At 44.8% G+C, this 72,089-nt stretch overlaps 2 long non-coding RNA genes across 4 annotated transcripts; one reads left to right on the top strand and one right to left on the bottom strand.

Moving 5' to 3' along the window:
• Positions 1-3,718: 3,718 nt before the first annotated feature.
• LOC122462244 lies at positions 3,719-21,763 on the bottom strand. Its single transcript, XR_006284691.1, has 4 exons — positions 21,544-21,763; positions 16,138-16,264; positions 10,739-10,994; positions 3,719-3,965 (listed from the first exon to the last, which is right to left on the bottom strand). It is a non-coding gene; the product is annotated as an uncharacterized LOC122462244 (long non-coding RNA).
• A 7,434-nt stretch (positions 21,764-29,197) lies between these two features.
• On the top strand, positions 29,198-54,010 carry LOC122462243. 3 transcript variants are annotated; one of them, XR_006284689.1, is made up of 4 exons: positions 29,249-29,324; positions 32,765-32,887; positions 43,917-44,324; positions 53,872-54,010. It is a non-coding gene; the product is annotated as an uncharacterized LOC122462243 (long non-coding RNA). The 3 variants fall into 3 exon arrangements; XR_006284687.1 differs by lacking the exon at positions 53,872-54,010 and having other exon boundaries at positions 29,198-29,308; positions 43,917-45,534; XR_006284688.1 differs by lacking the exon at positions 53,872-54,010 and having other exon boundaries at positions 43,917-45,534.
• Positions 54,011-72,089: the final 18,079 nt, after the last annotated feature.

Genomic DNA, 72,089 nt, shown 5'->3' with positions numbered 1-72,089 from the left:
TGTGGCAGAGCAGGCAATTGAAACCAGGTTTCTTGAGTCCCTAACAAGTATCCTAACCACTGGATCGCCCTTTCTCTGCATTGCATCTATCAAACCACTAGATATGTCTTAAGAGCTATTTTTTCTTTTCTTTTTCATTTTAAGAGTAAAAGGTGGCAAGGGATAGCTCAGGGCTTGGCAATAAACTACAGGGCCTTTCACCTCTAAGTCATCAGTTCATATCCAACCCCATATAGTAGTGACTGAAAGTCAATACCATCTGTAGGTGATCAGTGGTTTATGTGGAAATGGGTTGATGGTCTCAGCCCAGTTTTTAAATGGACAGATGGCCACATCACAAATATGCACCCTCAGAACCTGCATTATTGCCAGAATCTCAGCAGAGAGGCCAAGGACTATATAAGACTACCTGGATCCTATGCTTCTCTCATTCTTAGAGCTGGTCCAGTGAATGAGACATTGATAAGGGAGCTGTGAGCAGAGGATTCTTGCACTGTCTCTGCTCTCTTGTTCTGTGGGGAGCTCAGCAGAAGACCAGGCTAGACCACAATTATACTGAGACATTCACCCATCCTTAATGGTCAGCTTTTCAAATGAGCTTAGCTCCAAGCATACTGAGCATTTTGAAAAACTGGCTATTTATTGTGGGGCCTAAGTGGTAGGTGAGATTCTTTTGAAAATATCCTTTTGTAGTCACTGGCGCTCCTGCTTCTGATACTCCAGGGGGGGAAATGCCTGTCTGACCAAAGGATATGTCGGTCTATCTGGGGAATGCCCAGCGGTGAGACAGGATAAACAGATTGAAATTGAGGTTCAAAATAATAATGACAACCCCAAAAGATTAATAAATGCAACCCAACCCTGAAATGATTAATTGAAAAAACCAACCAACAGCAAATCAATGACATAGCAATGAATACAGCAGCGTGAGAAAGATGCCGGTTGGCTGGCTGGTTTGTTTTGCTTTACTGTCTCCCATAGCAGTGGATAGGACATGCACATTAGCCCCAAATGAATTCGTAATCAAGGAAGTCATTACACAATATGCCAAATGAATTATTGATAGAACACAGAGAGAGAAGTGTCCCCTGAGCCAGCACGGTGGGCGAGGGCTTAGCGCTCGGCCCTACCATACGGGAATGTCAGGTTCAGTTATGGGTCCCAGGCTCTTGCTCCCTAGAGCCTGGGATAAAGGCTGAATTAACATTACCTGCTTAGATCCTGCAGGGAAGGGAGCTCCTCTCAGCAGCCACCTTTCTGGCTGATGGAGGGGCAGCATTAAAAGGCTTTGATTAGCCTTCATTTCTCCCGGGCTGGACAGATGCTTGTTATATCCCCTTTTGAGACATAGGGTGTAACGTAGAGAACAATGCAGGGGGGCTCACAAAGGGAGGTGTTGGGGAGAAAGAAAGGGCTTTCTGGTGGCTTCTCTGGTGAGGATGTTCCTGCGAGGGCATTTTAGAAGCTTCTAAACACAGAGGGGCAGGATGCAGGTACAGAGAGTTGCTTGTGGAACTCGCCCTCCCTTGGGCATGTTTGATCTGACAGAGCTGGATCAGTTTGGAGTCAGTTACTTAATGAATATCTAAGCTCCTGATTCTGCAAGGGTCCATGCACAGGCCTAGACTTCACTCAGGGTGAAAGCAAATGATGCTTTGTGTTCCCTCCCCCCATTAGAAAAATAAATCCAGGGTAAAACAATAAATCTGTAGGGTTTTAGGGCCAGGGAGTTCAATGGGTAACAGAGGCAGCTGGTGTTTTCAGTTGCTTTGTTACTTATTTTTTCACTTCCTCTTGTTAACATTATTATAGCCCTGGGAGCTGACTATGACTCAAGTGGACTGGGATGATGCTATAGAGGGAAGACAATGTTTAAAGATCCTGGGGACATGGAGGAATGCTCATGGAGAGGGGGTAGAGTGTGAGGGGCTGTGGATGGAGAGTAACTTGTGGCGGACAGGGAACAGTGCAATGGAGGTAGTACATAGTGAGAATGACCTAGGCATGACCAGGGATAGTGCTGGCGCCTGTGCATGGGGAAGGAGAGCCCAGTGGAGCCTAGGCATAGCAAGAGTGACATGGATGTGACAATGCAGGGCTCAATGCATGTGGAAGGGGAATGAACTGGGTTTTTGTGGGGTGGGAAAGAGCCCTGTGCCCAGTCAGGTACTGTGCCCATCGGGGGGATGGGAGGGGAAGAGTTGTGAGGCCTATGCAGGGGGATGCAAAGGCACAGCAGTGCTTGCTGTTTGCAGTAAGCATGTCTGTGCGATATCCTAAATGAAGGGAGTTACATAATTCACATCAACAGGAAATATAACTGCTGTCCTCTCCAGTTAACCAAACAGATTTTGTAAAAAAAAAAGTTTATAGTGGTTTGAAGGCAACAATTGTAACTGCAGCTATATTGCGATCGAGGCTCCATTCCAGCAGAGTTAAAACTCCAAGGGGGTTTTCAGTAACTGGTGTCTAATTTGCACACAAAACAGTTGCCTCATTGACTTCAAAGCTGAGTCTCTACCGGAGACACACGATGTGCATTAGGAATCATGCCTCCTCACCCTGTCAGCGCAGGAAATGCTATCCATTTGCACTGCAGCCTGGTGAAGTGCAGACGGGGTGGTTGCCACCTGAGTGGGGCATTTTCACAGTGTGGGCACAGCCTACACCCCAGCTAAACCCTTTGTATGAAGTACAGCAAACACCCCAACTACCACTGCTCATGCCCTTTTTTATACCTAGCTGGAGCTAGGCTTGATAGGTTAGAGCTCAGGTGTATGTACACTACACTCCTTAACCCTTTCCTCTCTGATTCTACCCCTGCCAACCCACACAGAGCTGACAGGGAAACAGAGGATTGGGCTGGGACTGGCCAGGTTGATCTGAGGCCCAAATACCCAACCCTTCAGGCAGGATATATTTTCAGAGAACTCATATGCAAGGCCTGTATGGTCAGTCACACACCTAGATGTTCCTGGCTTCCTAAGCACTAGAGCAGGGCTCCAGTTGTGAGCAGTTAACATGAGGACTGTAGGGTATTGGCTACTCAGGGCATCTCTACAGAGCTTTGCCTATCCAGGTCTTGAGCTCCAATCCAGCCCCACAGCCATTGCATGGCATCACTGATGAGTTGGGAAAGAGGTTAATCAGCTCAGTTCTGAATAGACCAGCATCCACATTACCAAAAAACCACACACCACAGCAGCTGGCACTAATTGGCCCCTATGGCCCATGGAGGGGACAAGGAACGAAGGGGTTGGGGAGCCTGATTTCCCTCTCACCCCCAGAGGTGGTCTTTCAAGGGAAGGAATGATTCTCACAGGTTAGGTTTGATATGTGGGATGAGCTTACACTGCTGCTCCCCTGTTTTTTGTGTAGCTACTTTTTCTACCCCTATGACATTCTGGGGTAGAATCTAGACCAGTGAGAGGTTGTGTCACCCCTGCCTCACAATCCTTTGCTGCTGTAGCTCCCACCTAGGCTGCTCAAAGATAGCCTTCCAGTATTCAGGTCACATGCTGAGGGTGTATGTATCGCTGCAGCCTGCCAGCCACACTCTGGCTTCCACCAGCCTGGGTTATCACTTCCAGTCCCAGATTTCCGCCCTAAAGTGTGGGTTCTGCACTGTCCAACTCTGTCCAGATATATTAGATCTGTTGCCCCTCTAAAGTGATCAATATACAAGAGTCTGCTACCTTTAATGAAATTACCCAAACAATTCAAACACTAGATTAGTTTTAATTAAAAAATAAATCAAGTTTATTTAACTTCCAGGAGACACTTAAAACCTAAGGCATTAATGTCAGAAATGGCTACAAGAGAAATAAAGGTACGTTTAGTACCAGGATGCATTTTAAGAAACTAGACCTGTTTGAAGGTGAAGTCCTTTCCCATGTTTCCAAAACTGTTGTGGACCAAACTCTCAGGCCAGGATCTGCTCCCAAAGTCCAACTGTTCTTTGTCTTCTTAGGTGACAATGAGAGAGAGAGAGACAAGGAGTGAGAACTTGGAATGCGTTAGCCCCTCACTTTTATAGTTCAGTCATCCTTCAAAATGCATTTTCCTGAGGGTTTCCCCTAGACATAGTTCATTCCCTCTGTGAGAATGGAGGCAAGAAGTCTGGTGGTGAAAGAGGTTCTGTGCTCTTGTTTACGAAGTTGCAGATCTGTTTGTTCCTGCTCCCTCTTTGCCAAAAAGTGGCCACTTGATAAATTGATGGGCTATCACCTGATACCTGGCTAGAGGCATCAGCTCATCCTGTCTTTCAGAAACTGGTTGACCCCCTCCCTAGATTTGTCTGGTAAACATGTGTCAGTCATGATTTCAGCATATGTTGTTATTAACTTTATATATAATACTGGTACATACATGTCACTGATATTATTGATGAGCACGATATTAGTTTTCAAATGATACCTCACAAGGCATATTTTGTACAATTACTACTACAATGGTATTTAGGGTGTGACCACAGGTGTGCTTTCTGTCAACCTCCCTGTGATAGAGTGCTGAGGCCTGACTAGTGGGTCAGCATTCTGATCACTGTAGCTGCAATTAGCTTCCCCAGTGGTGGCTGATTGTGCAATTAACTAATCAGCAGGAGAGGCTGGGGGAGGTAGGGAACCAATTAGGTCTCTCCTGGCTACCCTGATAAAAGCCAGGAAGGAAGGGTTACAAAGGAGAGGGAGGGGGACCATGAGTGTGATGGGCCAGAGGGAAAGAGCTCGCAAGGTAGGGAGACCACTGTTCCTCCTAGGGCTGTGGTAAAGAGGGACTGGTAGATGTAAGGATTAAAGGTGTTGGTGGAAGGGTTTAGAATAAAATACAGACTGAACATTAAAAGAAAGTGGGTCTGAGCAGTTTTGGGGGCATCAGCAGGTGGGGACAGGGTATTGCCCTGTCACTCCCTATCCAACTTGACTCTCATTGTGGAAGTCTTGAAAATCCTGCTTCAGCACTAGACTTGTGTGGCTTGAGCCCCTGGAGCTGTAGGGCACATGCAAGACCTCTATGGGAATACTATGCTAGACACAGAGCCAGCTCCACCATCTCTACACAGCCTAGGTGCTGGAGGAGTTCACAGCAGGGTGATGGCAAGCCAAAGGCAGGGAGGAAATGGATGGGAGGTGGTGTGACCAGGGCAAACCTGTGCTCTTGCAATGATTCAGAGGGGGCACAGAAGCCCCTCAATAAAAAAAAGTGCAAAACACTTCCCCTCCATCCCTGTCCACTTTGGCCCAGCTGCTCAGAGGTATTCAGGTGCCCACTGAAATCAATGGGAGTTAGGCACCTGAATATCTTTGAGGATCTGGGCCTTTGTCTTCAAGGCCCCTTGGAGTCCTGTTGCCTTTTCCTTCTGTTTCCCCTTGTTGGGGCAGGAGGAGTTAAACAAATCTTGCAGAGCACATGGAGAAATCCCAGGTTACTGGAGGCAGCCAAGCTATGTACTCCAGTGCAGTGCTAAAGAGGGCAAGGTGCTGACGGTCAGCAGGAGAAATCATAGACAGTCTCTCTGCTGCCTTACTTCTGGAGCTGCTTGGGTATGGATATTTATTTCCTCCCTTTGTTTATGTCTTTTCCTTTACAAAAATATATTTTTTAAAAAAGGATGAAAAGGAAGGCAGCCCTTGAGCTCTGTTCAGTTGGAAGTTAGGGGACTCAGGAGGCAAATTAGCAATAACACATTAAAACAGAAATGATCATAACATCTAGTTAAGGCTGTGAAATTGCTCCTCCGGCTCTGGTGGGAAGAGCCAGTGTTTGGGAACTTAGGAGTCTGTAGAGGAGCAAAGACTGGTATTTAGCATACAAGTAAACAGCAACAGAAATGAATATTTGAGAGGCACTTAACTGCACCAGTGTAGATAAATAAATTAGGAGCTAGAGTTTGGGAGGCCACAAGAGGGGCTGCACTTGAAATGACTGCTGCCTCCTTTTCCAACGGCAGGAAAACAGAGGCGAAACTGTTCAAAAAAGTGGGGAAGCCTCATAGATCTAGCCAGGGTATTTCACTCTGTTGTGAATTCCAATTAAGGCTTCTTTCTCTCTATCATTTCACTGTCAAGCCTGCGCAGCATCCATTGATCTGGGCTTCTGGTGTTGAGAAATAATGGCCCTGCCTTTCCTGGCTCCAGCCAGCTGCCACTGTGAGGGCAGCCTCATTACTGTGCTCACCTTGTCAGCACGCCGTGACGGCTCTGTTGCCCAGTGCCCATTTATGAAAGCCACAGATCATGAAAAAATGATTGCGTTGGGCTGACTGTTTCCTTTTGAGACCTATTGACTTATTTTCTTGGTGTCATTTACTTTAGCACACACAGTTGCCATCACATCTCTGCCCCATTGGTGATTATCCACATTCTTATGAAACAATGCTTTACACGTCTGATGCATCCTTTCAAGAGATATTCTAGAGTCAAGGGGCAGCAGAAAGTCCTGGATCCCCTTCCAACCCCCTATGCTTCACAAGCTATCCGGTCTTTATCTCCTTCTTCTCTGTGTCCTCTCCCACCCACCCCTCTCCTACCTTCACCTACTTCTGTCTCTTGCTTCTCCCATATCTTCATTCCCACAATTAGAAAGAAACTCTGAAACTCACCTTGCTTTGCTATGAGAGTCTCCCACCCCCTGCCATGTTGGGAGTGCTCCTTGCTACTCTGAGTGTGGGTCTTCCACTGAATCTAGTAATAAGTCAAATGTGCTCATATATAGCACCTTCCATCTTAAAGAAGCCCAGGACACATTCAGCACCACTGGGAAGGACAGTAACTCACTGGCACACAGCGTACCACACAACAGCAAGGGGAAAATTGTGTCTAGGAATGCCAGGGTAAACCCCTGCCTTTACGGGAAGAATCATAGAATCATAGAATATCAGGGTTGGAAGGGACCCCAGAAGGTCATCTAGTCCAACCCCCTGCTCAAAGCAGGACCAAGTCCCAGTTAAATCATCCCAGCCAGGGCTTTGTCAAGCCTGACCTTAAAAACCTGTAAGGAAGGAGATTCTACCACCTCCCTAGGTAACGCATTCCAGTGTTTCACCACCCTCTTAGTGAAAAAGTTTTTCCTAATATCCAATCTAAACCTCCCCCATTGCAACTTGAGACCATTACTCCTCGTTCTGTCATCTGCTACCATTGAGAACAGTCTAGAGCCATCCTCTTTGGAACCCCCTTTCAGGTAGTTGAAAGCAGCTATCAAATCCCCCCTCATTCTTCTCTTCTGCAGACTAAACAATCCCAGCTCCCTCAGCCTCTCTTCATAAGTCATGTGCTCTAGACCCCTAATCATTTTTGTTGCCCTTCGCTGGACTCTTTCCAATTTATCCACATCCTTCTTGTAGTGTGGGGCCCAAAACTGGACACAGTACTCCAGATGAGGCCTCACCAGTGTCGAATAGAGGGGAACGATCACGTCCCTCGATCTGCTCGCTATGCCCCTACTTATACATCCCAAAATGCCATTGGCCTTCTTGGCAACAAGGGCACACTGCTGACTCATATCCAGCTTCTCGTCCACTGTCACCCCTAGGTCCTTTTCCGCAGAACTGCTGCCTAGCCATTCGGTCCCTAGTCTGTAGCGGTGCATTGGGTTCTTCCGTCCTAAGTGCAGGACCCTGCACTTATCCTTATTGAACCTCATCAGATTTCTTTTGGCCCAATCCTCCAATTTGTCTAGGTCCTTCTGTATCCTATCCCTCCCCTCCAGCGTATCTACCACTCCTCCCAGTTTAGTATCATCCGCAAATTTGCTGAGAGTGCAATCCACACCATCCTCCAGATCATTTATGAAGATATTGAACAAAACCGGCCCCAGGACCGACCCCTGGGGCACTCCACTTGACACCGGCTGCCAACTAGACATGGAGCCATTGATCACTACCCGTTGAGCCCGACAATCTAGCCAGCTTTCTACCCACCTTATAGTGCATTCATCCAGCCCATACTTCCTTAACTTGCTGACAAGAATGCTGTGGGAGACCGTGTCAAAAGCTTTGCTAAAGTCAAGAAACAATACATCCACTGCTTTCCCTTCATCCACAGAACCAGTAATCTCATCATAAAAGGCGATTAGATTAGTCAGGCATGACCTTCCCTTGGTGAATCCATGCTGACTGTTCCTGATCACTTTCCTCTCCTCTAAGTGCTTCAGGATTGATTCTTTGAGGACTTGCTCTATGATTTTTCCAGGGACTGAGGTGAGGCTGACTGGCCTGTAGTTCCCAGGATCCTCCTTCTTCCCTTTTTTAAAGATGGGCACTACATTAGCCTTTTTCCAGTCATCCGGGACTTCCCCCGTTCGCCACGAGTTTTCAAAGATAATGGCCAAGGGCTCTGCAATCACAAGAGCCATAGTACTTTTAATAGAGGGCCTGATTCTGACTCTGTAAATCAGGAGTAACTCCAGTGAAGTCCATGGGGTGACACTGGTGTGATGAGAAGAGAATCTGGCCGTTTTTAAGGATTCATTTGAAAGATTCAGATGTGTTAAATTGCACGGAGCTCAATCTACCTACCTTGGAAAGAGGAAGGGCTGATTGGGACTTTTCTGTGCTTTCAACATGTAAAAGCAGTGAGTATGGTAACCCCAACCATGCAACTTCATGAGTCAGTCCCCCAAAACCAGGAGTCATAGGATTTTTAAGCCACTTTTAAACACTAAACAATTTGGGGAGTTCATTTGCTTTGGCAGGTTCCATGCAGGCAGTACTGTTGCAGCAGTAGAGGGACAACACTGAGGGTCCCCCAACAAAACACTATGGGCTGATCCTAAGCAGGAAACCTACAGTTCCCCTAATTACCACAGAGAGAAACAGATTAGAAAGGGTAGTAGACCTGAGGAGCTCTAATGCTGTGCTGGCCCCAGGGGCCAACCTAGGAGTTACTGTGTTTCATCTTCAAGTGTAAGAGCTTAAGCCACTATACCTAGGGGGATTTGCAACCTTTCCTTTTCTGCCAGCCCTGCCTCTGCTTCAGCTGTCCTTAAACATGCAGATAATTTTTGGAATGATTCTGCCACCTTGTCATGAGGCAGTACCTGACTTCAAGAGCATTCCCATTATTTTAATGGGGCTAATCATGGAGTTAGGTATTATTCAACCTAAGAAAGGATAGACTGCATACCCCTAGCCTTCAGTCATGAAAAATGGACCCATGTGGCTACACAGAACTCTGATTTCAGTGGGGCTCCATGCAAGAGCAAGGATGCACCCATACAGAGCAGCCTGCAGGATTGGCCTTTGGGCCCTGCTACTGCAAAGACTTACACATGCACTTTGTCTAGTCCCATTGAAATCAGTTGGAGTACTCACAGTGTGTAAAGTTAAACACATGCATTAGTCTTTGCAAGTTCAGGGCCTTGGATTGTAAACTCTAGGGCAGGGCCCTATCTTCTTAAAGCTTTTCTTTATTATAAAGCAAATTAGTAATTCATATATCAATCAGTAGATCTCAAAGGGCTTTACAAACCATGTCAGTATCACCATTCCCATTTTACAGATGGGAAAACAGGCACAGAGAGGGGAAGTGACTTATCCAAGGCTACCCAGACAGCCAGCAACAGAGACAGGAATAGAACCCAAATCTCCTGAGTCCCTGTGCTCTACCCAGTTAGGCCACACAGCTATGAATTGCTTAAAGCATTGAGGCACTATGTAAACTAAACAACCAACAATATATCTAGACATCCTTGTTAAGCAAGGGAAATGCTGGCAAATCACATTTTTAAGCATGTAAATGTCTTCCTATTCCATTAGTAAGCCAGTGTTAGCAGTATGGAAACCAGTCTGCAGTTGGTCCTTGCCAATGTCACAAATCATGTCACTGGAAGATGGCTGCTACTGCCACCATGGCTCTGGAATGCCAATGGTAATATAAAAAAACCACCACAATTTCACAAGTCATGCAGGAGACAGGTGCTTCTTATCTTTTTCTGAACCTTCTGATGGCTCCACTGAGCCAAATGTGTGGCATTTCCCTCTATTTTGAGAATCTTTCTATTCAAATTCATAGAGAAGCCTCCTACTCCCTGCAGGCCCTGCCCCACCCCCCCCAAAAAAAAAATCAAAGGCAGAAACCTTTTCTGTAGTCACAGAACTAAAAATATGCCTTTTCCCTTGCAAGTTTAGGCACATGGCATTATCTGAAAGGCCAAGTCAGCATTACTGTACACTTTATAAAAAGATGTACTGTAAGACAATGTAACATAACATGCACTGTCTGCTTGAGACTTCCAGAATTGGTGAAAATTTCCCCCTAGATTCCAAACAGTTACTGTAGGCCTGTGGAGTCTCTGTAATCCTTACAAATGTGATTGGTCAGAAACATGGTGACACCTTCTTTGATTCCTCACTACCATCATAATATTAACACTATCCTAGGATATTGTATTGTGGAAACATTAGGGGATAAGAAATGACGTGATTCCATCTTCTGCTATGAAAAACAATTGCTGAATTGTAATGGTCAATATTGCCAAACTCAGATAGGGAAAATAATTTTGAAGTGTTATTAGCTTTCTGGTTTGAGCTTTTAGGGTTTGTTTTCAAGCTTCTCAGCAGCTGTGAAGGCTTTTTTTTTTTTTAAATGAAAGCTGAAATTCTAATGTAATAACATGGCTCCGAGAGGCGGAGCCTAAAGCAAAACACTCGGTATCCTGAGAGCTGGCAACACTGATAAACCTTTTGTATTTGCCAAATAGGAGTCAAATTGTGGCTCGATGGCAGAAGATGCCTCCCTACCTTGATATCCCTTGTGAGAGACTAGGCAGAACTACAGTCCCCGCAGTCTAGTATAAAGATGCTCCCTGTTGGCTCCTCTGTGAGGCAAGACAACCCAGAATGATGCAGAGAAGATGGAACAATGACTTGAAAGGGTGTAACAGGAGGCACAACCCAGCTACAGGTCTGGGAACTCCAGGCTTTCTGCTTCTCCAAGACACAGAGTCACTCATCTTCAGCCACTGTTCTCTCCACTTCTCCAAAAGCAATGCTGTGGCTGAAAGACACAGCAGAACCCTATATTAGAAGTCCAAAGGCCCTTCTTTGTGCCCGCTCAGATAACACTTGTGTGTGTGTGTAGACAAGCCATTTTATACAAGTTGTACTGCTTTAACTACACCAGTATAGTTAAAGATACAATAGTCCTAGGGTGAACAGTTACAATTGGTATAAGCACTTTTATACTGATCTGACACCCTGTACCCCATATTCACTACTTTTATATGGTTGGGATATATTTTGTATGAAGTAAGCCTTGTGAGGTATAATCTATTGAACATCATTGTCTTGGTAAAATGTGTGTATCAACATTGTATATGGAGCTATGAGATGTTACTATATGTTTGTTACTAAAATGTTGTAATTCTGGGGAATGCCTACAGACTAACTCCTAAGAGACAAAGTACTGACCACAGGTGTTAGAAAGTTATTAACTGCTGAAGAAACTATTCGCCAGCAGGAGAGACTGTACATAAAGACTTGACATGTCAACTCTGAGACAGTTCAAACTCTACAAACACAGAAGGTGTATGTAAGAAATTTACAATTCAGCTGAAAGACATTTTGAATTTCACATACACAAGGAACTGTTTTGTCTATGCCCTGGAGGGGGATAATCCTCAAGGGGGGGGGGAAGGCGTAAGAATGGGGGGGAAACCTCATACCACACAAATTATGTCTTTCCCCCTCATCTCACAGCAGCAACAATGCTTGAAAGAACAAAAAAAGGCTTTTGGAACCAGGGGAAGGGTCTTAGCTGGAAGACTTTCCAGCTAGTATAGTCTGCTGTAAGATTTTCTGTGAGAAAAAAAAACAAAACTTGCTTTCAAGATCACTTAGTTTGGTAAAGTTTAGGAATTAGCTTGCAATTTTATCTTTTTATTTCTTTTGTAACCAATTCTGACTTATGCCTTATCACTTGTAATCAATTAAGATCTTTTTCTAGTTAATAAATTTGTTTTACTGTTTCATCTAAACCAGTGTGTTTGGGAAATCTCTAATTAGGTCAAAAGGGCTGGTCCACACTTGTTACCCTTTGTTGGAATGATGGGCTAATTATGAGCTTGTACTGTCCAGTGGACTACTGACTAGTACAAGATGCACATTTCTGGGGACTGGGACTAAGGAATATATGGGTGTCACCCTGTATCTATTAATGGATGGCAGGGAGAGCATTCATGTACTCAGCCAGAAGTGACTTTACATGCTCATGGCTGTGAGTGAGCAGAGCGTGGAGGGGTTGCTGTTCTGACAGTAAAGCAGTGTAAAAGACATCCCAGGCTGGAGAGCTAAGGGGACCACAGTGGACTAGCAGTTCAGGTGGCATCCTGGGGAATGTCACACCAGTATAGCTTATTCAAATACAGAAATGGGCATAAGCTATGATGCTGGCAGAGCAGGTGCCAGCTCATGCCAAGGTCCCAATGACTAGCTGAGCATTGACAAATACATAGCTGGACTCTGTCTGGTTTACTTTTGAGTTAATATGGATTAAACAGGTACAGCAGATGCTCATTAGTAGCAACATAGGGTGCCATTTCGCTATGTTGCTCATAAGTGGCTGTTGCTGTTATGGGGAGTGTCAACAATCCACAGTAGGGAAAATGTTCCCAGGGGAAAAGTTGCTCATAAGCAGTGGTTGCTCTTACAAGGTGTTGCTCCAAACAAGCATCCACTGTATTAGAATTACAAGGAAGTATTTAGTCTCTATTGGATGCTTGTGAGTTACAACATGCATTCATCTTACAACATGGAACACTAATATTACAAGTAACGTGATATTTAAGCAGTTGTTCTGTGAACCTCTGTGACTCTATGACTCACCATACAGGAGAGGGAAGTAAATTAGCATGGAGGTTTTTTGGTTTTTTTTTTTAAAAAAGGAGATTGTTATGACCCTCCTGAAAGAGAAGACCCATCAATACCAGCCAGGCTATGGTTGTGTTTTACAACGGGAAACACCCTACATCTGGAATGAGGAACTAGTAACAAAAGGACTAAAGACTTACTGTTTTCTGCTCTCCTCCCAAAGAAGGAGAATCATGCAAATCCATAAACCTGGGGATTTTATCTTATGGCTGGAGAATTTCTAATATAGTACCTATTTTTAAGAAAGGGGAAAAAGGTGATCCAGGAAACTATAGGCCTATTAGTTTGATCTCAATTGTATGCAAGGTCTTGGAACAAATTTTGAAAGAGAAAGTAGTTAAGGGACATAGAAATAAATGGTAATTGGGGTAAAATACAACATGGTTTTACAAAAGATAGGTCATGTCAGACCAACCTGATCTTTCTTAAAGAAAGATTTTTTAAACAAAGCAAATTCAGTACATTTAACCTACCTAGATTTCAGTAAGGCATTTGATACAGTTCCACAGGGGAAATTGTTAGCTAAATTGGAGAAGATGTGGATTGATATGAAAGCTGAAAGGTGGATAAGGAACTGGTTAAAGGGGAGACTACAGCAGGGCATACTGAAAGGTGAACTCTCATGCTAGAGGGAGGTCACTAGTGGAGTTCCTTAGGGAATCGACCTTGGGATCAATCTTATTTAACACTGTCATTCATGACTGACAAAAAGTGGGTGTGCGCTAATAAAATTTGTGGAGGACACAAATTTGGGAGGTACTGCCAATATGGAGGACTGGAATATCATACAAGATCTGGATGACCTTGAAAACTGGAATAATAGAAATGGGATGAAATTTATTAGTACAAGGTCATGCACTTAGGGACTAACAGTTTATACCAACATCCCCAAGGTTTTTATCAGGTGGAAGCGACAGAGGAGAATGATGTGCATGTATTGACTGACCATACGAGGACTATGATCCAATAACATGATGCAGTAGTTCTGGTCTCCCATGTTTAAGAAAAATGAATTCAAGCTGGAACAGGTGCAGAAAAGAGATGCTAGGATGAGCAGAGGAATGGAAAACCTACCTTTGAGAAGAGACAGAAAGTTTGGCTTCTTTAGCCTAACCAACTGAAGACTAGGGGAGATATTATTGCTGTCTATAAATAGATCAGAGGGATAAAATCAGGGAGGGAGGGAGAGAAGTTAAGCACCAATGCGGACACAACAAATGGATACAAACTGGCCATCAACAAGTTTAGGCTTGAAATTAGATGAAGGTTTCTAACCATCAGAGGAGTGAGGTTCTGGAACAGACTTCCAAGGAGAGCGGGGCTTGGGGGAGAATCTAAATGGCTTCAAGACTGAGCTTGATAAGTTTATGGGGGAGATGGTATGATGAGATTGCCTAAAATGTCATATAGCAGCTGATCTCCAACAGCCAGTGATGGGACACTAGATGGGGAGGGCTCTGAGTTACCACAGAGAATTCTTTCCTAGGTGTCTGGCCGGTGGGTCTTGCCTATATACTCAGTCTAACTGGTTGCCATATTTGGGGTCGGGAAGTAATTTTCCCCTGGGTCATGCTGGCAGAGACCCAGGGGGTGGGGGGCGGGAGGTTCACTTTCCTCTGCAGCATGGGGCAATGTTCACTTGTGATTAAATTTAAGTAAGTGGTGGATTCTCTGTAACTTGAAGTCTTTAAAGCATGATTTGAGGACTTCAGTAACCCAGCCTGAGGTTAGGGGGGTCTATTATAAGAGGGGCTGGGTGAGATTCTGATGCTTGCACAGTGCAGGATGTCAGACTAGATGATCATGATGGTCCCTTCTAGCCTTAAAGTCTGAGACTGCTCTCATCAGCTGAGCTTGCAGCTCAGAGAGCATGGCAGAAGGGGGATTAAAACCCCAGACAAAGAGAACTATGAATCTTTGTGCTGCTTGAAGCCACAAGGGGCAAGGTGTTTCTAGGCATAAGCTGCTTAGCTTGGATTAACCCCAAAGGACAAATAGAGCTTGTTGATTGTAGAAGCCTTCATTACCTTTTGAAACTTAAGACTAACTCATTTGTGTGTCTATGTTTGCTTGCTCTAACTTTCTAATGTCCTTTTCCTATTTAATAAATCTTCATACAGTTTGCTCTAGGAGTAGGTACAAGCATTGTCTTTGGTGTGAGACCTAATGCACAAGTGACCTGGGGTAAGCAACTGGTCCTTTGTGATTAGGAGTAACCTGAATATTGCTGTGATTCTTGGTGTAAGGGGCCATCCATTACAGAGATATGCTCACGTGAGTGGCAAGACAGACTGGAGTACCCAGCAGGACTGTCTCTGACTCAGTGTTAAGGCTCTTAAAGGAGTTTGCATTTGATGCAGTTGGCTGGTGAAATACAAGTTGAGAACTCAACCAGTTTGGGGCTTGTGCCCTGTTTAAACAAGCTGCCCTGAAGTTGGTACACTCAGTTCTGCATCACCATTGGGATTATCGCATAAGCTATACCAGTAAAAGTGCATCCACTTTAGGCATTGTACTAGTAGAATGATTTTGGTTTTAAAAAAATCTAGTAGTCACACCCCAAACTAATAGTTATAATAGTTCAAAAGTGTGTAGACTAGGTCTCAGACTGCAACCAATAAAATAGCTTTTACTTACAATTTTTAAAACGCATCTCACTTCTTTCCCCATTTAATATAATTACCCACACATGCCCATAAAGTTAATAGAGTTTCATGTGATCTGAATCTTCCAAATCATTCTCAACTGTGCCAGGGTTAGAAGGGCCAACCATTTTACTAGGCCATCAAATTCCCACCTGTTTTGAACTAATTAGAATTAGATGGGGAAACCTGGGGATTTTAGATATCTTTAAATTAAAGAGTCACTACATTATCAGTAAATAATTAAAAAATAAATAAAAGTCCCAGCAACAGCTGTTGGCCAGTATTAATGGGAAGAATTGTGTGAGCTGCGGCTACAGAGAGAACCAAATAGCCACCAGAGGGAGCTCCAGTTAACAAGCGAACTCTTTTCCCTCAGCATTGTACTGACATCACTGAGGACGTCAGTCACATACACCAAGAAATGACCAAAACAAGGGCTACTTTCTGCTCTCAGCTCTACGGGTGCAAATTCAGTGTAATCCCATTGTCATCAATGGGTTCACTGCAGATTTAAGTCAGTGAGAGATCTGAATTTGGCCCTCTGAGCCATTTAATTTAAGCTCCATTAGCAACACAGGAGATTACATTTAAATCAGGGTTTACCAAATAGAAAAATATAACTTATACCTCCAGGCAAAGCCCATTGCATTCCTAGGGATCTGTCATCATCATCACCACCACACTATTGTGGGTTTTACTTCTGGTAGCACGTGGGATGAGTTTCCTTTCCAATGTACCATTGGCCCACAATGTTCTGTTAAAGTAAAGTGAATAGATTTACACCAACAGAGAATTTGGTCCACTATATCCATGGCTAGGAGTATAGCAGGAACAAAAAGGGGACATCCAGTAACCTATGTGTTCAGCTTTCCCAAGGAATAATGGCAGTGGTGAAGATTGTCGTGTGATGAGTGGAATTGGAGAAGAATCATCAGGAGAGAAGCTAGAGAAATAGGGGCTCCGTATTCAAGCTGGGGTAGGGGCTGCTTGCACTCAAACTCTGGAGCCTCCTCATGTACCACTGGTCACTCAGCAGGCCTAATAAAGATCACTTTCCTACAATTCTGCCTGCCTGATCTATTACTGATATGCAATATCAATGATGCATTTTCTGAGGCACTTATCCCATACTAACCAGATGCAATTTACAAATGTGCATCTCCACAAATAGCTCTTCCCTCATTGGGTTCAATGATAGTCTGACTCTAAGAGGTAAGTGGGGAATAACCCTGTTATTAAAGCGGCTTGCAAATTCTCCAATGGAATGTTGCAAGTTGCTGAAATCTAAACATTTCATTGAGACTGTCTGATCTCAAGGACCTTGCCATGGAAAATATGTGGGTTTCAAAATCTGCCTGGTTGCCACAGGAAACTGGTCTGGTTTCTGGCTAGCTTGCCCATCTGTCTCCTCAGCAGCTTGTGCTTCCAGGCTTTGGCTCCTGGAGCTGACTGGAAGCCAAGAGCCTGGCAGCCCTGAGATTCTCCAGTCCCAGGCTCTTAAGCTCTCAGCTTTGCAAAGTGTTGTGGGATGCTTGACATGGATGAACATAATACATTCAGTTAACTTCCCAACACCACTTTCTATTAATGCCATTCACATAATACCTATTAACATGGTATATACTATGCTGAGAGTGAAACAGCACAGCTCTACCTATTATGATACAATAGAACCAAACAACTGAAAAATACTAACTCCCCAATTCTCTCAGTAGGGGCAGACCTTAAGATGTCTGTTTTCAGGAGCATAAAATTCACACACACACAAAAAAACAGAAGCAGCAGCAACTACTTTCAGGCCCTATATTCTTCCCAAACAACTAACAGTCACTGGCAGAGTACAAGGAATATTAGTTGTTGAAGTTACACATAAGACAGGAACCATGGGCTGTCTATTTAGTGACAGGTCTCTTTCATTATATATGATTAAGCTATGAGTATCTATTGCTGTCACCATCCTGTTAATATAAATGTATAATTAGTATAGCTTAATCATGGCTCCTCTATACCAGTTAACAGCAACAGTTTCAGTATGTCCAGAGAATGTTTTACACTAATTACTGAAAAGCTACCTTTGTATGTAAATCAGGAGGATCAGAACTCAATATGTGCAACCCAAGTTGTCAAGGTTCCTTCCCCACTCTGAACTCTAGGGTACAGATGTGGGGACCTGCATGAAAGACCCCCTAAGCTTATTCTTACCAGCTTAGGTTAAAAACTGCCACCAAAGTGTTACACAAAGAACAGGGGAAGTGCCCACTTGGAAACGTCTCCCCCCCCCCACCCAAGCACTACACCCCCTTTCCTGGGGAAGGCTTGATAAAAATCCTCTCCAATTTGCATAAGCGAACACAGACCCAAACCCTTGGATCTTAAGAACAATGAAAAAGGAATCAAGTTCTTAAAAGAAGAATTTTAATTAAAAGAAAAAGTAAAAGAATCACCTCTGTAAAATCAGGACGGTAAATACCTTACAGGATAATCAGATTCAAAACAGAGAATCCCTCTAGGCAAAAGCTTAAGTTACAAAAAGCAAAAACAGGAATATACATTCCATTCAGCACAACTTATTTTATCAGCCATTTAAACAAAACAGAATCTAACACATAACTAGATTGCTTACTGACTTTTTACAGGAGCTCCGGATTTGCATTCCTGCTCTGGTCCCAGCAAAAGCATCACACAGACAGAGGACCCTTTGTTCTCCCACCCTCCAGCTTTGAAAGTATCTTGTCTCCTCACTGGTCATTTTGGTCAGGTGCCAGCAAGGTTATCTTAGCTTCTTAACCCTTTACAGGTGAAAGGGTTTCTCCTCTGGCCAGGAGGGATTTAAAAGGTGTTTACCCTTCCCTTTATATTTATGACACAAGTAAACCGTAAACCCTAGAGATTTGCTTCGTTTGAAAGATGTTATCAGCTGTATAATGCAAAAGTGTTTGGTAATGGGTGTTCCATTAGCCAGTCTTTAATATATCCAGGAAAAATGTCATTTTGCATTACTCCATTCAAAACAATGAATATACGACTTCAATAAAAAGACATCTGAAACAAAAACCACGCCATTATTTTTATAATTCAGCCCATTCCGATAACCATGAGAAAACTGCTTCCACAGATTACTAAAGAATTCTAGCCTGGTCAGAAGCGCATCTTACATGAAGCTGATCTCCCCAAATCCTCTCAGAGACAGCAGCCATGAATACCAATCATTTAGCAACAGCCCGAGTTACCTCTCTCGCCATGAATATTTCAATAATACAAAGACGGAGACATAATGAAGCATTTGAAGAGACTGGGTTTTAACACAGCGCGGAAGGTAAAAGTCTATATGGAATTAAAATGTTAATCAGACTCAACACAATTGAAATATTAGAGGTGTGGGGACAGGAAAAACTCAGAAATTTCCTTCATACATTTGGCCTATGAACAGTGTTCCATTTGCTTTCACATCCTGAAAAGGAAAATTTCTCTACCTTCAGATTTCACAGCATGCTCCTCTGGAACAGCTTTTCATTCCATTTTGGTTTATCTTAAATACTATGGTGGGTTCTACAGAAAAAATGTTAAGTACATTCTTAAATCCTATTAACTCCAGTAGGACTTAAGCACCTTGCTTAAAAAGTTAAACATATGCTTAGCGCTTAACCTGAATCTAGGCCTAAACATGCAGTATTTTTGCCTCTTCAGATATTCTCTGCTAAGGAAAAAAGAATAGTGTACATTTAGGCCCAGATTCAGGAAGGGCGCTTAAGTATATGCCTAACTTTAAGCACATGCTTAGTCCTATTGAAGTCAATAGGACTTGAGAATCCACTATCCTGGAAGGCAAAGCCTAGAACAATCCCAGCCCTGGTCTGAGTGGGAAGCGTAGTGACTCAATTACTTGGCAAAGCCCACTCAGAGAATTTGGCAGACACAAACTAAAATTTTGGCCATGTCTCCTGGTGTCACCCACAGTCTGACATTCTCCGTGCGTGCCATGGTACACACCAATCCTGAACCTTCACCCAAGATCCAATGAGAACTGGGTGAGCTTCCCTTGCAGTGGTTCTTAACCTGTGGCCCAGTCAGCACACAGCTGTGGCCTATGTGACATTCTCAGGGCTGTAACTAGGGTAGGGCAAGAGGGGCACCTGCCCCAGGTGCAGAGTCAGTGGGGGTGCACACAAAAATGGGATTGTGCAGGATCAGGCCCAGCATCACCCCCAAGGCAGGATTGGACCCAGTGGCATCAGCCCTCTACTCCCCAGCAGGATTGGGCCCAGCAACATCAGCAGGAGACCAGGGTGGTCAGCACCCACCCACCCTGCAGAACTGTGGGTCCAGTGACCCCAGGTGGAGCATGCTCCCCAGCACTAGGACCACAGTGGCTGGCAGTCAGGGCAGACTGTAATGCTCAGCTATGGGCAGCCAAAGTAGGAGACCAGCAAGTGTGGAGAGGGAATACAGGGGGCTAAGGCCACGGGGGGGGGGGTTCAACCAGTGGATGGGGTACACACTCTAGGTGCGGGGGGGATTGGTGGCAGTCCCTGGATTGGGGGCTAGATACTGGGGCACAGTCCCTGGATGGAAGGCTGGTGCTGGGGGATGGGACAGTCCCTCAGTGGGTGGTGGAGTGGGCAGTCACTGGGTGGATGACTGGACGCTCGAGAGGACAGTCCCTTGCGGGAACCGTGCTGCCTTGGACAGGGCAGCTTGTTTCTCCAGGGTAGGCACATGTGCCAGGGCAGTAGTGGGGGCTCTGGATATTGGGGGGGGGGCTAGTCCCAGGGGGCAGAGGTGATGGACAGGCATTCCCTGGCTGGAGAGGCAGCCTGGGGAGCAGTCCGTGGGTGAGGGGCAGTACCCCCCACTGGGCCAGGCTCCCCAACCTTGCAGGCAGGCTCCACAGCTGCATTCTCCAGGCGCTCAGCCCAGCCACAGCAGCACACAGGAGATGGTGGCAATACACCATGCCACTCTTGCAACAAATTGAAGTTAACCATTACTGTACTGGCTTATTTTGCTAAAATAAAATGCTCTTGGTAGACATTTGCCCGTGTTGAAATGAAAGGCACTATATCAATCTGGATCATATTGCTGTCATATAATAAATATGAAACCTTATTTTTTTCTGTCAATGTACAGGTACATATTGTGTGAACGTGGCCCACATAACACACACAGAGCTGCATATGTGGCCCATAGTGGTACACAGGTCGAGAACCACTCCTCCATTGTGTTGTAACAAGCAGTACAACTTCCACCTCCCTGTATGGGTGGCTAGCTCCCAGAACAGTGATCCCCTCACCCAATGAGCTTCATTCCCCTTGCCATCTCATCCTCATTCGTCTTTCCTTCCATTAACATTAGATGCTTATGATTAGGCTACTGGAAGCTTTTGTACTCCATATAAAAACTTGGACAATGCTATTAAAAATGTTAAGACTTCCTCATGCCACTTGTTACTGTCCATGCATAACAGAGTTTGGCCCTCAAGTTGGGAATCCTCTACATTGGCACCAGCATTAACTTGTTGAATTTCAGTCTCTCTGGCTGCTGCCAAGAATGCTTTGTTCAGCTGGGCATATTTCTTTCCCCCTTGTGGCAGGGTAGGTACACCCCATCACAGGGTGTCAGGTCACATGTGGTCAAAGAGAAGGGGAAAGGCTATATGGCAGACAGTTAGTTCTTATGCTGAGGCCCCTTAATAGAAACATGTTAGTATGGCCTAGTGGCCAGCATCCATAAGGTCACCCTTCCACACAGGGCAGCATGGCCTACTGGTCAGAGTCAATAAAGCAGCCCTTCCAGTCAGGGCAGCATGGTCTAATGGCCAGAATCAATGAAGTCTCCCCACTCTGTGAATGGTGTGCTCTATTGGCCCATTGGGGAAGTGGGGCACTACTCAGGCATTAGTGGCATCTAGGGTCAGGGGGACTCAGGCCCTCTCAGCTCCTCCAAGTCCCAGCCCAGGCAGTGGTGGGGGGTGCTCACCACCGAGTCAGTGGGGATCCTCCCAAAACACACTGACTGGTTCCCTGGTTCACTCACCAGAGAAGAGTCTAAGTCCCCTGGGCAGCTTCCTACCCTTTCTCCCTCTGCGATGCTCCAGGGTTCCCCCAGGTGGCACAGGTCTTGCTGGCACGGTCTCTTCGCCAGGCCCACGGGGCAGCCTGGAGTCTGTCCGGAATGCTGTGTGCCGTGGCTCTGTAGTCAGAGCCTGTAGCAGCTCCCTAGCAAGAGTCTGCATCCTCCCCCTTCAGCAGCCTGCCTGGAGTGAGTTGGGCTGTTTCCTTTTATACTCTACCTCCAGGCTGAGCATGCCCAATAGAGCCAGAGGGGTGGGGCTTCCTAAGCCTGCAAAGCAAAGCTAACCCTTCTGGGGCTAGTGCAGGGTACATATATCCCGTCACACCCTTTGATGTGTATCGGTTGTGTCTTCATAAACAAGAGAAGTAAAATGTGTCCAGAGCTCCAGAACGAGTTTAAAGGAGACATTCACGAAGCCTTGCTTGCAAGTCTTCATGTACTGCACAAAGGAAGGACAACTCTGTTGCAGGTTATTACAGTTGGTGCCAGCTCCCCCTCTCCATCGCAGAGCTACCTATGGGCTAACCAGAATGATTCACATTCACCCTCATTCAGCTTCTGACAGCAAGGAAGCAGATAGACATATCTGCAGGCTGCGGTTCTCTTACCTATAAACTAAGGAGCTGAGTTAAAGCACAGCTTTTTTCTCTCCATTTCCTCTAACAGCTACTTATGTTTATGGGTCTCTTGGCTTTTCTACACTAACTCTAGATCCCTTGAAACTTAAACCTGCCCTTTTGTAGCCCAGCAAATACTTCTGATGATGTTTCCATTTAGTGCCTAGGTATGGTAATGAATGGGGTAAACAGCAGGAGATAAATCCTATGCGGGCGTTCGCTGGAATAGTCTGAAGAAGAAAATGAAAACCCCATGTATGTTGCCTTATAAGCTAAAAAACCCTGTAGCCCTCTCTATCATTTTTTAAATTCATATATTAATAAATAGATTTTAAATTGCAGACACATTATGTAGTTAATAAATCTAAATCACAGTGTTAACCATAGGATCTGGGTAACATAAAACACAAGACGCTCATATCCTATAAATACTAATTTCATGTGCTTAAACCAGGTAGTGGCTGAGTATTTACATGGAGCTAAATTTTGCCCAGAGAAGTAGAGCTGGCCATGTTGTGAAAAATTTCAAGGTTTCAAATTTTGTTCCACATAGGAATGAAACCAAGATCTTTTGAAACGTTTCATGAAAACACATGAGAGCAAGAGAGATTTCCTGGAATAGCCAATAGCCCAGTAGTTAGGGTACTCTCCTTGGATGGGGAAGAGCCAGGATCAAGTCCATACTTATCATAGGTCTCCCAAATCACAGGTGAGCACCCTAACCAATTGGCCGCGCTGGGGTGGGAGTCTCTCTGTCTCTAGAACAGTGGTTTTCAAACTGCAGGTCAGGATCCAGTACTGGGTCGTGGAATGTAAGGCACAGGGTCATGGCGGCTCTGGTCTGAACTGAAAAATTCCTGACCAGTTCTACTTGGAAGCCTTTATATAGCAGTTTCCGTTAATGTCAGTGTGAGCCCACACATGCATTCATGGGCTTAAGTTGGCATTAGGTAAGTATTGCACCATTACATGGTCAATTACTTCTGTCTTCTAAGGCACAGTGCAAATTGGACGTAAATTATTAATATTACTTGGATCTTGCCTTCAAAGCATTTTACTAACATTAATTAATTCTTACATCCCTCTGAGGTAGGTGGCTGCGTTATTACCTATGGTCTTTACAAAAGGGGAAATGAAGATAAAGAAGTGATGTGACTTGCCTAAGGCTGTGGGTTGAGTCTCAGTGGCAAAGCCACACATGTAGAACTCAAGAGCTCTCTGTTCCTATGGTGCTGAGCAACAGTAGACCACTTGACCTAAGCAGTAGGCTTCTTTCTACTAGATTTATTATAACTACAGTGCACTGGCTCACCTCCTCCCACAATAAAACCCATGAGAGGGTGTTCTGGGGGAGGAAATCTCCACGAGAATCCCTTCATGCCCACAAATCTGGATGATCCCCAAAGATTAGCAGGGACCTGGATCATCCAAACGGAAGCCCTATGCCTCTGGATTGGCCCTGGTCTCCCACACCGTCCATGACAGTGCAGCTCCATTGGAACTGTGCTACTAAGGTCTCCCCTTGGCTGTAGCTTCTCCTTTGGCCCATGTTGGGGTGGGGACAGCCTCCATGGAAAATATAACTGAGGCTCAGGCTGGGTAATTTCCACAGGATTAGAAGGGAAATGGTACGCTAGCCTGCCCAGTCTCCGCCCCTTCCTTCAGTGTGGATGCCAGACCTCTAAAGCACTCACAATGATCTGCAAAAGCTTGTGATTACTATATAACTATCCAGTTAGTTTGCTAATTAGTTAACGTTTCAGACTGACTGCAGACTCAGGCAGACATCACTGCGTTGAGTTCACATAGTGAAGGTGCTTTTTGCAAACTCAATGGCTAAATGTATAGGAATGTAGTGAGCCCCTATTTTTACTATTAGATCAAACACTGAATAGTAGCTATCAGCATTCAGGCTCTGATTCCTGGATTCGGGGCAGCAGAGAGAAAAAGGCGCTCTCCTCCTTACAGGAGAAACAATCAAATTTACATCTGTTTGGGGGGAAGGGCTGGCAGCCAGAAGCCAGCATACTAAGTCAACGCCCTGTGAGGGGGACAAGGAAATGTATATCTTTTGAGCTGTGAGTTTGTTTTTTTGCTTAAAGGAACTGCTCCGGTCCACCCTGATTCTCACTTTGCAAATATTGTAAAAATAAGCTAAAGCAAAAGAACTAAAATCTTCAGGAGTAAGACTGATTTACTCCAGGCCCCCACCACAAGAAGGAGAAATGCTGAGTCAGGAAAGGAATTGCCTTGCTACAAGAATACATGCACACACATGCTCAAAATAAAATTCAACCGACAACTCCCTCTCTTCTACCCTTGGTTCACAAAGGGACCCACAGGTACAACCTGACGCCACACAGCCCTTACTTGTGTGAGTAATGCCACTGAGATCAGCTGGACTGCTCAGCCCAATAAGGGCTACAGTCCTAGGTCCCTGGTGGGCCAGTGAAGGTTGTTCCAAATGCAGGCAAAGTACAAAGTTGCAAAGTGGCTGTGGGATCTGCTCTGAAAGCCCCCCCCCCATACCACCATATTACTATTGTAATATTACATATTACACAGTGAAATATATTACACCATCCGTCCCGGTCCCTTATAGGCTTAGTCCTTTCCTGGACATAATGAATATCAAGGCTTCCAGTTCCTCTGAATATGAAGCAGCTTTTGTCAGTAGCTGTTACAAAAAAAGAGCTCAAACTATTTAAGCAACATAGCCAGGGCGTTAGGATGTGGCCTCCTCTTCTAGCCAAGCTAGTTCACATACCAGTGTACCCCATTAAAGGCTAGGTCTTGGGGCTAGGGAAATCAATGGAAGTTAGGCACCTAAATACCTTTCAGGCTCTGGACCTGTGTGCTCCCAGTTCATGTGCCTCAGTCTCTTACTTCTTTTTGCAGTGCAATACCAGCCCACATGCTGGGCAGCAAATGAAGATTATACTGATTCACGTCTCGGCAATTTATCTTTTGCTCGTTTGTTTGAGACTGAGAGACAAAATCGCTGTCTGGCTTTTCATACATCTGGTGTTATTAAATTGGAGGTGATTCTGAGGGATGGCTACACTGATTCAGAGAGCTTTTTACATAGCCTCAGTTTCAATGCTGAATGACGTCTATCTTTCTCTTCCATCCCTTCTGTGAGAAACAAAGACTAATTAGGGGGAGCTGATCAGGCTTTTAGGTTGGCCGGTTGATATCCAGCCAGGTCCTCACAGACTCTGGACCCACATAGCTTATTGAAAGGAATGTGACTTAGAATGTGACTTTTGTAAGTTTTATTACACCTATCATACAAACAAAAATAACACCAAGAAAACAACATAAAAGCTTAGATTCTATCAATAATACTAAACTATGAACAAAGCAATACAACCCAGATGGTGGACGAAGGCACCTGGAAGACAAGGGAATTAGCAACCTAAGTTCACCAGTGGAGGGAAGCAAGGAGGTAGGGTTGTGAGTTGGTTTTTGGTTCTTTTGTTTCCTTAACTTACAGGTACTCTACAAGGAAGAACCCACCCTGGGAGGAAAACAGCCAGCTCTTCCTCTGCCTGCACCTGTAGGGGCTCCCACCAGACAGGCATCCTGACCCTGGTGGCTTCAACCCAGGCCCTGCTCTTGACTTGCTGGGAATGTGGCCTGCATATCCCTGCCAATGAAAGCCAGGTAGGGGGAATCACCAGGTATAGAGGTGTCTGTCAGTGGAGTCCCTCAGGAAGCAGGTAAAAGAGATGCAGGAGGAGGGGACTTATCTGTGTAGCAACCGGGAACGTGAGGACTTCATTGACAGGATTCACATGGAGACATATGGGATGGAGGATGCTAGCTGACTACAGATAACTACAGCAGCACCAGAGGAGGAAGGATAACTGGCTGCTCTGTGAGGAGGCGACTAGCTACTGGCCACCTCAGACAGTACACAGTGCTCTACCCTCCACCCAGGCCACCTGTCCATCGACGTGAAGAATCGGTATGCTGTTCAGGCAACAGGAGTGAGGAGCAGACCCCAGTAGATGAAGAGGGGAGCCATTTGCCCCCAAGGCTGGGAGGCTCCTGGCCACTACACCCAAGAGGAGGAGACAGAATAAGGGTTGTCAGGGACTCCTTTCTGAGGGAAATTGGGGCCTCCATCTGCAAACCTGACATGATGTCCTGGGAGGTGTTCTCCCTGCTGGGAGTCTGAGACATTACAGAAAGGTTGCCGAGGCTCATCTGTCCCTCTGATCACTACCCCGTACTGGCCATCCACGTGGGCACTAATGATGCTGCCAGGTCTGACCCTGAGCAGATCAGCAGTGACTATAGGGCTCTGGGAGCTAAGGCAAAGGGGGTCAGGGTACAGGTTGTGTTCCTGTCCATCCTTCCAGTTGAAGGTAAGGGCCCAGGCAGGGACATGCATATCCTGGAGATGAATGCATGGCTGCACTGACGGTGTTAGCGAGAGGGCTTCATCTTCCTCAACCATGGAGTGCTGTTCTGGGATAGTCTGATGGGAAGAGATGGGGACCACCTGACCAAGAAAGGGAAGAGCATCTTCACACACCGATTTGCCAACCTAGTGAGGAAAGCTTTATACTAGGTTCAATGGCGGCAGCTGTCAAAAGCCCACAGATACACAATAAAAAGTGAAAATAATAGAGGGTTAGATGTGGGAAAATTGCAGTAGGGTCATAGGAACAACAAGTGGGTAGTCAGTGAGGGAATCTGCTCAGCATCTTTGATGTCTATACACAAATGTAAGGAGTATGGGGAATAAACAGGAAGAACTGGAAGTATTGGTACGTAAGCTAAATTATTACTTAACTGGCATCACAGAGACTTCGTGGGACAAGTCTCAGGCCTGGAATATTAGTATAGAAGGGTCTATCTTGTTAAGAAAAGACAGGAAGGGTAAAAAGGGAGAAGGTGTTACATTATACATCAAGAATATATGCATGTGTTCTGTGGTCCAGAAGGAGGTGGGAGGCAGACGAGTTGAGAGTCTCTGGGTAAAAAATAAGAGTGATGTCACGGTAGGGGTCTACTAGAGACCACCAAATCAAAAAGAGGTTTTGGATGAGACATTTCTAGAACAAATAACAGAAATATCCAAAACACAAGACCTGATAATAATGGAAGACTAACTACCCAGACACCTTTTGGAACAGTAATACAGCAATACCATAAAGTTCTTGGAATGTAGTGGGTACATTTTTTGTTTCAGAAGGTGGAAGAGGTAACTAGGGGGACAGCCATTTTAGACTTACCCTGACCAACAGGAAGGAATTGCAAATCTGAAGGTGGAAGGCAATTTGGGTGAAAGTGATCATGAAATGATAAGATTTCATGATTCTAATGAAAGGAGGGAGTGAGAGCAGCAGGTCAATGGACTTAAAAAAATTAGATTTTAACAAATGCATAGAAGTGGTAGGTAAGGTCCAATAGGAAGAAAATCTAAGGGAAAAGGCGTTCAGGAGACCTGTCAGATTCCCAAGGAGACAATATTCAAGGCACGACTGCAAAGTATCCTAATGCAAAGGAAAGCTAGGAAAAAGCTTTATACTTATAAAAAGTAATAGGCAAATATGGCTCCATCAGTAGCTATTTAATGCAGCTGTGAAAAAAGCTAATATTCTGGGGGTGTATTAATAGGAAGAGCTCATATGTAAGACATGAGAGGTAATTGTCCCACTCTGCTTGGCACTGGAATACTAACTCCAATTCTGGGCACTACGCTTTAGGAAAGATGTGGACAAATTGCAGAACAATAAAAAAAGGTTTAGAAAACTTGACCTATGAAGAAACGTTCCAAAAATGTGGGTTTATTTAGTCTTGAGAAAAGACAACTGAGGGGGAATCTGATAATAGTCTTCAAATATGTTAGGGGCTGTTATAAAAAGGATGATGATCAATTGTTCTCCATGTGCACTGAAGAGAATACAAGAAGTAATGGGCTTAATCTGCAGCAGGTGAAATTTAGGTTAAATAATAGGAAAAACTTTCTAACTGTAAGGGTAGTTAAACTCTGAAGCGGGCTTCCAAAGGAGGTTTGTGGAATCCCCATCACTGGAGGTTTTTAAGAACAGGTTGAACAAACACCTGTCAGGGATGATCTAGGTCTACTTGGTCCTGCCATAGTACAGGGGACTGGACTTGATGACTTCTCAAGGTCTCTTCTAGCCCTACTTTTCTGTGATTCTATAATTCTATGATCTAATCAAAATCAAGTCAACAAATTAGCATCGATATTGGATTTGAATAAATGAATTAGTTAAATCATCAGATTAACGCAACTAATAATTAATCCTTATAAATCATAAAGTATCTAAGAGTGTGGCTGTCCATTTGGGTATAAACCCCAACTAATGTGTTTTATCCAAGTCAGTCTGATTTGTAACTTGAAGCTGGTTAAATATTTTTATACCAAAACCAAATTACTATTATGTCTGAACCACAACTCAGATTCCACCTTAGATTTCAATTCTTGTGTAGTGGCTACTAACCCTTTCCTCTGCTCCCCCAATAGCAATATTACAATATAGGCCTTGAAATCCTAAGCAGGTTTGACAACTCTTGTGTAGCAGTTTACAGCTGACAGCTTTACGTTTCTTAGGATCTGAAACACAGAACACACTTTAATGAGTATGTTTATGAGAAATATTCAGGGCTGTTTAAACCTGGGAAACTTCCTTTCCTGGAGCCTTCCCCACGAGGACTCTATAGGTATGTCTACACTGCAGCTAGAAGATGTGACTCCCATCAAGCTAGCATGCTAAAAATAGCAGTGTGGGCTTTGTAAGTTGCAGACACTACCAGCGAGGACAAGGAAATGCTATAAGGGCACCTTAGTAAGGTATGAAGGTCCTGTCTGAGCACCAGCAGTAGAGGGCTATGGAAAGATTTTTTTTCAAATGCTCAACACCCACAACTGACTCAGCTCACATGCAGGTGTAAAGAGTCAGATAATTGAGCAGGTATTTAAGCAAGACTTGGAGCTGAAGATCCAATCAGGAAAGTCACGTCACACTATAAAAAGAGCCTCCTGAATATCAGTGGGGGAATGCTTCCAAGGAGTAGAGTTTAATGCAGGGGGAAAGCCCTAGCATTCACCTACCTACTCAAATCTTGAGGTGCAAGTTTTCTTGGGTACAGGGTTTTTGTTTGTTGGTTGGTTGGTTGGTTTGTTGGTTGTTTGATCAGATGCCCCACTCCTAGCTGAGGGAAACAATTATAGAGCAAAAATGACTTAGAAAATGTAGCTAATACATAGGGCAGGGGAGGTGATGGGGAAATCACCTGAAATATAAATATGAAGTGGAAAGGAAAAATAGAGGAAGCAGTAATGTTAAAAGAAACCGAGGGGCAATAGGGGATAGCACATCAGATGGGCATTTGCAATGTGAGATACTTTTAAAACAAATTTTGGCACACACAGAGGCCTCAAATCAGGAAGATAATAGAGTCCCTTCATGTGATTATGGTGTGCCCACACCTGGAATAGTGAATTCACTTTTTGAGACCTCACTACCAGCAAGGTATTAATTAACTGGTGAGAGTTCAGAGAAGAAAATTGATTAGGGGCTCGGAGAAACTGAGTGGACTAGGTAAGAGCTCAATGTTTACAATTTGGCCAAGAAATGATTAAATCTGCAAAACCTTGTAGGGTATAAATAGTGAGAAGGGAGAGTTAGGATTCGTGATCATAATTTAGTTTAATAGGGAACAACATATTGAAACTCTTACCTTACATTTCTGTCCTGACAGCTAAAACACAACTTGCCCATGCCCCAGTCACATCCTCTCTCAATTACTGAAACTTCTTATCCAACTTTCTTGATTCCCATCTCTCTTGGCTCCAGTCTATTTAAATTGCAGCTGCTAAGATTATCCTCTGCATCTGTCAAGCTCACTGAGTCGCTCTCCTCTTTGAATCCTTGGCTCTCCCTTGCCTACTAGATCAGAGTTCAATTTGCCCTTCCCTTTAAAAGCCCTGCGAGCTTCAGACCTGTCTTTGTTTTGGATCTTGGTTCCAACTGTGTGCCCACTCCATCCGCTTTCTTCTGAGAAGAATTCCAGCTTCACCACTCCATTGTCTCTTCTCTGTCTTTAATCCCCATGCTTTCCTCCAGGATACATGGAATTACCTCCTAAAACTAACATGCCATGCTACTGCCCCCTCCTAATTCAAGTGTCTCCAGATGTTCTTACTATGGGGCCCACAAACAGGAGGTTAGAGCAGTGAAACGCCCTCTTGACCAAAACATTTTGAGAGACAGGGAGGGAGAGAATGTTTAATATCCTATGCTAACCTCTTCTGATGAGTTTTATAAGTGTTCTACAGATGGGGAACTCCTCGGGCAGGGCTGTCTTTATTTGTGTCTTCTATAGAGCCAAGCACATCAACAACACTTAATACAGTGGGCTAGAATATGGCCCAAGCTATGGTGCTTTGTGCTGTAACATCAGTATACAGGGGCCATAAAGTTACCCCAGGAGGGCAAATGAAGATTCTCCCAAGGTAGGGGAATCTCAAGGTGCTATAGAGCTGGCACAGCCAGCCGATGCCCAGGCTGTAGCACACCTTCCTCCCAACCCCCTACTGTAGGGAACATGCTGGGGGTATGAGTTGTATAGGTCTGTTACATTCTGGGGAACACCCAGACCAGTGAAGGGTTCTGTCAGTTACTATTGACTTGTAACTTTGGGTGCCCTAATGTGTGTTGCTGTGGCTCAGTGCCCTGACAGCAATGGCCAGCCCACAAGCATGGTGTCCTCCACCAGCCCACTTACAGTGACCCCAATAGCCCTTCTAGTCATGAGTCTCCCCAAATCTGTCTATCCCGAGTTCTTAACGACTCGGACTTTTCCCCTCTAGTTCATCACCCCCAAAGGAGTGAAACTTGGCCACAGTTATTGGTTCACTTTGGCGCACACAGTTTGCACAGCAGAGACCTGCTTAGGGTAAAACTAAACAAAAAGTTTAATACAAAAAATCACAGATTCAAAAATTAAATAGTAAGGAAAAGCAAACATGTATAAGTTACACAGAAAATAAATATGAAGATGCAACTTCTGGCTTTGCACGTCTACATTAACTAAATTCCCTTTTCTAATATCAGTTACCTATTGCCTCTGAACAGTTTCCCAGCATGCCCCTTAACCCTCAGGGGAGAATCTACTATTCACAGACAGTCGCCCACCTTCTAGACTGTTCCTCAATTCTGGATACATTTCACTTCAAGCCCCTTTCCTTTTTGCAAGCTTTTTTTTCTCTCTCCCTCAGACTATGGTAGCTCATGTTTATTCAAAACTGGGCCAGGGGGAGGGAATTCCCTCTTGATTTGAAGGCTGGGGCATCTCAATGTCTTCCCATGAACTGTAATGTTCCCTTTGTCTTTTCCTGGGTTGTATCATGGATCATTACTTGCATTTGGCTTTGTGTAAACCCCTGGCTTGGGAGGAGCCCCACCCTGCTGTGAGGTATATTTGAAATTGTAGTACAGGTCACAAGGATACTACAGGTATTCTAGATACACAGATACATAGATTCATAACCATAGTCTCTACATATTTATAACGACCATCAAGTTCAGAACCTTATTACAAACTTTCATAAAAGACCTTACTCAACCTATTTTTATACACAATAACATTGTATACAACCCGTTGAATCAATTGCTTACTCTTTGGGATTCAGATCTCTGTTCTCCCCTTGGGAGACTGTTCCACTGATTGTCTCAGGATCAAGAAAAGGAAAGCAGATAGCCACAGAGCACTGAGCTTTGTCCATCCGTAACTTCTGCGACACTCCCTTTTGTCTCCCAGCCCACCCTTAGTTCCTGTGCCAAGCACAGCATGGCTGGATTCAAGGATTGGCATCACTCCTTTGTAACAATTCTGGGGGAAAAAAAACCTTTCACTGTTTGAATTAATCTTTTTGGGATATGTTTGTATTGTTCACAGATACAGTCCCATGTTGTGAAGCCTACCACATAGGCCTGAAGAATAGGCTGTTTAAATCCCAGAGTTTTGTATGCTTTTAGAGTAATTGAGAGTTTATGGCACCTTCCAGCAAAGAAGGACAAAAATGGCATCAGCAGGTATAGCTGCCCTTCTGCTCAAGACAGAATCCACAAGCATGCTCCCTTCCGGGGGTTTGGCTTGACTGGTGTTAAGGCCATTAACAATCTTCAAGAAGGGCCTGCAGCTATTGTTGGAGAGCTGCAGGCTGGGCAGTTGTTTCTGATTTTCTGGCATGTGTTTTAGGACCACTTCCATTTCTCCACTTTGTCCAGGGGAAGCTTTTATCCCACACCTTGTTCACACAGGTGTAGTTGCCACTTCATGCCAAATTACATACAATTGCAATTTACTCCCTTTCTGGAGTTGGATTTATTATTAAAATAACAGTAAACCAAACATACATCTAAGCCATTTCTATAGTTTTTCCTGCATGGCTTTCCTCCCTCTCAGGCCATAGTCCCCTCTACCAAGATTGAGACCAACTCCTCTGACATGCTGTTTGGAACTGAAAAGATCCACCTGCTACTATTACTCAGCAGTAATTATACTGAACTTTCCTGCAGGCTTCAAGCATTTGTCATCAGGATGACTCAACAAAAGAGCCCTGCATCCTTATGAGGGGCCTTGGAATCTACAGCCCTCTGGTAGATGGTAATAACCACCTTCCGGATAAACCCTGGAGTAGGGTGAGTATAGTTTGTGATGAATAAATTGTTTGCCAAGTTTCACCTCTCTTTCTGTTCTCAAATTGTCCATGAGCAGATCATGTTTCCCACATGTTCCTATATTATTTTAAAGTTATTCACTGAATAATGTCTGTGAATAATGCTTAGTCTGTAGCTTGCTCTTAAACAGTCCATTGCAAGTATTCAGAATTAGAGCTGGGTTTGTTATGTGGATCCCAAATCCCAACCCAGGACTGCTTGCCTCCCACTGGGACCAAACTGCTCATCCCCCATGAATCCCAGTCTCTGCTGTGTTGATGGTGCCTGTCCCAGTGGCCACGCTGGTCAGAACTCCTCTCCTGTGGCTGAGTCACTCTCTCAGCTTTGCTGCACACATGTTCCATGCGGCTTCCCTAGAGATCAGGCTCCATTTACGTTCAGTCTTCATTTAGGCTTCCTCCTCCTCCTCTAAAGGTCAGCGACAGCAGCAGTCTGTAGTCTGACCTAAGCCATACGCCTCCTTTCTCCAGCCACACCCCATGCCAGCCAATTAGCCCAGAGCTAACCAATCCCCTAACCTCACTTGGTCAGGGATGAGCTTCCACTCTGGAGTGTCACTCTTCTCCTCCAATAAGAGGCAGGCTGGCAGCAGGAAGTCTGAGGTGCGATTTCCTCCAATTTCTGGGCCCAGCTCCCTTCTCTGACTGCTCCCTAACCAGTCAAAGTCTGTGGGGTTAGGGCCTTGTGCTTGTGGAGTGGGGACCCCACAGCAATTTTGATTGGTCACATGATATTATTTCTGTTCCATGGTTGGATGAGAATAATTCCTAGAATTAGGTTCCCAGTGTGAATACTTATGAAGGAGAATTCAAAATTCCCTTCCCACAAGTATTCTGCAATATTCCCTTCAGATCCACAATTGTGGGGGACATTTCTACCAGGAAACTAATTTGTTTGCTATAATATTTGTGGAAAACAAAAATATAAAGTGCTTCCAATACTGTCACTGAAAATTTATCAGAGAGACAAGATGAGTGAGGTATTATCTTTTATTGGACTAACATCTGTTGGTGAGAGATACAGAAGTTGGTCCAATAAAAGATATTACCCCATTCATCTTGTTTCTCTAATATCCTGGGATCAACCTGGCTACAACAACACTGCATACAGAAAAATGTATGTCAAATTTACAGACTTTTTTATTTAGGTAGAATTTACCCAAACCTGGGAAGGATGGATGATCTTATAAAGACACTAATCATAGAGTCAAGAGACCTCAGTCAGTCTTCCTGTGCCTCACTTCCCCACCTGTAAAATGGGGAATAAAAGCACTGACCTACCTCACAGGGCTGTTGACATGATATATACATTAATGATTGGGAGGTGCTCAGATTCTAGCAAAGCTAGCAAAAAGTTGGAACCGAAATCCTAAGAAAACACCAATCATAATTCACTCAGCCACGCACATAAAGGGACAGTTCCTATTCTACAGAAACATGCTTAAGTTCCCCTTCATACTTTGGTACTCAGCAGATCAGTTTTGAACAGCATTTCAGTGCACAAAATTTGGGTGAAAGGTTAGACTTATTTTTTGTCAGAACAAAAACTCTATTCTTCTTAAAAACCCTGTTTTTGGGGTTCCATTTTTATAAAAAAGCCTATGTCTGCCTCTTAGTACAGTACAACACCTACCACAATGGGGCCTGATCCTCATTAGAACCTCAGGATGCTACTGTTATAAAAATGTTTATTTAAAAATAAATATTTACACTAATGGCTGTTATGTTGCAGTCAATAGGCGGATAGGGTTGCCAGCTTTCTAATTCCACAAAACTGAACACCCTTTCCCTGCCCCGCCTCTGAGGCCCTGCCTTGCCCCTTCTCCAAGGCCCTGCCCCCTCTCACTCCAGCCCTCCCTCTGTTGCTCACTCTCCCCACCCTCACTCACTCGCTCATTTTCACTGGGCTGGCTCAGCGGGTTGGCGTGGAGGAGGGGGTGAGGGCTCCAGCTCTGGTTGGAGGTGCAGGCTATGGAGTGGGACCATAAATGAGGAGTTCAGGGTGCAAGCTGTGGGGGGGCCTCTGGCTGAAGCAGTGGGTTGGGATGCAGGAGGGGGCTCCGGATGAGGCCAGCAATGAGGGGTTTGGGGTTCAGGATGGTTCTTTGGGCTGGGACTGAGGGTTTTGGAGGGTAGGAGTGGGATCAGGGCTGGGGAAGGGGGTTGGGGAGGAGGTTGGGGTGCAGGCTCCAGGCAGCACTTACCTCAGGCAGCTCCCTGAAGCAGCGGCATGTCCCATCTCCGGCTCCTATGCGGAGGCACAGCCAGGGGGTCTGCATGCTGTCCTGTCCACAGGCGCCACCCCCACAGCTCCCATGGGCCACAGTTCCTAGCCAGTGGGAGCTGCAGAGCTGGCGTTTGGGGCAGGGGCAGCGTGCAGAGCTCCCTTCAAGTCAGAGCCAGAGGGGGGACATGCTGCTGCTTCCAGGAGCTGCGCAGAGCCATGGCAGGCAGGGAGCCTGCCTTAGCCCCGCTGCACCACCGATGGGACTTTTAACAGTGGTGCTGACTAGAACTGCCAGAGTCCCTTTTTGACCGGGTGTTCCGGTCAAAAACCGGACACCTGGCAACCCTATAGCCTGGCCTTTAGAAGCAAGTGGCAGTATCTGTGAATATTTCTGCAAAAAGCAAAGCTTCTGTCTTTTTAATGAAAACATTAAGAACCTCAGGAGTGTCTGACCCCTTGGAACTCTTCCTATCCCTTCTTCATGTGGCACAAGCCCAGCCCACAGCAGAACAGAGCAAACCAGCATGGGTAGACTGGGTAGATTTGGCTGAAGAGCTGAGACATGTCTGCCTATGTCACTCAGTGTAAGCAAAGTAAGACTAGACACAGAAAAATATTAAGAGGCACAGAAAACCCTATGAGACCTATAGAGATTTGGGCAGTAGAGACGGGGCAAGAGGGGTTGTGGATAACACACAAGGATCAATGGCATTTGTCTTAGTGGTGATGAAAATGGACTGTGGTGATCAAAGGCCAGTGCCTGTGTCCTTATGCTATATATTAACCAGAATACAGCCATGCCCTGGGAAGTGCTCTATGTAGTGTTTTCCCCAGTGATATCTCTAACTTGTTCTTCTGTTACCTCCTGCCCTCGGCGGAGTGTCTCGAGTTGCTGATTTTCTTGTCAGGTGAAACTGTGTGAGATTGATTTTAAGACTGGTTAGGTTCCTCCCTCTTCCCCCACCTTGGAAATACTTGTCCACCAGAGGCAGGCCCCTTCCTGCATGCTGGACAGCTCCTGATTGACGGGTTTGGCAGAAGCTGTAATTTGTAATGTGTAGGAAGGCTGACATGGACAACCAAGCAGTTTGATTTTTAGCTTTGCAGCTTTGTTAAAGGCAAATTGTTCTGGCTCTCCCATTGTTTCAGCTATGTGGTTAGGGAAGAAGAGTTGGGGGTTTCCACAGCATGTACTGAGGACAAGCAGAGTGAATGCCATTAGCAGCAGGTTAAGAGGTATTAGATCTATATGGATAAGGAAAGCAGACATATAAATAGTAAATCCCTTTTCAAATGAGATTTTAGCACGACGAGGGCATGTGTATTTATGCCAATCCACAGCCATTGCTTTCCCCATTGGCTGGTATCTCTGTGGCTCAATTTGTAGTGCTTACCTCTGGACTAGAAGGTTACAAGTTCAGGTTGAACCCAAAGACAAGAGAGGCAGAATTATTCACTGTTTAGAGCACATGACTGAGACTTCAGGGTTCTAGTCCCAGCTCTGCCACCGACTTACTTTAACTTTGGGCAAATCATTTGACCCCACTTCACCCATCTGTAAAATAACTCCTCACCTGCAATCATTAATGTGTAATTACTGGAATATTATGTCCAGTTCTGGTGTCCACGTTTCCAAAAGGATGTTGAAAAATTGGAAAGGGTTCAAAAAAAAGAGTTCCCCGAATGACTTAAGGTCTGGAAAACCTGTCTTATAAAGCCTGCTCAAACACAGAACATCACATTCTTGAAACACCTGCGAGGCGATGTCTGACTGTATTTGGTGCTGGAGCCCTGGAGGCTCCATCTGAGTTATCCATCATTTGAGTAGCAACCAGGTCTGTCATTTAGTAGGAACCCTCTCCACTCAGTCTGGAGTAACTCCTTGTTCTCTGCTCCCTTTGTTCTTTCATTTTCTCTTTTTCATTGTTTCTGTGATGCTAATAAAAGCTGTTACTTTTCATGATTGACTGAAACCAACTTTCATCTGGCCTATGCCACTCTAGATCAAAGGAAATAGGATTCAACAAAGCTAGAGTGGAATCTCTCTCTCTCCCCCCCCACCCCGTGCACCATCTTGCAGTTTTTAAAAACATTTTGACAACAGGGAAACTTTAGGCTGAAGTGTGTGTGTGTGTGTGTGCGCGCGCATGCACGCAGGTGTGTTTTTCAACCGAGTTACATCACATTCCTCTTTCTAAGTACTGATCGGGACTATGCATCTGGCCATTCAACTTTTCCTTTCCCAGAGGACTGGAACATGTATATTGCTTGTTCTTACACTGGAGAGAGAGAGAGAGAAAGAGGCAGATGGATAGATACCATTTTAACCAAACAAGGTTTCTGGGTTGCATTTTGGCAATGGTGGGGTTTTGGATTCATATGAGAAAGAGGTCACTTGACAGTGGCAGCAAAAAGGATTCTTGTTAAGTCAAACCCCTGATGAATAAACACCATTATTTCTAACTAACAGTTCTTTGGGGTTACCTTCCCTGCTAAAAACTGAAGAGAGGAACTCAATTACTGTAGCAGAAGAGATTTGCGATGTAAACGCTACCTCAGGCCATTTACTGAAATAGTCTATTAAGGTGATGGCATAACGACAGTCAATTGGAGCAGTATCAAAGGGTCCTACAATGTCAATCACCACTTTTTCCCTTGCAGATCCAGGAAGAGGAACAGGCTGTAATGGAGGGGTACATGTCACTGCTGTCTTGTCATGCATTTGGCAAGTGACACAGGATTTTATGAGTGCTTCAGTTTGAGAGTCCATCCCTGGCCACCAATACAGATCCCGTAGTCATTGTTTGGTTCTGACAATTCCTTGATGAGTATCGTGTGCCAGGTGTATGAGTTTTTGACTGTAATTCTTCCGGCACAAGTAGCCGGTGTGTACCCCATAGCACACAGCCGTCGAGCAAAGAAAGTTCATCCCGAACTCTAAAATAAGGCAGCAAAACTGGGTCAAGGTTTTTAGGGTTACTGGGCCATCTCTTTGTCAGAAATTCCCGTAGTTTTTGTTGAATTGGACATGCTGAACAAGCAGCTTGAAATTGTTCTCTTGTAACTGCAGTAAGAGTGCCTGTAATAAGCGCAACTACTACATCCTCATCCTCCGGTGTACTATCTGGTGAAGGCAAAGGAAGGCGAGAAAGGCAATCAGCTACCACATTTTGGTTTCCAGGCTTATATTCCAGTTCATAATTGAAAGAGAGTAGTCTTACAGACCATCTAGCAATACGATATCATGCTCTTCCCAGTCCTTTTGTGGTGAGCAACGTCGTCAAAGGGCTGTGGTCTGTGCGCAACCTGAACGTGCGGCCCCACAGGTAAGTTCTCCATTTTTCAGTAACCCAGACACAAGCAAGTTCTTCTTTTTCGACTGTAGAATATTTTCTCTCAGCATTGCTTAGTGTCCTTGAAGCAAATGCAACAGTCCTCTCTGTGTTGTCCTCATGAAGTTGTGTGAGGACAACCCCAAGTCCATAATCAGAAGCATCAGTAGTTACAATTGTGGGCAATGCAGGACTGAATAGTGCAAGTATTGGACTATGTACAATCAAGTCTTTCACCATTTCGAAACTAGCTTATGTATCCGTTGTCCACGCTAAGGTTGAACTTCCCCATAGTAATTCTCGTAACGGTTCAATGACAGAAGCATAATTGGGAATGAATTTTGCATACCAGGAGGTAAGACCCAAGAAGGAACATGAGGTTTGCAAATCTGTTGGAGGAGGAGCATTTGAAATTGCCAGGATATGAGCCGGATCAGGTTTTAGTCCAGCCTGTGAAATTGTATGCCCCAGAAAGGAGAGTTCAGTTTGTCTAAATTTGCATTTGGACCTATTGAGCATGAGGCCTGCTTTGCTGATGCAGTTTAGTACAGACTGCAGGTTATTGTCATGCTCCTCTGAAGTATTTCCAAACACGATAATATCATCCAAATAGCACTGAACTCCATGTTGATTCTTCAAAATCAATGACATTTTTTGGAAGGCACTTGGGGCTGATGTGAGACCGTATGGAACACGTTTAAAATGGAATAGTTCCTCATGTGTAACAAATGCTGTGAGGTCTCTGCTATCTTCATGCAACATAACCTGGTGGTATGTGCTCTGCAAATCAAGAGTAGAAAACATCTTTGCTCCACGGAGTTCTGCAAATACTTCTCCTATGTGAGGAAGAGGATGGCTGTCAACCACAATAGCTTTATTTGGCTCCCTTAAGTCCACAGAAAGGCGAATGCCTCCACCCTTCTTCTGCATCACTACTATAGGTGAAACCCATTCTGAGGAGTTAATCACTTCAATAATGTCCTCTTGAACAAGTTTTCTAAGTTCCTCTGAAACCGCTTCCCTGACTGAAAATGGTAAGCGCTGTAATTTCTGTCATACAAGCATCACAATTGTCTGCATTTTAACTTTATGCAGAAACCCATAAGCACAGCTGAGTTTCTCCTCAACCTGGTGTTGGTTCCCAGCTGAAACTGGTGTGTGTACCGCAAGAGTGCTTTGCTGAGGAAGATCAATTCGTCCATTAACTACCCTGAGATTTAAAGCCGCCAATAAATCTCTGCCAAGGATAGGAGTGCCTTTGTGGACAATGTAGAACTCTGCAGTTACACAGCAATCATCAAAAGTAACTATTGCTGGCAGGCAGCCACGTACTGGAATATGGTTTTTCAAATAGCACACCAAGTGAAGCCTGGGTTCAGTAAGAGGCACATCTTTAAAGTAATGCAAATCGATGGAATCAGGTAGTATAGATACTGCTGAGGCAGCGTCCAACATTAGCTGAATAGAGTGTGATTTGCCTGAGGGTATGGCGGAAACGTTTACCGTGCACTTTATCTGTTCTGGAATATGTGCAGTAGTGAGTTTGTCCACGCTCAGCACAGTAACATCTGGTATTGTAACTGCATGCACCTGTTGATTGAACTGGCTGCTGCAACATACTTTAGCAAAATGCCTAATCTTTTTGCAATGATTGCACTGAACTACTTTTGCCAGACATCCTGTGTAGCTTGCAAGGTATTGTGGGGATCCACAGTGAAAGCATGCTTTTACTGTATTTTGAATTTGCTGATTTGGTGGTTTTTCATTAGTTTTCCTCTTGTAATTGTTTGTCTGCAGCGATAATGAACTTTTCTGCAAAGGAGTCACAGCCTGTGCCTCCTGTATCCATGCTCATTATTTTGGCTTCAGCTGTAGCTGACTCAATCTGGGTAGCAATGGTTATTGCTTTTTCTAGTGTAACTTGTGGTTCTAGAAGTAAACGTTCTCTTACACAAAACATGGTTGTTTTCTCAATGAGCTGGTCTCTAATCATCTCATCTGCCATATTCCCAAAGTCACAAGTTACAATTATACTCCTCAGGGAAGCAATATACTGCATTATAGCCTCCCCTGGTTTCTGCTCACGCTGGCGAAATCTGTAGCGATTAGCTACTACATTCACTTTTGGTACAAAAAAGTTCTTTAATGCAGTGAGTGCGGTCTCATATTTATCATCTGCCCGGGGGAAAAGTGTAAAATATATGCTGCCCTTCTGCTCCAAGGCAGTGGATTAGCAGAGCATGCTTTCTTACTTCAGAAATCTCTGTAGCACTGATTGCAAGCAGATAAGTCTCAGACATATGGATCCAGGCAGTAAAAGCAATTGGAGGCTCACCTGGGCTTTGTAGAAAGGGTGCAGGGGGGTTCAGAGGCAGAAGATCCATCCTAGTTGACAAAATGTTGTACTAGCCAGGCAAGGTACTAACAAACTTCAACAGGACTTTATTTTTTAAAGTGGAAAGCTCTTTTCCAAGCTGCTACTGCACCCTCAGTAGCTCTCCCTCAGCCTCCTCAACTCCTCCTCCCTCCTTCCTGTTTCCTGTCCTTTCAGACTTCCAACAACCAGTGCTCCCAATTCTAATAATTACAAGCAACATCTAAACACCACACCCACCCATCCACCTGCTTCTAATCAGCTTTGTTTCCCTTCTCAGGATCAAAGATTTGTCAGGTCCTGACACAAAATCAGTGTCTTGATTGTCTTTCCTGGTGTATTTTTTTCCTTCCCTGGCCCTGTCATATATCACCAGTCAATCTCGGGATCACTGGAGTGCAGTGAGAAGGGAAACCACATGCACCTCTTGTTAGCGTGCTCCACAGAGAGCTCTGCAGTTCTTGTCCACTTCTCCTTGGATAGAAGAATGGCTGCCACAGCATTAAGACTTGAGGGTGAATAAGTTTAAACTTGGGAGCAGTTGGGTGGGGGGTTAGTGGGTCCAGCAGTGGATTTCCTCTCTCTCTCTCTCCCCCGCCCCCCCCCCCCACCTAAGCAACCAAGAAAGTACCCATGCAAATAGCTTTGGATGATTATTACAAAAAAATTTAATCATAATTGTCTAGTATTCAAACTACACTCATCACCAACTGGTAGGAATGTCCCAGTCTTTAATGGAGTGTTGGAATATTTATATAGGCACTGGCAATTCTCTTCGTGCATACACAGCAAACAGAGGTGTGATTGCAGCACATGTAGACATACCTGAATTAGCATTGATCTAACTAGCTCAAATAACAGTAACAGTGACTCCCTGGCAGCATAGGCAGCGACATGGGCTGGCCACTCCAATATGTACCCAGAGACTTGCATTCAGGCAGTGAGCCCATGCCTCCATCCATGCGGTTATTTAAAACATGTTTAAAATGCTTTAAACAACCCCAAAAGAGGAAGAAAAACAACATGGTTGGGAGAGGATAGGCAGAGAAGAAGACCAATGGAATGGAGAGGAAAACTGATAGAAAGAGAAAGAAAGGAGAGAAGAGAATGAATTGGTGGAGGATCAGAAGAGTGAGGTGAAGAATGAAGGAATGGGGCAGATCATTGTACCCTTCCAGAAGGCTTCTGCACATATATTATCTCCGTGCCAGGCTCTGAATGTTTATACCATTACCATTGCATTGATTTCCATTCAAGAAGGAAATCAGGCAGCAGAGTTTAAAAGAAATGGAGTCCTGCGGTTTCCATGGAAATCTCCCCTCTCCACTGAATTAATGGAGGGTGCATCATGCTTATGCATAAAAGAAAAACAAATAAGGCTGCAGCAAAGGGAGCAGGTTACCTTGTCTATTCTGACTAAAACAAAGTTCTGTTTGCTTCCCTCATGTTCTTTCTCCTCCTCCTCCCCTTCTCTCAGGAAGGAGCCCTTCTGCCCAACATACAGCACTATTCAGTTGGCCAGTGACATGGACTGTTTCACCTACTTCAGGAATACCCAGTATAAACCATGGCTAAAGGCAAATTACAGGACCAATGGTCTAATCCTGAACAGTGAATCGGATATTCCTTTGATGTATTCAGTCTTTCAACTCAGCTTTCAGGTTTGCATCTCTTCTGGAACTGGACTCATCCTTTAGCTTTAGGCAATCTACACAGCTAATTTAGGATAATCACTTTGAGTCCAAATTTTCAGCTAGACAAGGACATATTAGTCTGCCCCTGAAACCTTCATCCCCTTCAGATGTCAGCAGTCGCCATGACCAACTGATTGCCACCTTAGAGTCTGGTTCCCTCCTTCACTGTAGTGTAGCCTATCAGCAGAACCAGATAGACTACGGCTGACAGACCAATGTCTAAGCTTCCATTGGGCAACCACTCAAAGAAGAGCTCCCATTTTGCTTTTGTTGTTTGACTCAGCACCAGCTGCCTAGTCTGACACAAAGACACAGTGCCCACAAGTTCTAGCAGCCCAAACAATAGCAATTTATTGCTATGTAAGCATTTGAAATGTTTACATAAATAGTTGTATAACCCATGGTGAGGGTCTTTGTTCCCCTCTAGTGGCTAGATGACAGATAGATATCTATGAGTCTGCAGCTGCTTCCAACCCAATGAATCTGGTCCTTGAGGTCAAGTAGTAAAGTCTCATTCTTAGAACCAGAGTCCTGGGTTCAGTCCTTGAAGATGGCCCCAAAGTGTAGCAGAGGAGAGGGCAGATGTCATAGCTTATGAATTATTAGATGTTATTACTTCCTGCACCCCATGGCTAGTGCTAAACTCTGGGGTGGCTTCACAGTCTAAAACTGAATTACTCCCTAATCACATGAGATGTCAACCTCCTATTGTATTAACGAAAGCATGCAGAAAAAAAATAATTTATAAAATCAGTTGTTTTTTCTTAACCCTTTTCTTAAATGATGGAAACATTAATTAGCATAGAACAAAACATTGTCATCTTACTCACTAAGGTCTTAATTTTGTCAAGTCCGTTTCCCCAGCCAGAAAGAGACTGACAGAAAAATGTAGATGAAAGATAAAATGCAGCAGAAGGGGGGAAATAATAGGTGTACTTTTTTATGGTCTGGTGGTGAATGATCACATGATCACACCCATAGACCTTAAAAACATTAAAATTTCACTCTGTGATTGGGGTATACAAACCCCACACTAGACAACCAGGTGTTAAGGAGCTGCTCTGGGCTCACTCAGCTCCTCCTCGCCACACGTTCAAGGTATGTACAGGCTGGAGGAGGAGCTTATAAGGGGAGCAGAACAGCTCACTTGTGGGTGGACCAGGGAAGAGAACAGACCTTCAACCCTCAGCTCCTGAGGAAAGGACTGATCGAAGGCAGGAGCTTCCCAGACAACCACTGCCTGAAGGCCCCTCCTTGAGGGGAGGGAGGGCCAGATCCTGTTGCACCCTGAGAGGGAGTCATTCCCCTCCATCTCTCATTAATTCAGCTTATTGGCATTAATTCCCCTTGCTTTTTGTTCACAGACTACTCTGGAAGGGGAGAGACTTTGAAGGGACCTGGCTGGAAGGCCAAGGCACAAGGGAGAGGTGGTCCACTGCAGAGGTAGAGCGGCCGCTGGCGGCAGATCAGTGGAGAGAGAGCTGCTATGCCATACCCGGCCAGAAAGAGCCACCAACAGTGAGTCAACCCCTTCATAACTCCTATCAGTAGGAAGCTGCTGATCCCATTATCACAAGGAAACGAGTGAGCCCATCGGGGCTAGCTGGAAAACAAAAATTTTGTGTTATGATGGACTTCAAGGTGTCAACATTTTGTTTTCATTCCACCTCAGAACAATAACTAGACCTTTTGAAATTTTTCATCAAGAGAGAGTGAGAAAGAGAACCATCTGAAAATAGCCAAGGTCACTCAGTTGGTGGAGGGACTTGAACGTGAGTCTCTTATGTACCAAGAGAATACATGTAACTCCTGGGCTATTGGCTAGTCTAAGGTATCAATCTCTTGTTTTCACCAGAAATTCCATCCTGGATCTAAGACCTTCCTCACAAATATTTTGTTGAAACTGATATAGCTCTGAAAAAAGTTTCGGTTTTGCTGAAACTACTTTGGTGCAGTGCCAAAACATTTTGTTGTTAAATTCCCCACTGGCTCTAGTACCCATTTCAGAGACAAAATTAAATGCAGCTTTTATGAGCATTCCAGAAAGCTTTCCCTACTCTTCAGGGACATTTTAAAAACTGAAAGGTACTGCAGTTTTTCCCTTTGTTCTCAAGAAAGTCAAGCTGCTTGAACTTCTTGATGTCTCTGGCAAATTTTCAGAGGAGCAAGGAAAGGGGGGTGGAGAATTAGGGCCAAATGAAAGTTTAATAAACTCCCAAGGGGGATGGGGCGAAATGATAATGCAATTACTGCTGATAAAATTTTGAGAGAGAGAAATTAGTACATAATCTTGGAATCTTTAATTATTGGCATGTTAATTACACAAAGCTATCCTCTTCTAATGAAAGGAAGAACAAATATGAGAAGTGTTGTTCCATTTAATCCAGAAAATGAGTATTGGAAGCCAAAAATTCTGATTTTACCCTTGTGTAAATCTGGAAGAACTCCACTGAAGTTAGCAGAGTTACCATTGATTTACATCAGAGTAACTAACAACAGATAGCAAAAATGCAATGCTGTAACAGCCTCAGAAGTAACGTCTGATGCATCTCCCTGGGAAGCAGAAGTGAGCACAGAGGTGGGAGAGGTTGATTCCCTTCATCCCGTGCCAGAAGTAAAGAAGAATGCTGACTAATGTACAATTTAACTAGTGCCTTTTCCTTTTGTTTGTTTCATTGTCTCCTTTCTGCACTGGAGCAGGAGAGGGCTTTGTTTCCTTGTCACACTGTACAGATGTTGTTACCTTTCTGTTAATTGGAAACTAGAGGTAATTATGGGGATGAGGCCGTTTCAGTGATTTTTTTAGTAATGTATACAAAACATGCTAGTGTACACTTCACTCAGACACAAATTAGGCTGCTAATTAGACTGCTGTTCAACCAGACAGGTCTGGTTACACTTAACCTGTTTACAAAGGCACAGAAATTAGAACTGACTGCAGAAATAGTGTACTTCACCTTTAGAAATGACTGCGACACAGTGAACAGCAAGTTTCCCTATCCTCTTCGGGTGTAGGCCTTAGACCTCTCCTCCAGTGATGGTTTCTCTTCTGCCCTTTGGAGACCACAAGCACACATTTTCTCCTGCAGGGAATTTCCTTGCCTTTTCCCATAGGGGAGATCCTGTGCTTGTTTTTTTTACCTGTACTGGTTCTTCAGCACCATCCTTCTCTGAATACGTCTTCATCCCCTTTTCTATCTTCACTATTGCACTAGGTCTTTTGGTGGTGCTTTCAATTGATCTGAATTCATTTTAATGGCAGATCAGCAGTTTGGACTCGCAGCTAGAGCTGGTGAATAACAGATTTTTCAGTTCATTGGCAACTTTGAAAAGTAAAAAACTGTCCGGTTGAATGAAACGTTTTTGGTTTCTATTTTGACAGTTTAATGGTTTTGGATTTTGAAACGACAGTACAGGAATTTTAAAATTAAAAGTAGTTTCAGATCAAAATGTTTCATTTGGAAAATGCTGAAATGAAAAGTTTTGATTATTTTTAAATGGGGTGGTCCTAAACGAACAGCTCTGAGTGTGAAATGGTTCAGTGTCAATTACTCTACATTTTTACCAAAAAGAAGTTTTAATCAAAAAATTTTACCCAGCTCTGCTCTGAACCCTTTCCTCCAAATTTCAGTAACATCCTGATTTTACTGGATAAAAATTCATGAAGACATGATTTGATACAGCCCCTGGAAAACCAGTACCTGCTTGATGATTCTTGGACCTTCCTTGCCGCTACCATTTCAGATTCTCCATTTGGGAGTTATGGCTTCTGTCCATGTGCAAGACCTTCTCTTCTACTGAAGGGACCAGCAAGGCCCAAGTATGCTACAGCTTTGGCAAGTCCTCTATGGAATATAGGCCGGTCCTATATAGGAATATATAGCCGCAGTGGTGCAGAGGCATTTGTTTCAGAGTCTTCAGTTAGCACACCCTGTCAGTCACTGGTAGAACCCTGCGAACACCTGTTGATTCCTGCTGACACAGTCGGGCCAGCTGACACCGCCCTGGATACAAAGGTAGATGGATGTGGCTCACTGGGCAGGAAAAAGTAGGATCAGGGACAGAGGTCCTACAGGAGTAACCCTAAGAACAGCCAAACCTAGCAAGGTGGCTTGGATCTGGATTTAGACTCCTATTTAGATTCATATTTTATCTTGCTAATAAACTAAACCCCTTGAAGGAGTTGAGTTGAATCTTGCGTGGCATATGCAGACTTTCTCTGGAGCCCTAGGGTAAGGACCCCATTTCGCTGGGCAATGCTGTGTTCTAACTGGCCTCTTACCTGAACTATTCAAATACAAACCCCAGACAACAAAGCCAGGACAGTGCTTAGTTGCTTCAGAGAGATTCTTGGGCAGATATAGACCCCACTCTTTTCAGATTAAACAGCTTGGGATTCATACAAAGCCTTAGCATGAGGTGACTGTATTCCTGGAACAAGTTCATTCCCTAAGAGTTCATTCAGCCTTTCATGAGTGTTTGTGGCTATCCCTGACACTAACAGAAAGTAATGCATGCCTGGAGGACAGCAATGGACCCCCCACCCCCCCACCCCCTTAGTGAGATACAGGAGAGTGAGCATAGAGAAAATGGAATAGCAAGCCTTTGAAAAGATGCCTAATTATCGTTTGGCTCAGTTAACTGCTCCATCAGTCAGTGTGTGGCGCTTCAGCTTTTGGCATAGGGAGGTTTTGTTTTTCTTGATTACAGATCATCATTTTAAAAAAACCTATGAGAAAGGGGGAAAAACCACTGGCGAAATGTAGATGGGGCTGCTGAACTGAATCCAATGCTATATTAATTATAATGAAATATAGCCTGCGAATCTTTACATGGGCGGGTAAGCACTGCTTATGCAAATAGTACTGCTGCCTTCAACTGAATTACCTGTATGAGTAAGGACTGCTCCTGTGAGTAAAAGCTTCCAGGGTCAGACTCCCAGGCTGGTAAATGGATTAATGTTCCCCACATTCCCAGGGAGTGTGGGTTGCTGTCTCCCTCTAGAGCAATGGTTCTCAACCAGGGGTATGCAGAGGTCTTCCACGGAGTATTTAACTCATCTAGATCAGTGTTTCTCAAACTGGGGGTTGTTACCCCCCCAGGGGGATCCCAGGATGGGATTAGGGGGGTCCCAAGTGTAGATTCAGCATCAGGGATGGCAAGCAGGGCAATTGCCATGGGCCCCATGCCGCAGGAGGCCCTGGGAAGCTAAGTTACATACTTCAGCTCTGGGCGACAGGGCTTGGATTCAGCCCCGTCACCTGGGGCTCTGGCTTCAGACAAGGCTCACAAGTGAAAAACAGGCTCAAGTATCACACTGAAATGCAAGTATAATATTTATATTCCAATCGATTTATTTTATAATTATATGGTAAAAATTAGAAAGTGAGCAATTTTTCAGTAACAGCATGCTGTGACACTTTTGTATTTTTATGTCTGATTTTGTAAGCAAGTAGATTTTAAGTGAGGTGAAACTTGGGGGTATGCAAGACAAATCAGACTCATGAAAGGGGTACAGTAGTCTGAAAAGGTTGAGGGCCACTGGCCTAAGAGGCTGGTCCATATAGGAAGTGAATGAGCACACTAACAACTAGTCAGCAAGGAGAAGCTTATGCTTTTATGCGGAGAGATCCCAGGTTCAGTCCCCACTGGAGACCCAGTTAGGAGGATGTAAGCTAAGATTTACAAAGAAAAATGAACAAAACAAGACTTGACAGTGCAAAGCCCCTATCCCCACCCCACACACAGAGCAGCAATGTTATGATTATCTGCTCCTCTAGGACATCACTGAGTTCTTGTGATAGCTGGTTTGTGTCTTCTCCCCACGGCCCACTTTCCAAAGGGATTCTGTTTTAGAGGCAATGCCTAGGTGCCAGAACTAAAGAGGTGGTAGAAGAATAAAAGGGGACTTTGCAGGTGTGTCTCTTATTTTGTCAGGAAAAATAAATAAATGCCTCCTCTCTGCCCCCTGTCCCGCTCCCTCGCAAGAGTTGGTAAGTGACCAAAGCTTGGTTCACTTGCCCGTCAGTTTAAACAATACATGCCCCTTGCAACAAGGGAAGGTGGCAGCTTAAAATAGATTTTGTTTGCACTTCAGTTGTCTGTGCGGGCACTGCTCACTTGTCTGTGCCTGCTCCTCCTAGAGGAAAGCCAAAAATTCACACCTTTGGAGGGGTGATTATCTGAGTCTGTCTGGCTACAAACGCAGGGAGATACTGTCAGTGATGCATTAATGTAGACTGTTGAGGCAGAAAAGCAGGAAAGCTGTGGGTTTACAATAAAAATTGCAGCCGAGACAGTGAGAGGCCCCTAAGGTCAGGTCTATACTACAGACCCAAATCGGTATAACTACGTCACTCAGGGGGGTGAAAAATCCACACACCTGAGCAACGTAGTTATAGTGACCTAAGCACCTGTGTAGACAGCAATGTGTTGACAGGAGAGCTTCTCCCGTCGACATAGCTACTGCCTCTCACGGGAGAAGCTCTCCCATCAGCATAGGAGCATCTTCCCTTAAGTGCTACAGTGGCACAGCTGCCCTAAGTTCACATGTTCTACCTGGCACAGGTTTGTATATCTGGACTTCCAAAGAGATGGCCAACAACAGAAAAGTTGACAATGAGCCCTGTGAGGGGGTGGATCTCTGAATGTCAGGGCAGGGGGCGCTGGCTCAATGAGCACTGGATCCGACAGAGAGTACTATATTGTAAAGTTGCCATATTCTCTGCAACACGGTTCTTCAATTCCCCCTTCAGGAAGACATCAATTCCTTCTTGTCTTCATGGTGTCACATTTGCAGGGAGATGGTCCCCCTTGAGAATTCCTCTTTTCTTCCCCTTCTCACTCCGCCCTTTTTCTCACACAAACACTTCCCTGTGGCTGAGGAGGGCTGCATGCCTTGAGACCTCACACGGGCAGTCTCTAGAGACTCAGCCATGCGCGCCCTTTCCCCTTGGGATTGAGCATGCTGTTCCACACTGCTTTCAGGCCCCACCAGCCAGCGGAGCCCAGCCTCTTAAACCCGCCTGTGTTAATTGTCTGTGTCCCCCACCCCGCCCACACACACATTCTCTAACACAGTCAGTTCTTTCATGTGGCAGGGATGTAGCAGTAGGGGAGGTGGTCCTCCAGGGAAAGGGTTCCCTCGTGACACTGCATTCTTAAGTGAGGTGGGGGAGGGGGGAGGAAACTGGCACCAGTTTCTGAGGAGGCAGGAGAGCTTGGGCTGGGCTGATGGCTCTAGTGAATATGTGCCTGCAGTTAATGATACAAAATGTATTTGTATCTCCTTCTTCATGCAGTGCCATTTCTAAATTGGCCATGAAATGTATTAACTTTCTGACAGAGCAAATTATGAATGCATTCCTGGTAAAAGGTGATGGATTGACAGCCCTAGAGAATTAGGGCCATTTAGCTGCAGATCAGGTTCAGCACAGGAATGCAATAAAATCTTCCCCACATATCATCTCCTCTGCTCTACCCAAAACCTGAAAGAGATACAACCTCAAAGGCTGAGAGGGAAGTGAAGTCTCTCTGGCCTATTCAATCCTGGGCCTCTTTGTTTGTATTCCAGTAGCATCTAGAAGCCGCAACCAAGATCAGAGCCCACGATGCTAGCTGCTGTATACAGGCATAATAAAATACAGCCCTTTCCCTGAATTCATGACTGGGATGTGGGCACGCTGACCTAGAGCAGGAGTCTGGTCAGCTACCAGGAGGTCAGTCCAAGGCAAGCCAGACAGCAAAACCAAGAGTCAGGTGTCAGGGTTATCAGGGGCAGGTATTACAGGGAAAGAAGTCCTAAACGGGGAGATCCCAACTGCATGGACAACTTATTGTTCCTGAGCTGGGTTTCTATAGAAGTTTTGAACCAATCCGAGCCCCTAGCATTCTGCCAGTTGGAGTCCAGGACTGGAGTCCTTTGTCAGGGTTCAGTTTCAGTTCTAGCAACTGTTAGCAGGGCACTGAGTAGCAGGCTGGAATTTACTAGTGACTTATCACCCTGTGGACCATGGTGCAAGGACCCCACAGCCACCTCGCCATCCCTGGTAGTGAAAAACTCCTGATCTAGACCAGTGGCTCTCAACCTGTGGTCTGTGGACACCTGGGGGTCTGCAGACTATGTCTAAGGGGTCGATAAAAGGCTTAGACTGACAACTGACTACAGAATTCAGCTATGTAGACAGACAATAGATTTCTAAAGGGGTCCACACCTCCATTCAAAGTTTTTTAGGGGTTCGCACATGAAAAAAGGATCTAGACAAGACAGTCAAAGGATGGCACCCAGACAGAGTGCTCAGAATTATGGTTGGCATATGTTATTTCTATAGGCTTTGTTTGTGGTACATGTATGGTTTCTGCTGAAATTTCCAACTGGAAGGTGTGGTTCATTTGGTGTAGACCAGAGATTCTCAAACTGTGGTCCGCGAGCTCCATTCAGGTGGTTCGCGGATAGTTCCCTCTAAAGTGCGCACCTGGGCGGCCGCACATGAGAGAATGAAGGGCCACCCACCTCATTAGTGGAGCTGCGCAGGCGTGGCTCCATTAATTAGGTGCCTGGACCCTGGAGAAGGTGCACATATATAGAATCATAGAATCATGGAATATCAGGGTTGGAAGAGGCCTCAGGAGGTCATCTAGTCCAACCCCCTGCTCAAAGCAGGACCAATCCCCAACTAAATCATCTCAGCCAGGGCTTTGTCAAGCCTGACCTTAAAAATTTCTAAGGAAGGAGATTCCACCACCTCCCTAGGTAACGCATTCCAGTGTTTCACCACCCTCCTAGTGAAAAAGTTTTTCCTAATATCCAACCTAAACCACTCCCACTGCAACTTGAGACCATTACTCCTTGTTCTGTCATCTGCTACCACTGAGAACAGTCTAGATCCATCCTCTTTGGAACCCCCCTTCAGGTAGTTGAAAGCAGATATCAGATCCCCCCTCATTCTTCTCTCTGTAAGGTGAGGTGGTGGCCTTCAGGGGAATAGGGGATAGGTGGGAGGGGGCAGTGGGGTCAGAAGAGGGAGTGGGGGGAATTTGGGACGTGCAGGGCTGGGGCGATCAGAGAAAGTGGTGACTTTCCCCAGCTCCAGGGCTGCGACTGCCAGGGAGAGAACCCCCCTCCTTCCCAGCCCAGCTCTGTGGCTGCTGTGTCAGGAGAGAGATCCCCTCCTTCCCAGCCCAGCTCTGTGGCTGCTGTGGTGCGGGAGAGAACCCCTTCCTTCCCAGCCCCAGCTCGGGGGCTGCCGTGGCGGGGGAGAGGGGGCACATCCATTGCATTAGAAAGGTAAGGCTACTGATATTAAAATATGAGTTGTATGCTTCTGTTTGTAGAACAAAAAAAGTTAATGATTATTAAGGTTTTTTTATATAGCACCTTTATCCAAAGCGATTTACAATAGTTAGCTAACAGTACAAACAACATTTGGAAAGATCATTAAGTGGTCTGCCGAGACCCTCAGCAATTTTCAAATGGTCCGCGATAAAAGTTTGAGAGCCGCTGGTGTAGACATTTGTCTATTACGCAGTTGACTGTGGCCCTCCAACTCATTCCATACAGATTTGGATTCACTCCAGTGGCCTCGACATAAAAATGCTCCATAAGACACAATCCATTCTCCATTTCTTGAGTCATCCACTTCGCACTTGACAAATGTGTGTATTCATTCATTAACGACTGATAAGAACTGTGGCACAGTACCCATTAAACAGTTTTGTGACAAGCTGGGTTATATGCTGGAAACAGAACTCCCACTGCCCACCATTAAGGCATTGTGAGTGAGAGATATCTATCCGTCTAATAGCAGCTAGTGGAATTCTACTTCCCTCCTAAAGAAATGTCACCTTTGAAATTCAGAAGAGGTTCTTTTATTTTGCTTTTATGGCAGTAGAGAGGCTTTCCGCTCCTTTCCTCTCTGCTGCTGTTGCTCAGTAGAGATTTCAGCCTCTTACCCTTTTCCCCTGTTCCCACAGGGGAGGGCAACACCAGCTGGGTCTGTCTGTGTGAACACAGGCTACATCTTGCTACTGATGGCAGAGCTCTCTGTGCACCAGTCTGGGGCTGGCAGGAGTCAGCTTGCATTGTTTCCAGCCCATCTCTTCCCAGCAGGGCTCTCTGAGGAGAGAGGATTGCCGGAGGAACTGGGGAATTTATGGGAGAGAGTGTAGTTATTAAAGTAGATGACAGATCAAGTCTTTTTCTTTTAAAGTGTTGTCCCCTGAAGGGTTTTTGTCCTCAAGACTAAATAGTTTAATTTTTAAGGGCCTTTTCCTTTCTTTACTTCAGTTCTCATTTGCTGTTTGTGTGTGCAGGGAGCAGGACGGGCGGTTCTTATGTTTTTCTAAATTATGTAAATTTAATGCTTATAAAAGGTCCTCACACCTGTTCTAGCCAGTCCGATAGCACAGGCAACTGCTGTGCAAACTTCCTCCACACACACCCCTGCCACTGCACCTCTGTCTTTCTGCCCTGCATCACTCTCTGCTCTCTCCATGCTAGAGGTCTACACAGTTGTGCCTTGGTCCCGATCTGCAGAACTCTGCACTATTCCAGTGTTTTGGGTTTTGCAGAAATGGACTAGCCAGGTTTAGCACCAAAGGGCTTGCTGCCCTGCTAAAGGGAGAGAATAGCTGTGGTAGTAGTAATTACACTGAGTCAAAACAGTTGCAAAGTTACCAGGGGCATTTTACCCATCATTTGATCAGCTACAAATGCAGATATCTTAGTGTCCAGTCTTCTACTGCAAAAATCCCTTTTCTGGTCTCTGGGAGTGCAGCCTTTCTGGTGTCAGGCCTGGTGCTTTAACCTGTCTCGGGATGGATTCCACAAGTCTCCCTCTCCTAGACCAGGCCCTGGGTTACAGTACCCTGTATCAACCGTGCTTACCCAGCAGGTCCAACAAGATTCAGCAGCTGGGTTTCTTCCTTCAGGGTCTGTGACCAGTGGTGAATATAGTGACCAAGCCACCTTCTTAAACCAAAGTATTGTTTTAGCAATAGGAACAAAGCATTCAGAGAAAGAAAAGGATTTTTAAACAACAAGCAGTCTCTGTGTCTATCTTAACTGAAGGCTTACCATCCTTTGATGGTAACCTGACCAGGCCTAACTTCTTCCGACACCGCTAACGAGGTGTCTTGTGTCTCAGACTCGTTACTTCAAACAACTCCCTCTTTCTTGCACATCCCTTTTAAACCTAGCAATAGTTATTTTTATCTCATTTTTCCCTGTCCGGGCATTGTCTCTTAACAAACCCCAAGTGTTTGCAGATAAGTCGTTTATCTTGAGTCATTCTTTCTTTTCCTGCTTATTTTTCCCAACAGTTCCAGCAAAGAAACAAGCAAAAGGGCTTGGACCCAGTTTAGATGAGTGGGAAGAAGCAGAAAGAGAGAAGATGGTGGTATTGTATCTTCAGCAGTGAGGGGTGGTTGAAGAAGAAAAGGCTTTGGAAGGAAAATAAAGAGCTTACTTTTGTTATGTTGAACTTAATCTGAAGGTGAGTTAGTCAGGATGGTATTACAGAGCAACCATCAGATCCACGGGACTGGATGGATGGAACAGGTCAGATCTGGAGAAGTAAATCCACACATGGAGATGGTAAGTGGGTCTGTGCTAACTCAGGGGAGGTCACCCAAGGATAACGTGAGGAGGGAGAGGATCAAGGACAGAGCCCTACTGGACATCAGCACAGAGGAAGAGAGGAGGTACTCAGGTACCATGACAATGTGCATGGTATAAAAACCTAGAAAGACAGGACAGAAGCAGGAGCTGCCCAAGGAGATGTTAAAAGAGCAATTGGAGAGGGAGAAGAACCAAGAAAGGACTAAATTCACAGAAGCTGAAGGTGGACAGTGTTGCAAGTAGACCAGTGTGATCTACAGTACTGGAGGCTGCAGACAGATCAAGGAGAATAAGGAAAGAATACAGGTCCTGAGACTTGGCCAGGGACCTTGATAAGAGTGGATTTGGTGGAGTGGAGAAGGCAGAAGGCAGACTGGAAGGGAGTCAGAGGAGAGGAAGTCAATTCAGCAGTTGTGAAGAGGTGTAAAGGAATTAAGAAGTGAAGAGAAGGGAGCTGGCCGGAGAGCAGGTGGGCTTAAGAGTAGCTTTGAAGATGGGGTTATTCTAAAGCATGCTTATATGCTGAGGAGAAGAAGCCAGGAGAAAGGGAGAGGGAGGGGTTGTAGCAGAGGCAAAATAAGTCTGTAGTTGGAAGGGAATGGGGTTATGGGGACAGGTGAACAGGCTGGAGGTAGAGAGCGAGCCTCATCAGAGTCAGATGCTGGGGTAAAGGGCAAAAGAGTATTCAGGGATGGGAGGGGGAAAGAAGAGGAGACAGTGGAGGAAGCTTATGCCAGAACTCATCACTCCTTGAAGGACAGAGAGCACCTATGAAAGATGCATATAATGTTGCTGTGTGTCATAGGGAATATTTTTCCAGAACCTTGAAGGAAATTGGACAAATATATTTTAAACAGATTCTGTTTCTGGTGACCTGTGTTTTAGATGTCTGAGCAAGGTTTGTTAGATAATGTCAGACAGAAACAGTGAATGGATCATTTATTTTCCTGCAGGAAAAAGACTCAACTCCCTGAGTGTGTCCATCAAAAAGGGACAAGAGAGACTCAGTACTCCTGTGTTAGTGGCTGTAGAGCTTAGGAATGAAACCCCTCCTGTTGCTTTAGATCACATCAGTCAGTATTTGGGAGAAGGATGGTCTTGAGTTTAAAGAATCAGAATGGGTGTCAAGAGATCTGGGTTTTATTCCTGGCTATGCCACAGACTCCTTGTGTGACCTTGGAAAAGTCACATAATTTCTTTGTGACTCAGTTTCCCCATCTGTGAGATGGGACTAATGATCCCTACCTGCCTCCAGAAGGTGTTCTGAAGCTAAGCTAGTTAATATTTGTGAAGCACTTTGATATTCTTTGATGGAAGGTGGTATATTAATTATCAATTAATCTCAGTCCTTCTCGGTGAGATAATACTGAAAGAACATAGGGACTGTGCAGGCAAAAATCAGGGACATTTAAGTCTAGCCAGGATCTTCTGAAACACAACTGCTGCATCCTGGGATGCAAACATAGTATTTGCCACTTTGTACTCCTTTCTTTTTTCTCAAGAGGAAAAGAAAATGGGAGGGAGCCTGGAGAATGCCCTTTTCTGCTCCCTTCTCCACCCCACAAGACAAGTGAGCATACATAGCCTGCTTCAAAACATGCAGTTTCTCTATGGGGGAGATGCAACAGTTTGGGCTGAGACATGGAAGCCCTATGAAGTAGGGTAACCAGGTGTCCTGATTTTATAGGGACAGTCCCAATATCCAGGGCTTTTTCTTATATAGGCGCCTATAACCCTCCACACCCTCTGTCCCGATTTCTCGCACTTGCTAGCTGATCACTCTACTATGAAGCAATCCGAGATCTCCTGCCCAGAGCCGGGAGGTGGAGGGAGTAACAGTAGTCACTAGAGGCTGTAGAAACTGACCCCAGTCATGTGACATGAACCAGATCATGTGACTGGAGTCAGGCCCTAAAGTCCTGTTTCCTCACTAGCATTTCTAGGAGAGAGGGTTGCCAGGAGTCTGGTTTTTGACCGGAAAGTCTAGTCGAAAAGGGGACCTGACAATGTCTGGTCAGATCTACTAACTGGACACCCGAAGTCCAGCTACTGCGGATGGGGGAGGCGGGAGGTACCAGGTCATCACCCGCGCCAGCCCTTACCAGACCAGATGTAAGGGACAAAATATCGGGACACATGGGGGAAGCAAAAAAAAACCACCGCTGAAGCGGCCAAAGCTGCAATATCGGGACAAATGGCCACTTTGTACTCCTCTGTACTCCGTGCATCGGTCGGGACGCAGGACAAAGAACTAAAAATCGGGATAGTCCCAATTTTATCCGGACGTCTGGTCACCCTAGCCCTTACTCAGCCGGGGCCACCTCCTACCTGCATTGGGTGGCTGCAGCTCCCCGCCCCAGCTCTGCAGGTGAGTCCCTCCTGACCCAGGCAGAGTCAGGGAGAGGGAAAAAGCAGCATGTGATGGGGGGAGGAGTGGAGAGAATGTGGGGTCTTGGGGAAAGAGATGGGGCCTCAAGGGTGATAGAGGCAGGCAGGGCCGGCGTTAGTGAAAATGGCACCCTGGGCGAACTTCTATTTTGGCGCCCCTCCCCACCTCCACCCCCCCCCCCCACACACACATACACACTCCTGGCCCCCACAGGCTCCCTGGGCTTCCCCACTCCCATCACCTCTGGGCCCCACTGCCTCCCCCAGGGTTTAATTTGTATTGAAAGAGATGCCAGAGCTCAACCCCGGCACAAATTAGACACTGGCAGAGTGGCCTGATACTGACAGGTCGGGTGACCAGGTATCCAGTTTTCAACTGGACCACGCAGGCGAAAAGCGACCCTGGCAGCTCCGGACAGCACCGCCAACTGGGCCATTAAGAGTCCAGTTGGTGGTGCTGCCTGGCTAAGGCAGGCTAGTCCCTACCTGTTCTGACACCGCCCTGCCCCCCAGAAGTGGCCAGCAGGTCTGGCTTCTAGGCGGGGGAGGGGGACACACCCACGGGGCTTCGCGTGCTGCCCCTGCGCCAAGTACCAGCTCCGCACTCTCATTGGCCAGGAACCACCAATGGGAGCTGGGGGGTGGTGCCTGCGGGCGAGAGCAGCGCGCACAGTCACCTGCAAGCCTCCGTCTAGGAGCCGGACCTGAAACTGGCCGCTTCCGGGGCCCAGCACGGTCTGCGGTGCCAGGACAGGCAGGAAGCCTGACTTAGCACCCCCGTTGCACTGCTGACTGGGAGCCACCGGAGGTAAGCCCATGCCCCGACCCCTCACCCAAACCCCCTGCCCCAGACCTGAGCTCTCCCAAACCTGGAGCCTCCTCCTGCACCCCAAACCTCTCATTCCTGGCCCCAGCCCAGAGCCCACACCCCAACCCCCTACCCCAGCCCAGAGCCCCCTCCCACACCCTGAACCCCTCATCCCCAGCCCCACTCCAGAGCCAGCACTCCCAGCCCAGAGCCCTCATTCCCTCCCACACTCCAACACCCTGCCTGAACCCGCAGCGTTCTCCCACACTCCGAATCCCTCAGCCCCACCCCCCAGCCTGGAGACCCTCCTGCACCACAAACCCCTCATCCCCAGCCCTACCCCAGAGCCCATACCCCTCCCACATCTCAACCCCCTGCCTCAACCTGCAGCCCCCTCCCACATTTCGAATCCCTCAGCCCCACCCAGCCCAGAGCCACCTCCTGCACCCTCAGCCCCTCATTTCTGGCCCCATCCCAGAGGTCATACCCCCAGTTAGAGCTCTCACCCCCTCCCACACTCCAAGCCCCTGCCCCAGCCCAGTGAAAGTGAGTGAGGGTGGGGAGAGTGAGCCACCGAGGGAGGGGAAATGTAGTGAGTGGAGGGCAGGGCCTTGGGGAAGGGGCGGGGGCTAGGGTGTTTGGTTTTGTGCAATTAGAAAGTTGGCAACCCTATTGGCGGGTGCTGGTTGGGCACCCAGCTCTGAAGGCAATGCCACTGCCAGCAGCAGCGCAGAAGTCAGGGTGGCATGGTATATGGTGTACTGCCACCCTGACTTCTGCACTACTGTTGTGGCTTGTGGTGCCTGGTGCTCGGCATGTGGCTCAAGGTGGGCTTCGCACTGTCACACGGGCTGCATTTTGCCAGAGCTCACAGCCCTCCTGCAGCCCTCTGGCAACTCCTGGCTCACTAGGGCACCATTTCAGATTTTGGGAGGAAACTTTAACCATGATTCCAGGGACTACTTAGGCACCTGAAAATACGAGGGTTTTTGCAGATAATAACTTAGGAATTTGCTGACAAGAGCACTCTAAAGAAAAAAAAAAGTATAAACTCCAATTAAAGCCATGTTTAAAGTTTATATGTAAATTTAAAACAATCAAGAGATAATACAGCAAAATATTCCCAGTCCCAAACCTTGAGGTATCAGTTCTGGAGCTTTAACAGATATTAGAAACACACATTTGATACTTTGTACACTATCTTTAGTAGAGATAAATAAAATCTGCTTACTTTCTCTAGCAGACACACTCTGTGTTACTGCCATTATCTACTCTATTTTAGTCAATTGTTTTTCACTAAAAACATAATTTTAACATATGTGATTAACGTTTTTTTTCTCTTTTATTTAGAAAGGGAATTTATTTTTCTAATTATTTTGGCATTTATGTTTACTGATCACAATCATTTACGTGACTCACCAACATTTGACTCCATCATTATACTAGTATCATCGTTGGAACTGCATTTATTTCCATGCAAGTTATTTTACAGATTTAACTAAAAATATAATTTGAAAATAAGCAACCTTCATCTGCCCAGTGTCTGAAGTTATGTGTTTAGCTAATGTTTTAAACTAGCACTGCTAAGGTTAGTATAAGCTAAAGTTACATTCTAGAAGGATACTATTATTTGATTGTACCACTTTAAATAATGAATGACAAAGCACAATATGATAATAAAAGTAATAATGATAATTACTCCAGCCAGGACAGGTTAGGCATTTTAGAACTCACTACTCAAAGAACTAAATTTAAGCATAGGAGAGAAATAAAATTACGAAATGCATAGACCAGTCAAAAAACTAAAATAACAGCACTTTGAAAGAATAAAATTACAGAAAATATATGTGTTTTGCAGGAAGTACCAACCAGTAACAACACCAACAACAATAATATAAGTATGTGTTAAGGGGTGAGTGCGAAAGAGACAGAATGTGTGAGCTGGAGGAGTGTGTGAGAGACCATGTGCTGCCCCTTTAAGAGAGCGGCACTCACCAGGCTGGAGGAAAGCTCCTTCAGGCACAGCAGCAGCTCTGTCCCACTCTTGGTGACCCCTGTGTCCCCACCCCACCCCGCTCTGTGGAGATGGGGTACATTGGAGGGGGGGCAGGGGACACCCTGACATCAACACCCCTCCTTTCCCTGCCGTACAGAAAACAGGAAGCTCCCAGGAGCAGCTGGCCAGGGGCGGCTCCAAGGCAGGGGGCAGGAGCCGAGGGGCTGCAGACACCAGCAGAGCTAGGAGTACCCCTGCTCCAGAGGTGCCCCGTTTAGAATGGTGCCCTGGGCTTTTGCCCAGTGTGCCCATGCCTAAGGCCGGCCCTGGGGGCATGGGAGGTTTGGGCACGCCTGCTGAAGGATCCGGTTTTTAAATATTACAAAGTTGGCAACTCTACTAGGAGACATTATTACAGAAGGGATAGTACTGAGACTGGAGTACATGTGCCTTACGGGCAAACCAGCACAGCACTTGTCTACAATATGCCAGGCTCTGGCTGGCAGTGAGCTCCCTCAATCTTCACCCTGGCACTGAACTGAATCCAAGGGAAATTGGGACCTTTTCTACTACACCATCATGTCAGAAAGGTGCTAAGTCATTATTGTCATGGTTGGCTTTGAGCTGTACGGTTTGTCTAAGGGACCCCAGTGCTTAAAGACCAAACCAGCCCTAGCTCACAATTCTCTCCCCTCGCCCTTCCCGGGAGTATGGAGGACTTATTCTGGCCTCTAACCTGGCTACAGCCAGGGTGAACTCAGGAGGTTTGTGAGTGCAGTGGAAAGCTGACAGCCATACAGCCTTGTATTCAACTGGAGCTTGACATTTTAAGTTCCCCTCAACTCCCACCTTCCTGGGAACAAAGAGACCAGAAATGTTCAGATCTACAATGCTCGCCTTGATGTGCAGTGAAATAAAAGGAAGAATGAAAAGTCCTCGGCAGGGGTGCATGTGTGTGTGTGTTTTGTTCCTACATTAATACCTATTGTGGGAATGGATAGAAAAGGATTAACGATGGCTATGATGAGCCAGCACTTTGTTTAAATCCGATCTCCCATCTAATCTCCTATTGACTGAGAAACATCACATAGGGATGTCTTGGAGGAATTAACACAAATCCTTTTAAAACTCTTCAGTGACATTCCCGCCCCCCTTTCCTCCCCCTGCGCCTGTCGATGCTCTATTTGTAGCAGAGGACTTGGCCAGGGAGCATCACGGGTAATCAATTAAGATGCAGACTTTTACCATTTGAGATGCATTATGCTGGTCCCACTGACAGATCCTTAAACACAAACTAGATCTATCGCATTGTAAATGAATTCAAAAGAGGAAGATTAAAGAGGCAGAGATGCACAGTCTCAACACAATTCAACAAAAAATAAAAGCAAGCAGGAAGCAATGAAAAAAGAAGCCAACTCATTTGTGGCTAAACTTTACTCGTAGGCCTGCAGTTCCTCCCAAGGACTTGAATTATAGAATACCAGGGTTGGAAGGGACCTCAGGAGGTCATCTAGTCCAACCCCCTGGTTGGGACTTGGTTGGGAGATAGGAGTTTGTGCTAGCATGAACTAGACTTTAGCCTTAAATTGAAACAATTATGTCACTTTGGAGGGGGGTGACGGCATTAAGACTTATCCACGCATCTGTTGATTTTTACTTTGGGGCAGTTCCCTTTAAAAGTTGTTTCCTTCAATTTCACCCACCCAGAAGGAAGTGCCACAAGACAGGATTAATTAAACACAGTTGCATCTTTTTAGCATTTGGTATCTTTCTGGGGCTCGAAGCACTTTACAGATGCTACACCACTGCGTCAAGGGATAACCAGGTTTCAGAGTAACAGCTGTGTTAGTCTGTATTCGCAAAAAGAAAAGGAGTACTTGTGGCACCTTAGAGACTAACCAATTTATTTGAGCATAAGCTTTCGTGAGCTACAGCATCCGATGAAGTGAGCTGTAGCTCACGAAAGCTTATGCTCAAATAAATTGATTAGTCTCTAAGGGATAACCACTTAAAGTACTACCCTCTAGGGGTGAACTGCACAGCCATTCTCCATATGCCAATGCACCTCACATTCCATTCCATTGTACTCACTCCATTCTTCTAGGAGATGGGCTGACCTCCGTCTGAACTCAGCTCACATAGGCTTTGAAGCAGGTATCAAACCCATTCGCAGAGGTGAAAGTAAAGCATTGACAGCAATAGATGCAGTTCTAGTAATTCATGGAATTTCTCCAATAATGACAGTTTTTTCCCATCTCCTTGCTTTTGTTCTCAGTGCCTCTTTTCTCTCCTGCTGGGCAGAGGTGAGACCCACCTAGCACTCTGGCAAAAGGCTGCAGGCAAAGGGGAAGAGCATAATACAGGAAGAAATTTTTAAATGGTTCATATTCTTGTCTTTACCCTCTCTAACATTGGCTTTAACTTCAGTTTTAAGAGTTTTGTATTTTTGATGTCAATAAATTGGAGGAACAAAAGTTTTGGTTGAAAAAGAAATTAATTTGGCTCTGAAATGTGTGTTGTAGCTCAGCCGAGGCGCAGTACAAGGTATGTAGCCAACCACTGCTGCTCAGTAAGCGAGAGACCATCAATCAGACTCAAGGTTTCCACATGGCTGTGCGGCATAATACATATTAGAATGCTGGGCCAGCCTCCAGGGCATTGCCAAATTCAGGAACAGGGAATCAGGTGTCACCTTCTAGGGCACATCTAAATCCAAAGAATGGGACTCAAGGGCCAGACCCTAAAGCAGTTCCAAGCTGAGAGAGTGACAATCAGTTCTACGGCTGTCTTCACAGCAATGAGAGGCGAGATTGCAGCCTGGCTTGGCATACCCATACTAGCTTTAATCTAACTAGCTCACTAAAAATTGCAGTGAACACATGGTGGCATAGGCTGTACAAGCCCACCTGGAACCCTGGATACATACTCCCATTCCTAGCCCACGCTGAAGTGTCTTCTGTGCTATTTTTAGCCATGCTAGCTAAATTAAAGCTAGCTCAGGTATGTGTACACAAGCTGCAAATCACACCTCTCATTGCAGTGTAGATCTAGCTTCAGTCTCCTTCGTGGCACTGCCGTGGGCTGACCTCAATGGTACCCTCTCCTCGCCCTTTCAGGAGCAGCTGAGGATCTATCCCTATATCTATATACATAAAGTTGGCATCCGCTAAAATACGTCTGTCATGTCTCGCTTCCTTAGCTCTCGCTATAAAAAGCACAAGTAACAATGGCTCATCTGTTGAGAAACTGCACTAATTATACAACTGCCAGAAACATACGTGGCCTCATTCCTTAAACTGAAATTGTCATGTAAGCCCCACCGGTGGGCTCCTCCGTGTGTCACAGTCTAGAGCAGTCAAGGCACCAGAGGGAAAGGAATCACTGGATTCAGTCACTTCCCATCTGTCTGCACACAGGGAGCTGGTTAAGGAGCATTTCCAGCCAAGACAAGAGACAGACGCACGTACAGGGGGAATAAGAACATGCTTTGGATTCTTTAGCAGTTGTAGTTTGATTTGAGTTTATTTTTAATACTGGGATTAATTAGATGCTTATGAAACAGGCGGACTGTCAGCACTGACAAGACCCTGGCAGAGGGCAGGGAGATACTGTACAAGCTTTCCTTCTGCTGCCAACGCCTCTCACTCCTGACCCATGGCACCCCCTGCTATTCCACCCTTGGGCCGTCATGCAGCTTTACTGTTACACTTCAGTCCTGCTCTGCGCCCCGCCCCCGCGCTATTCCAAGCCTGAGGGTCTACAGGGCTCAGCCAACAAGCCTCAAAACTCAATGCTGAACTGCCATTCCAATCTTGGCTCCCCATGCAGCTCTGCCAAATACACTTCTATATCAATACGCAGCAACCCTGATTTTTCTAGTTCGCAACACACACTCTCAGAAAGCTTCTAAAGGCGGACTCAACACATCAACTGAAGTCACCCATTATCTGAGGCATTAAGGAGTCCAACACATGAAGAGTAACATAACAACAAGTGCTCTGCTTGTTTTCTCTCCAGCTTGGACAGCAGGGCAGATAGAGCAGGGAAATCACTCTCATCACCACTGCCATGTAGTGAGTTCTTGGGACAGACCCTCCAAAGAGAACACTCAGAAAAATCAACTACACATGGCAGCTTTCAGTTGTGAAACTATTTTCATTTTAACAGGTTTCAGAGTAGCAGCCGTGTTAGTCTGTATCCACAAAAAGAACAGGAGTACTTGTGGCACCTTAGAGACTAACAAATTTATTAGAGCATAAGCTTTCGTGGGCTACAGCCCACTTCATCGGATGCACAGAATGGAACATATAGTAAGAAGAATTATATATACATACAGATAAGTTGGAAGTTGCCATACAAACTGTGAGAGGCTAATTAGTTAAGATGAGCTATTATCAGCAGGAGAAAAAAACTTTTGCAGTGATAATGAAGATGGCCCATTTAGACAGTTGACAAGAAGGTGTGAGGATACTTAAGTTTAGGAAAATAGATTCAATATGTGTAGTGACCCAGCCACTCCCTGTCTCTATTCCATCATGTGCCAGCAATGCCCCTTTGCCATGTACATTGGCCAAACCAGACAGTCTCTACGCAAAAGAATAAATGGACACAAATCTGATATCAGGAATCATAACATTCAAAAACCGGTAGGAGAACACTTCAACCTCTCTGGCCACTCAGTAAAAGATTTAAAGATGGCAATTTTGCAACAGCAAAGCTTCAAAAACAGACTCCAATGAGAAACTGCTGAGCTTGAATTAATATGCAAACTAGATACCACTAACTTGGGTTTGAATAGAGACTGGGAGTGGCTGGGTCATTACACATATTGAATCTATTTCCCCATGTTAAGTATCCTCCTCACATCTTCTTGTCAACTGTCTAAATGGGCCATCTTGATTATCACTACAAAAGTTTTTTTCTCCTGCTGATAATAGCTCATCTTAATGAATTAGCCTCTTACAGTTTGTATGGCAACTTCTCTGTATGTATATATGTATCTTCTTACTATATGTTCCATTCTATGCATCCGATGAAGTGGGCTGTAGCCCACGAAAGCTTATGCTCTAATAAATTTGTTAGTCTCTCAGGTGCCACAAGTACTCCTATTTTCATTTTCCCCTTCATGTGATAAGTAAATATTTCTACACTATGTTTTGGGCGATTTTTTTTTAAACCAAAACATTTTTATTGAGTTCTTCGCCATTTCCCATGCAAATCTTTTGCACAAAGCACTAACTGCTTCATCAAACAGCTACAGCTTATACATTTGGGAGAAGATTTAAGTAGTTTGCAAGCCTCCAAACTAAACAAAATGATCAAAACAGGCCTGAAATATTGTTCTCCATCTAATCCACTTTGGAAACCTCAATAGTTATTACAAAGAATGGTGGATTCATGCAGCCTCCGGGGGTTTGAACAAAGTATAAACTGATGCATATAATATAATGACAAATACTTTACTTAACTAGACTCCAATCCAAACATCAGCTTTTATTCCCTTCAACTACCGTCTTGCATACACTCCCATGGTAGTCCGGTGTTGCTACCTTCACTCATGGTCAGTAGTACCGTACTCCATGTGTGGTCCCATGAAAGTTACAGAGGCTGCTTATGGACTAAGGTTCAAACAAATATTTCTGTTTTTAATCAAATATTCAAAAATCTATTTTTTTCTACACTTTTGAAATCTTTTGAAGTTTTAGGAAAATGCCCACTTTTTCATATTCTTTTACTCCTCCCCCTCCATTTGCTCTCCCCTCCCATTTATTTAGTGACAAAAAAGAAAATGAGTAAAAAAATCAAGAAAGAGCCCATGAGAAAGTGACTTGCATCCTAAATTTTCCAACAATTGCAAAACAATTTTTTTCAAAAATACTGACAACAAATTGTTCAGAATTTCTTAAAATATTTTATCAAACAGGTTTTTTTTTAAAGGCCATTTTAGATGAAATCCTATTTTTCAACAACAAAACCTCACCATCAATAAAATTTCAACCAACTCTATTAAAAGAGTTCTTACAATCTTTGCTTAATCGAAGACTTAGATGTGAATTCAGGGGAAGATTGCGAATTTAGGAGCACAAGTCCGGTGACTTTCCCTTAAGGACTTCTGAAAATCTTGCCTACCATCCACTTGTCCTCCTCTGCAACAATACTGGCTGAATTGTGGGGATCAGTGAGTGAGTTTGGTTAAAATGGGAGCAATTCTCGGGGTTCCAGGCAGAATATAAGAGGACCCCTGCAACCCTGACAGAAACATCCCCAGGAAAACACAAAAGCAAAACATTACAAAATAAAACTGCATTAAAATCAAATGACAACCTTGAAATACATCAGAACTCTATCCTGCTGGCACACAACATCATCCAGTGTGAAGAGCTCTGTTTTCTATGTAGAACATGCCGAGCTAGGGAGCTCAGTCTCCACCTGCAGCTAGGTTCATTACCATTTCAAAAACAAGTCCCAGGTTTTTGGGGGGGATGTTTTGTTTTAAAGGACGCTGTCTTTCTTCTCTCACACCCTCCAACCACCACAGAAAACTGGAGAGACGAGAAATCATTGCAGGGTACAATTTTGTGCCAGTCTGAATCCAAATACATAGACTGATAATTACACAGACACATGAATGCATGATATATAAAGCTGGACACACATATGCACATGCGTAGAAGCTACTGATGTATCCATTTAGTTTCCTTCTTCTTTATCTATGTGTCTCCTATTAGTCATCTGTCACATCTTGATGAAAGCAGGTGTGTAAGAAGTATTTCAATGCTACTGAGGCTTGTTTGTTTTATGTTAAGGCATCAGCTGGTTTAAAAAATAATGTTCCATGCTGGTTTGGATCTATCATTCCCCTCAGTATGCAGGACTTTTCTCCTTTTTTGAGACCTGGCTGGCTACATAGCTTAGTGACTGATCTTAAGAAACTATCCTAAAAATTCAAAGTGTTAGTGAAGTTTGGCTTGCTTTTTTTAAAAAACAAAACAAAAAGTAGGCCACTGGTTTCTCAGAGGCTGGGAATAATGCCAGCCACACGTAACAAATTCACACACACACATGTATGTATTACACTGAGATGTTCAGTCACTCAGCTGTCTTGGTATGCCTGTTTCTAACTTAATTTTGAACAGAAAGTGCTTTAAATCAAACGGCTTCTATTCCAGATTGTGCTGCTGCGACTGGGTAATTACTTTTCCTTCAAAAACGTTAAGAGCACTTTGTAATGCAGAGAATAATGAATGGTCTGCAGCAAGACACAAGCAAATAATTCCATAAAACTCTCCCCCCCGCCCTTCCTTCCTCTTTCTTGTCAGGTCACCTCCCAATCCTTGTTCTGTGTCTTCCCCTTCCTCGCTCCTGTCTTCCTCTACATGTCTGAAGAAGAACCTTAGCCTAGATTCAGCTTCAACCATCCCAGCTGCCAGCCAGTTCAAGGATAGCACCTGTTGGAGCAGGTCATTTTCAAACCGAGGCTCCCGGCCAGCGTCCACCATGACCAACTAACACATTTGTAAGCACAACCTTTTTCTAGTCTAGACGTGGCCTCAGAGTCATGGGAGAGCTGCTGAAGCAACTTGCTGAGTCTACTGAAGAAGCCTGCTGACTAGAAAAATCATCCATCCTGAATTAAATCTTCCAACACAGACTTCTGTTTACTAGGGGGTCTATCAATTCTCTCCTCTGTATGCAAATGTAACTCCCACTTAATTTAGTAGGGGTTGCTTTAGCAGGTCTGTGGGAGAATAGACTGTATTCTCAAATTTAGATGACAAAAGGATTCAGAGTCAAAGTCAGTTTGAATAGGTTTCTAGTTCATGCAGCGTTCATTATACAAACTGAGCAGAGGGTATGCTTATATGGTGGGCCTGCCCTCATTATAAATAAATAAATTAAATAAAAACTACATCACACCACAGCTGCCAGCCAACCAGGCCATTTCTCACAAAGCCATTCTTAATCAGAGCTTTGGAAGTTTAAAAATTAGAACTGCTTGGAAAATGCCAATTTTTCACTGGAATTTTTTTTCATTTGTTGTAAATGTCCCATGAAAATGTATCTGGTTTTTCAATTAAAATAAAAAATGAAACATTTAATTACTGAAAACAGTAAAAGTAAAAAAAAATATTTTGGTAAAAGTTTTTAGTTTTCAAAAAACAAAAACTGAATATTTTTACCAAAAAGTGGACATTTTTACTGAACAGTTTCCAGGTTTTGGTTTCTAGGGTTTTTTGTTTGCTTTTGTTTTGTTTTGTTTTGTTTTTACTGAAAAACCAAAAATTTCAACCAAAATGAATTTTTTATGCACAAAAAAATTGTTTTAGTTGAAATACCATTTTGTGAACAAGCTCTATCGAAAATGTAGTTGTGAATTTCTCAGGGTTAATCAGCTCTGCTACTCCCCATAGATTGTGGGCCAGATTTAACCCTGCTGTCTATTTAAGTTTAACTGAATTATACTAAGGATATTGAGCCATGTTCTTTATGTTTACATTTTTACTGCTGCTTGACTCTCAGCAAGAGAGAGGAGCTGGATTTTATCTTTGTTTAGATTTTGCATTTAGCTACTCAATGCGCTATTATTAATAATGTTTCACTCATACTTCTTTCCTGTTTCTTTTGATTTTAATAAGCCTTGCTACTTTAGACAACATCCCTTTATCTTGATACATGCAGGACTGGAACTGGATGACAAGAATTTACATATATTGAGGCTTTTCAGTAGGGTGACCATTTTTTCCCAAAGGGAAAAAGGGACACCACAGAGAGCTGGCCTGAGGCCCCTCACCTTTGCGGGGCCTCGAGCCCCCCTGCCTCCTGCCCCGCATGGGGCAGGCCCAAGGCCCCCCTCTTCTACTCGCGTCCTTTCCGTTCCTAGCCCCCCTGCAGCCTGCCCCTATGGGCCCAGCCTGAGACCCCCCTCTCCCTTCCTGCACATGGGGCCAACCCGAGGCCCTCCTGTGCCACCCACCCACATAGGGCTGTGTTGCCATTTGTCCCCTTCCCCTCACATGTTCTTCCATGCCTCTCTAGGGGTCACACCCCATGTTTTTGGCAAAACTGCATTCATCCTGTTTGCTCTTGCCAACGGATGATCAGTTACCAAGAGCAATTTACGTGACAAATGCCCAGTTTTGTCAAAAAAGTCAGGACGGCCAGGACAGGAGTGCTGTGTCCAGTTTTGGGCCCCACACTACAAGAAGGATGTGGAAAAATTGGAAAGAGTCCAGTGGAGGGCAACAAAAATGATTAGGGGACTGGAACACATGACTTATGAGGAGAGGCTGAGGGAACTGGGATTGTTTAGTCTGCGGAAGAGAAGAATGAGGGGGGATTTGATAGCTGCTTTCAACTACCTGAAAGGGGGTTCCAAAGAGGATGGCTCTAGACTGTTCTCAGTGGTAGCAGATGACAGAACAAGGAGTAATGGTCTCAAGTTGCAGTGGGGGAGGTTTAGGTTGGATATTAGGAAAAACTTTTTCACGAGGAGGGTGGTGAAACACTGGAATGCGTCACCTAGGGAGGTGGTGGACTCTCCTTCCTTAGAAGTTTTTAAGGTCAGGCTTGACAAAGCCCTGGCTGGGATGATTTAGTTGGGGATTGGTCCTGCTTTAAGCAGGGGGTTGGACTAGATGACCTCCTGAAGTCCCTTCCAACCCTGATATTCGATGATTCTATGATTCTATGATAGGGCTTAAAAAAGGGACTGTCCTGGCCAAAATGGGATGTATTGTCACCCTACTTTTCAGGAAGTTCATTATTGCTACAACACATTTAAAAGTAAGTATAAAACCTCTCAGAATCCAGCTAAGTCTGATAATTCAGCACTCCAGACTATTCAGGGATGCAGGCTCTTCAGCATTCACAAGTGTGGGGCTTTCAGTGAAAGTGACTTTTCGGATTTTCACAAACACCCCGACTCCCTCCTCCCCTAGGTTTACCCAAGAGAACATCTTATTTACAGTTCTATCTATGTAACTCATAGGTCAGTGTGTGTGATGCATCCGCTTCTGTGCCTGATCCACAGAGAATGTGTCTGAAATAGCCCCCAGCTAGAGAGCCTAGTACTTTAGCTCAAGATGTAGAGACTCTGGTGTCGAGCTGTGGAGATCCCTGGGTCACTTTCTGGTATGTTGTTCATGATGGCTGCTGTCACATAAGTGGTGATTTGCCCTGATTTCAGGCAACAGTGGGCAGCCATTGGTAGAACTGCACTGCTGCAATCCATGTAGGTGAGATAAGCAGCTGTGACATGCAGGGGTTCAGCTTCCCCCCAGATTCAAGCAGAGGAAGGCTCTGTTGGCATAAATAGTGACTATCTATGTCGCGGGGGGGGGGGGGGGTCACCACCATGCCTATAATTGTCATAACTCTCAACTTTCAAACTTGCCAGTGTGGGAGACCTGCAACCAAAATGGGGGAATCTGTATTTTGTTGCATGTCAGTCCATAACTGACAGAGTATAAATATTCTATCGAACCTTATTTAAAGAACGTTTTCTCACTGTGTGAATTAAATCAATCAGGTTTTTTTTAATGGAAAACTGGAAAAACTAATTCTGTATCATGCAACTGCAAGGGTACCTGTAGTGTCTAGCAATGTCTAGCTCATGAAAGCTTATGCTCAAATAAATTTGTTAGTCTCTAAGGTGCCACAAGTCCTCCTTTTCTTTTAGCAATTGGATAGTACCCCTTTAAATAGTTTGGGAGCCCTCTAGTGGACTCCCTGCCCTTTATGACACAAGCCATCAGAACTCTACCAGAGAAGCAGTGCGCGCAGGTAAGTAGGCCTTGTATATTTGTACATAGGTAATAAACACAGTTATTGGGAATTCAGCTGTGCCCATGTGGTTTCCCCATATTCTTAATGTTGTATAGACATCAAACACACAAGCATTAGCTATGAGCATGGGATCCTAATCCAGGAATATAACTGAATAGAAGATTAAGGAAAGTGAGACTAAAATTGCAGCCTGCAGCACTGGGACTGTGCGAAGACTACTCCTGTAGATAGAAAAAGTGTTAAAAATGTCTGGCTGACTGTGTGAGGAAAATGGACTTGTCTGATAGCTCAGTCAAGGACTGGGCAACTCATATCAAGTGACTGGAACAGTATGCGGTAGCTAATGATATCAGTGATGAGAAAAAGATGGCAGATTTACTGAGTGTAATGGGTGGAAAAACCTGTAACTTGCTGCACAGCCTAATAACTATTAAATCATCAGACAAAACATTTGCTGAGATAGTGGAAATTCTACAAAAATCACCTCTCCCCAAAACCACTGGTGATTGCAGAGTGTCTCCACTTTTATAGTGGGTTCTAGCCCATGAAAGCTTATGCCCAAATAAATGTTAGTCTCTAAGGTGCCACAAAGACTTCTCGTTGTTTTTGCTGATACAGACTAACAAGGCTACCACTCTGAATCCTGAATATGTGGCTGGATTAAGAACATTAACAGAGCTTTGCCAATTTGGAGACAGTTTACATGATTCAGTAAGAGACTGGTTAGTGTGTGGTATGCAGAATGAAGCAACCCAAAAAATGGTTATTGACTGAGGCTCATTTGACCCTAAAATGTGCACTAACAATTAGTGTTTCAACAAAGACCACTATGACAGATCCAGAGAGTTGCAACAGCATCATGAAATCTGTGCAACAAATACACTGACAGGGAAGGAGTCAAGGCAGACATCACAACATGGCAAACACTCAAAGACTGCGTGATTTCATTGTGGGAAACAGTCTCACAATGCAAATGATTGTAGGTTCCGAGACAAACCCTGTAGAAACTGTAATAAGTTAGGACACATATAAAATGTGCAGGTCAGTCCAAAAAGCAAAACCATCACTTTCTAAGACCAACACCAGCAGATTTTCAGATTCATCAACTTCCAGATGACAACATCGACGCCTCTAAGAATGCTCTAGCATCTTTACAATTGTTTAACAGGAAATAAACAAAGTATTACTTGGATTCCTTTACAAGTGGTAGAAGTGAGACATAAAATGGAGCTTGAGAGGGTCTGCTGTTTTTGTAATTTCACATCAGGATTATCAGAGAGTACTTAAAAAGGTGAAGTTGCAGAAAACCTCAGTGCTTCTAAAAAAACATATACTGGGAAAACTTGCTCCTATGGAGATTTTTACAGTAAATCCAACAGCATATGTAAACAGCATATGTTAAACCTCTAAGTTGTGAGGTGAGTGGGTCATGCATTACTTGATAGAGAATGGCTGACCAAGATCTGGAACAAAAGACCACACAGAAAAAACTTCTGACCCAAATATCAGATTTTTCAAAGTTCTTCAAAAAGCTTGCAAAAAAACATGAACTGGTCATCCAGGCAACTGCTGAAGCAGTGAAATTGTAAGATTTGCTGCCAACCAGTCCACAAAGCATTCAGACTGTTCATGTGTTTAGATCATGTTATTGCCCATTATACTGCTGAAAAATCAAGCATTGCAGGAAAAACAAGGTGGCTGAATGCTCTCTGACTTTAAAACCTTTTATAGGGATACTGAAGACCTAGATGAAGAGAAGAGTATTGCACTCTTTTTAGATGAATTGGACACTCTAAGGGCCCACAATACAAAGCTGCAAGGTAAGATGGTAGAAAAGAACAAGGAGCTGAAACAATAGAGGTGGACTTAGAACTGCAAGAGAGAGCTCCAGAAGTTAAGACTGCAAAAAAGACAGCAGTTCTGGTGGAAGAAGTGTATTCTGC

This window comes from Chelonia mydas, chromosome 1 (assembly GCF_015237465.2).
Source record: "Chelonia mydas isolate rCheMyd1 chromosome 1, rCheMyd1.pri.v2, whole genome shotgun sequence".
Taxonomy (NCBI): domain Eukaryota; kingdom Metazoa; phylum Chordata; order Testudines; family Cheloniidae; genus Chelonia; species Chelonia mydas.
This window is presented reverse-complemented; position numbering and strand designations above follow the sequence as displayed.